The sequence below is a fragment of the Arachis hypogaea genome, chromosome 5 (assembly GCF_003086295.3).
Source record: "Arachis hypogaea cultivar Tifrunner chromosome 5, arahy.Tifrunner.gnm2.J5K5, whole genome shotgun sequence".
NCBI lineage: Eukaryota > Viridiplantae > Streptophyta > Magnoliopsida > Fabales > Fabaceae > Arachis > Arachis hypogaea.
In genome coordinates this window covers 39,660,505-39,731,882 of record NC_092040.1, presented here as the reverse complement: position 1 = coordinate 39,731,882, position 71,378 = coordinate 39,660,505, and the positions used below count along the sequence as shown (strand labels likewise).

At 35.9% G+C, this 71,378-nt stretch overlaps 5 protein-coding genes across 16 annotated transcripts; 2 read left to right on the top strand and 3 right to left on the bottom strand.

Moving 5' to 3' along the window:
• The first annotated feature begins 1,061 nt into the window (after positions 1-1,061).
• On the top strand, positions 1,062-7,285 carry LOC112801375 (uncharacterized). 2 transcript variants are annotated; one of them, XM_025844067.3, is made up of 8 exons: positions 1,062-1,557; positions 1,721-2,085; positions 2,228-2,308; positions 2,724-2,909; positions 3,000-3,101; positions 3,197-3,268; positions 3,523-3,639; positions 5,862-7,285. In XM_025844067.3, exons 1-8 carry the CDS (start codon positions 1,371-1,373, stop codon positions 7,134-7,136), a joined length of 2,385 nt encoding a protein of 794 aa, XP_025699852.1. In that variant the 5' UTR covers positions 1,062-1,370; the 3' UTR covers positions 7,137-7,285. The 2 variants fall into 2 exon arrangements, with proteins under 2 accessions (XP_025699852.1, XP_025699851.1); XM_025844066.3 differs by having other exon boundaries at positions 1,094-1,557; positions 3,197-3,271.
• A 15,601-nt stretch (positions 7,286-22,886) lies between these two features.
• On the top strand, positions 22,887-25,211 carry LOC112801374 (large ribosomal subunit protein uL30z). The gene is made up of 6 exons (XM_025844065.3): positions 22,887-23,023; positions 23,100-23,291; positions 23,377-23,471; positions 23,544-23,681; positions 24,529-24,631; positions 24,708-25,211. The coding sequence occupies exons 2-6, from the start codon at positions 23,106-23,108 to the stop codon at positions 24,921-24,923; spliced, it is 738 nt and encodes a 245-aa protein (XP_025699850.1). The 5' UTR covers positions 22,887-23,023; positions 23,100-23,105; the 3' UTR covers positions 24,924-25,211.
• Positions 25,212-25,565: 354 nt separating this feature from the next.
• On the bottom strand, positions 25,566-31,127 carry LOC112801373 (pentatricopeptide repeat-containing protein At3g18110, chloroplastic). Its single transcript, XM_025844063.3, has 4 exons — positions 27,026-31,127; positions 26,699-26,899; positions 26,459-26,549; positions 25,566-26,276 (listed from the first exon to the last, which is right to left on the bottom strand). Exons 1-4 carry the CDS (start codon positions 30,661-30,663, stop codon positions 25,677-25,679), a joined length of 4,530 nt encoding a protein of 1,509 aa, XP_025699848.1. The 5' UTR covers positions 30,664-31,127; the 3' UTR covers positions 25,566-25,676.
• Positions 31,128-31,273: 146 nt separating this feature from the next.
• On the bottom strand, positions 31,274-35,237 carry LOC112801372 (protein PLANT CADMIUM RESISTANCE 10). Of its 11 annotated transcripts, none has more exons than XM_072237191.1 (6): positions 34,820-35,235; positions 33,785-33,861; positions 33,621-33,651; positions 33,151-33,338; positions 32,404-32,630; positions 31,274-31,778 (listed from the first exon to the last, which is right to left on the bottom strand). In XM_072237191.1, the coding sequence occupies exons 4-6, from the start codon at positions 33,329-33,331 to the stop codon at positions 31,671-31,673; spliced, it is 516 nt and encodes a 171-aa protein (XP_072093292.1). In that variant the 5' UTR covers positions 33,332-33,338; positions 33,621-33,651; positions 33,785-33,861; positions 34,820-35,235; the 3' UTR covers positions 31,274-31,670. The 11 variants fall into 11 exon arrangements, with proteins under 11 accessions (XP_072093292.1, XP_025699846.1, XP_072093289.1 ...); XM_025844061.3 differs by having other exon boundaries at positions 31,274-31,782; positions 34,820-35,200; XM_072237188.1 differs by having other exon boundaries at positions 31,274-31,782; positions 33,621-33,684; positions 34,820-35,191.
• Positions 35,238-38,686: 3,449 nt separating this feature from the next.
• Positions 38,687-46,517, bottom strand: LOC112801371 (microtubule-destabilizing protein 60). The gene is made up of 9 exons (XM_072237194.1): positions 45,492-46,517; positions 45,278-45,323; positions 45,082-45,177; positions 44,866-44,985; positions 44,638-44,736; positions 44,203-44,437; positions 40,539-40,859; positions 39,766-39,839; positions 38,687-39,237 (listed from the first exon to the last, which is right to left on the bottom strand). Exons 1-6 carry the CDS (start codon positions 45,854-45,856, stop codon positions 44,354-44,356), a joined length of 810 nt encoding a protein of 269 aa, XP_072093295.1. The 5' UTR covers positions 45,857-46,517; the 3' UTR covers positions 38,687-39,237; positions 39,766-39,839; positions 40,539-40,859; positions 44,203-44,353.
• Positions 46,518-71,378: the final 24,861 nt, after the last annotated feature.

The window sequence follows — 71,378 nt, the reverse complement described above, 5'->3', positions numbered from 1 at the left end:
ATGAGATTACTTGGTAATAAAATTTAATCTTTGAACCACAAACACCCTTAGTGTTTATCTTTTTAGACCTGTGTTTATGCATAGTCAGTTAAAGGTGAGCACGTGTCGATTTGGTTTGAGTTTATGGTAAAATTAGAACTGAACCGATCAAAATGTAATTGGTTCGGTTTAATTTGGATTTATATTTTTTGTATATGTACTCGAACCAAACCAAACCGATTAAGAACGGATTGGTTCGGTTCAGATAATTGTGTACCCAATGACTTTGAAATTCATAAATAAAAACCAATTTTTATTTTAAAAATTCAACAATTACAATAAACATGTAACATCAATAGAAATAATCCAAACATATTAAACACCAAATACATTAAAAGCTGAACTCATTAAAATCCAAACCTATTAATAATGAATAATCATTGTCTAATGAAAAAGCGATATACATATTTTTATTTTTTTTATTTAATTAATATGTGATTGGGTTTGAGGGTTGGTTTGGGTTTCGCACCCCAAAACTGATACTCGAACCAATCACTAACAAAAGTCATTGATTTGATTTGAATTAAACCTGATTACCCGTTGATTTCAAAATCAATTTAATTGATTCGGTTCGGATTTAAACGAGTAACTAAGTACCCACTACCCATACTCACCCCCTATAAATAAGTTATATATTGCGCAGTCTAGAATAAATAATACTTTAGGTCTCAAGGTCTTGATCATGGATAACAATGAGAGTGTCAAATCCCATAATTACGGTTGTTTATAGGGAGATATTTGACAACCTACTTCCTGATTTTATTCATTAAGAAAATGCTTTGTTGTTATATTAGTGTTATAGCTTTTATTTCGTTTTTCCTTTACTATTTCTCCAAGTATATATTTTGATTGTAACAATGCTTTTGCTAATGTTAATTAGATAAAAAACCTTATTAATCGGATTTTAATATTTTATGGATGTCTCTCTATTTTCTAGCGTGTTTCTTAATTATGTGTTGGGTGATGTCAGCTTCTCGTTTTTTTTTTTGGTGTACTGTCAGCTACTGGTTTTTGGACATACTGACAACTACGAGAATGATTGGGCCGATCCACTAAGAATTGGAACCCAAAAATAGGGAACAAGACGGTGGTGAAAAAAGGAGCAGAGGGTTTAGCCCACCTCGGTCTCCGTGAGTGGCGTGCAAACTGTGAAGCGCAGAGTCGTAACCCTAAAGTCTGAGCCACTCAGTGGCACACCCTCCTTCCTTTTTCCCGCAAAATATCCCAATCTCTTCTCTTCTGTCTTCTCCCTCCATCGAACCTCTCATTTCTTTTCGTCACTGTAAAATCCTCCAAGCGTAACCACTCTCTCTCCCAAACACCGCAGCTCAATGGCGGAGGAAGAAGTTGTTGCACCTTCTGCCAGCCCTCTTCCCTCCGATTGCAAACGCAAGTTCGAAGATCTCGATTCTGAGCCTACCGAATCTAATCCCAAATCCAACCCTGACGATAACAACGCCGATGCCGCGGTTTCCGACGAAGGCGACAACAAGCGCCCTCGCCTTGACGACGACCTAGGTACTTTATTCCTCTCTTTATCTCGCGCCTCACACAATTTTCATACAGTGATGCCAACTTCGACTCTGAATCTGTATAATTGATGATGTAATTATCATATCAACTAAATTATTGATTTTGTTAATGATGTGGCGAAGAACATGTTTCTGTGTCTTTTTAACAGCTAGTGCAAATGCAAATGGGCATCAGGAGGAGCAGTCTCACAAGCCTGCGGAAGAAACAGTGGAAAGAGTTGATTTAGAGAGTGCTGTTACAGAGGATGGTGAACCTGCTGAGCCCAAGAATGATTCAGAGACGACTGCAAATGAACAAGGTTCTGGTGAAGTTGCCGAGCCAGCTGAGTCCCGGGATGAGCCAGCTGAGGGCCAGGAGGTGCCTGCTGAGGATGCACATGAGAAGGCAGAGGGACCTCCTAAAGAAACTGAAGAACCGGCTAAGGATTCAGCCGAGCAAGACGCTACCGCTGGGGATAAGGAACCGGATTCAGTTGACAATGCTTCAGAGAATGTGGAGATTCCCTCTGATAAGGTGCGGATTATAAAGCTGCTTTATATTGTGAGGCTAGTAAGACATGTTGTGGAGAAAAACATTGTAATTGCTTTTACCTATCTGTATTTCACTCTAAAGGGCATCGTTTTCTTTGTTTGGTTTCTGTTTTACTTGCTTTTAGCAAGATGCTTCTCCTGGCCGAAATCAACTTACATCTGCCACTGAGACCACAACCCGGAGAATTGATGTTCCTAACAATAAGGTATTCCAATTCATGTAGATAGATGCATACATTTGGCTTATTTACATAATTGGTATTTTTTGTTTTATGTCCAAATCCAGTTTGGCTATCCTTTTTGCATTCTGGCATTGAGTCCGAGGCTTTTCGATTGTTAAGTTTTAGGTCATTTACCATAATGATGAGTGATCACAATTCACAACCTTCTTTACTTATTATTATTATTATTATTATTATTATTATTATTATTATTATTATTATTATTATCCAAAGGTTTTAGCAAAAATTGATGATGATACACTGAAATAGACGCCCATATATGCTTTCTTATGTCCTCACTGGAACCCATCTTCTGTTCTTTGGAATTGACCTTTTAATAATTAATATAACTATTTGGAAAGCAGTTTCCTTGATAAGATATATTACCTTTGTGTTTAAGGTTGGTGTACTTATTGGAAAGGCTGGAGATACAATAAAATACCTGCAATATAATTCTGGTGCCAAGATTCAGATCACTAGGGATGCTGATGCAGACCCTCAAGCTGCAACTAGGTCTGTGGAACTGATAGGAAGTTCGGAAAGTATAGATAAAGCAGAAAAGCTGATAAGTGCTGTGATTGCGGAGGTCAGATGCTGTAACCAATTGGAAGAGTTGGTCTCCTTTTTTTTCTTTACCATGTTCTACACATTATTTACCTTTTTGGGGATTCTACAGGCAGATGCTGGGGGCTCTCCTGCCCTTGTAGCTCGTGGCCTTTCTCCTGCTCAAGCTACTATGGGGTCTGAACAAATTCAGTTACAAGTTCCAAATGAAAAGGTGATAAGCTGATAATTTATTTATATTCTTAGATTTCTTTTTTTTTGTCTTGATGCATATTCCAACTGAGTCACACTTTATTTTTATGCATGCAGGTGGGTTTAATCATAGGGAGAGGTGGGGAAACAATTAAAGGTCTGCAAACGAAATCTGGGGCACGCATCCAGGTAGTTGTTATCGTTTACCATGTACCGCTTTCGGTTCTATTCCATTTGATACAATAATATATATTAAAAGTTGGGCGTTGTGTAGTTCAAGAGTATGCTCCATTTAACAAGAGCACTGCTTCCTGTATTATAGAAAAAAAAAATGAATCACCCAAAAAGATTCTTTTTGGGTGATTCATAGTATTGAGATTTTACTAGAATTTTGTACATTTCATGTTATTTTTGGAGCCTGATATTCTTTTTACCTTATGTAGTTGATACCTCAACATCTTCCAGAAGGAGATGATTCTAAAGAAAGGACTGTCCAAGTCACTGGGGATAGGAGACAAATTGAAATTGCTCAAGAATTGATAAAAGAAGTCATGAGTCAGGTTTGTTTTTTATTCTCTTTCTATATCCCGTGCTGAGACAATATTAGTAATTTAGTCGACAGTTGTGCTTAATAGTTCTTTCATTGATGCTTATAATTTTGCATTGTCTCAAAGGTTAATGCTGTTTGTTCTTATCACAATATTTATGTCATGGCTCTATGTTTAGATACAACTCATGAATTAGCTTGGTCTCCTATTGAATCTGAGAACAATTTGCATATTAATTTTTGCTGATTTGGAGCAACCTTTTAATCTTGTACTATTGCGTTCGTACTCTTATTCATACCAACTTTTGTTTCTTCAGTGATTTGAATAGGTAACTGAGATGTATACATCACCTTTCACTGGAGTTATTGGGTAATAGCTTAATACATTTATTGTAGAGTTTTGTTTTTGAGAAACGCTGAACTACTAGAAGTACTATGTAGAAGGATGTCATTATTTGCACCTTCTTGAAAGCATGCATAGTTGGTGGTTGATTTTACAAATTTTCTATAATTACAAGGTCAACTTGTTACTTAAGTTGAAACTGCCATGCAAAATCCTTGAACATTGAAGAATGATTGTTTGTGGATAAGAATCTTTGTAAAATAGGGATCTAGATATTCCTGTGTAGTGTGCCTGTATGATCCATTTATGGAACTGTTTATCAATTTTGCCATACAAGTGAGATAGATCACCTGAAGGGTGTTTGAGTTTGGAAATTGATCAATAATCCATGCCAACGTCAATTAAAATGGTCTAGGGAGATCGTATGTGTAAACCACGATGTCAGTTGAATAATTTATTTATCTTGAAGGTGCCAATTTCGAATTGGTTGGATTTAAAACTGCAGATTTGGCTATTGCCTTTTCCCTGGGGTCAGCATTGCTTTCTTGATGTAGCATAGACAACATATTCACTCTCATCCACTGAAGAGAGGTGGCAGGCATTAGAACCTCGGATTGCAGGATGTTTAATGGTTGGTAAGATTGCTTCAAGACTTAAAAGTTAAAAATCATGATTCAGTAAGACTGTTGTGCTGGCCTTGGTGCTCAAATAGAGCTGCTGTGTGATTTGCATGAGATCGAAGGAAAGAGTCATTCTTGGTGAAGTTATGACGTCTAATGCTTATAACTGTGTTGGAGTTGTACTCCTGCGTGTCTATTTAATTCTGTAATGAAAATACTAAATTGAACAACTCATGTCCTATGGTGTTCACTGAGGTCTGGGAAATTGCTATTGTAGTTGTCATGTGATCAGAGATGAGTTGAAGTATATTGTGTTATTGTACCTAACATATCTTTGACCTAATGATTCACTTGTTTGAAAGGACTAAATATTGGATTGAGTTTTGAGTGTTGTAAGTATGAAAGTTTAGAATAACCGTGTTGATCCTATATGGCAATTGAATTTATTTTGAATGTTGAATGCTCTGATGTGATTCCCTTAATCTACTTAATGCTCTGTATCCATTAAAATTTGCACTTCATTCTCTTCTATAGGCGTCTCTGCTATATGCTGTTTTAGATCAATTTTATTATAACATGATAGTATGTTAGGTGCCATTACTCAACTATGATTGTATAATCTCTTCTAATATTGGTTATCTTTAGCTAGTTACTGGTGATAATACATTCAAATCTAGTGCATTTTGATTTTTCCTTTTGGCACTGTCAGGCTTCCTCTTTTTCATACGTTGTTTGCTGAGGTGAGATCTTTTTCTAGTATAACTGGTAATATCAATCATATGGTGTGATTTTATGCATTTAGTTGATTGGCTTCGGTTGAGTTGAGATGCATGGCATGCTACAGATTTTATATTATTTCAACAGCCTGGTTATTTCATCAGTTCAAGACACTTCCAGCTCATCATTATAGTAGTTCTTAAAATTTAGTTCTTATGACTTGTTGTGCCTAGTGTATGATATTATGATGATAAAATTAATCTATTTGACTTCTTGCCACTAATTTTAAATGTATAGTTCAACATATTTCAACTGTGTTTTGGTATAATACAATGTTTATCCTTGTTGCTGTAATCATCCACTGATGTAGGTGCTCAACTGGTCAGGAAAGATTAATGGGCATGAATATTGCTGTGTTCTCATTTATTTGAAAATTATGATACAATTCTGCCTGAAAACCAAACCTACCTCTAGACAGCATATTGACTTGAGCTATTGTTCTCATTAAGTTATTTTTCTATTTACTGACTTCTGCCTTGTGTTTTGCATGAATAGCCTGTCAGGGCATCAACTGGTGGTTATGGGCAGCAGGGCTATCGTCCACCCCGTGGATCTGGTGGCCATCCCCAGTGGGGGCAACGAGGTTCTCATTTTGGCCACCCAACAGCATATGATTATCAGCATCGTGGTCCATATCCTTCTCATAATCAGTCTTATCCTCCTGCACCGTATGGAAATTATCCTCAACATATGGCCCCTAGGAGTGGCTATGGTTCTGGTTGGGAGCAAAGGCCTCACCATGGCATGCAGGGGCCACCCCCACACAACGGTGGTTACGAGTATTATGGAGGGCAAGGGGGTCATATTGATGCTCCTCCATCCTCCCAGCACCCTGGTTCTGTCCCTCCGCATGGTGCTGGTCCTTCCCCTGTACCTTCTATGGGCCCATCCCCAGCACAAGCAAATTATAATTATGGACAGCCGCAAACCCATGATTATGGTCATCAGCCACCTTATGCACAGGCAGGGCTTCCTCAACAAGGTTATGGACAAGGATATGATGATTCCAAGTTTGAAAATCGTGCTCCTTCCCAGCATCCCTATGGAGGACACATGAACACTCAACCAGCCTACCCTCAGGCTGGGGCCCAACCTAGTTATGGTGCACCGCAGCAGTATGGCAAGCCACCATTATATGGCATGCCACCACAGGGGCAGCCTCCTCAATCTTATGGTCATCCTAGAGCTGCTCAACCAGGGGATATGCCATATCAGGGCTCTACTCCTGCCCAATCATATGGCACAAATATGGCAACGCAACAGCCATATCCGTATGCATCCTCTGGGCCAACTCAAGCATCATATCCTTCTTATGGGTCTGCTCCAGCTGCAGATAACTATAGCCACCCACCGCCTGCATCTGGCCCAGTTTATGCTCCACCCACTGTACAACCTGGTTATGGTCAGCCGGTTTCCCAGCCAGCTGCAAGTTATGCGCAAGTTGCTCCTAGTGGTTATGGGTCGTACCCTTCTGCACAGCAAGCTTACCCCGACCAGCAGGCTCCTAACAACAATGCAGGTTATGGCTACCAAGCACCCCAAGATCCTGCTTATGCCAGTGGCACTGCAACCACGTATAGTGCAGCACCAAGTGGTCAGCCAGGTTATGTTCAACCTGCACCAACTCAGATTGGCTATGAGCAGTCTAATCCTCAGTCTGCTGGTTATGCGGCTGTACAAGCGAGTGCTCCCGCTGCATATGGCAAGACATTGTCCCCTCAGCCTACTTATCAGTATGACTCCACCCAAGTGTATGGTGCACAGCGATGATTATTTTTGTAGTGACTACATTATTATAGTGTTAGATGCTGTAGTTGATGTCTTAGTGTAACTTTCCATTTGTTGTAATCTGTACCGCATCATAATATGAACATGACAAAATCTAATTTTAAGTTGGTGCGTTGCAATACTTCCGTTTATCACCAATGTGTTCCTAATATGCTCTGAACTGTCATTCTGTGATTTGGTTATAAGAATTTGGGAAAGTGCAGCTAGTATGAGTAAAACATAATTCATTGGTACACGAAGCTGATCAATAGTTTCTTGCATTGGGCACTTAGATTAGCAATATAGGCCAAGAATGATTAGAAATGTTAAAAAATTAAGTTTATTTTAATAATTTTTATTTGTATAATTGTTTAAAACAATTGATTATATGAGATAATTAATTTGTTTGGATATTTTAACTGAAGTTATTTTAAGATAATTTATTGTGTCTGAAATATATGAAAAAAAGGGTTGTTTTAAGTTATATAATCACAAAAAATGAATATGAAATTATTATTTGAATTATTTAATATAATTATTTTATGTGAATGTTAAAAGTTACTTATCTTTATGTTATTATTTTGGATCACATTATAATTTTGTCCCAATTTTTTTTTGGTGACTATAATTTTGTTCCAATTGAATAAAATTCATTTGCCTTTCCGAAAAAAAAAAATTACCAACTAGTCATCAAGTATAAAACTATATATTGTTGTAAAATAAATAAATAAATAAATAATATAAATAAAAAATATAAATAAAGAATTTTAATATTATTTTTTAATGTTGTTATCTCAATATAACAGATAATTTATGTTTTTTGATAATTCATTTTTTCGTATGTTGGAACGAACATATATAGAGAGAAGTGTTTTGTTTTTCTTGTGTGTTTGGTCTCCAACCATACTCCTATTATTTATATATGTGCAAAGTTCACTTTTTTAACCTTCATTAATGTTCAGTCCAACTTTAAAACTTTGTACCATTCACTGTTAGAAGTTTGAACCGCCTAAATAATTTTGATTGGAGAAATAAACCATGGGTGTTTAATTGATAGACATCTATATTGTAACACTCCCTCTTGGATGTTCATTAGGAATATGCCTTATTAAAATTTTATTAAAAAAAACACAATAAAAAAATTTTAATGAAGAAAAAAGAGTACAATACTTTTTGTGATGAGAATTGCCTCACTAAAAACATTGTTAAGAAAAATCCAATAGGGACAAAAACTTGACCAAGAGAAAAAGAATACAACCTCTTCTTGTCAACATTATTTAATATCTTAAAATCCGTGCATCCCAATTTAATGTACCAATTTTGATTCGCATTCTCAATACTCATATTGAGTTTTTTCAAAAAGATCACAAATCTTAATTATATTAAGGCCAATTATAAATTGTTTGTAACAAAATAAATCTCAAAAAATGCTTGCAAGAACAATTCTCGCAAAATCCATTTGCTTAATGGCATTTCAACTTTTAAAGTTGTTTAATTCAAAATATATTGCCTAATACTCTCACTAGTTTAAATAAAATCTTTGATAGTCATACTATCTTACTTTGGGCACTATACATCTTCTAAAGATGTTCAGTAATAAATAGTGGGTACATACTTTTGAAATTAGAACTTATGGTTATCAAAACAACTCATATTGTAGTAAAATAATATTTTAGATACTTCACAAGTACTTACTATTCCATCACCAATTTTATTGGACAATATTATTTCAATAGGATTATCATGTCCATGATAACCCTTTCATACATAAGAACAATTCTCAATGTATAACCAATTTATTACTTTCAAGTATGTCATACGAAAAATTGACATATTTAAAAATTTAAAATATAAAAGTAAATCAAGAAATCTATATTTCTGGCAAAATTATTTAGAATCGTGAATGAGTACCTTAGTTGTCAAGTTGTTACTCATACCTATTCTAAATAAACATGATTAAATTATATCCCATATAATTATAATCCCAAATAATTACCTAGTTGTCAGACAATTATTTAACTGAATTATATTTTATACTCCTAGGTTGTCTAGGTTTAAGTATAAAATTAATTCTCCTTATACATCATCATATGCATAAATAAATTCCATCTTTGAGTACAAGTTTTCTAGTTGTCAGGTTGTTCCTTGTAAACAAGAGATAAATTTATTTTTTTGACAATCTCCTAACTTTTAGAATTTATCTCCATTATTAGAGAATTTCTACCAGTATTTATGGATTAAATTTTATATTTCTAGGTTGTCTAGGTAAAATATAAAATTAAATCCCTAATACATCAAATATATACTGATTATTATCTTGAACATAAAACTCTTGGTTGTCAGGCCGCTCTTTATAATCAAGAAAATTAGAAAAACTAATTTCTAAAACTATAATGTTCAAAACACATCAATCAAATCAAAATTTGATTTTTCATGTACTAACGTTCAGTCTTAAAAAATTATCAAATCAAATTTTACCTTTATATATACACTTATAAATAAGAAACAAATAAAATATATTTTGCATCTTATTCTTTTTACTCTGATCAAAATCACAATAAAATTTAATATATAAATAAAATCAAACAAAATATTTGATTATAAATATAATTTTTATATTAAAAGAATGATAATTTAATCACAATTAAATAATTAAAATACATTAACTGTTAATTTATTAGAAAATCATCTCATGAAAATAAATACATCACATGCTTAAAAATAAGTTGAATTAATCCTATTAATTCACAAACTTTAAGAAAATAGGAATAACAATTTAAACACAAAAAAGGCAAAGCTCCGATACCACTAAAGGATTACCATGTGTTCATAACACGTAGCGGAAGAAAAGAAGGTAATCCTAAAGATCTATTTTTGTGTTTAAACTTTATTCTAATAAAAATATAATATATAGATCAGATCTAAATACCTGTGTACGCTACTAAAAATCACTTTCTCCTTCGATAGTATGAAGGCGCTATGCGTATCCACACCGAGACCAATCTTTACTGTCAACTTTTTGACCAATGGATATCTGATCTAAATTGAGAACCTTTTTGCAACTCTTTGCACGCCATAAAATTCTTCTCCAAGAATCAGGCTCACATATGTTTATATGTGTAGATGTAAAGGAATAAAACTACTCTTGTTATTCTCGTGTCTTTCCTGTACTCTTGACATACATATATATAGTATGAGATTTGTTATTGATTTTAAATTTGAATCTCAATTCAAATTTAAAACATATTTTGAAATTCTAAATCTGAATCTTTCAAATTTATGAATCATATCATAACTCAATTTGAAACCAAATCAGTTAGGATCTCATCTAAATTTAGAATTCAAGTTTAGAAATAGAATAACTAATTATTCTCAAATCTCATTTAATATTCTCAATTATCATATTATTATTATATTCTTGGTGCTAGCAAAGAATATAATAATATTCCATTTGAATTAATATAATTATTTATTTGATCAAATTAAAATAATAATTAAATAATTCTACAGCAAAGATTAGAACACTCGTTAGTGAGTGATCCCATAGGTTCAATACTAAGCGGGTAGTAAATTAGTCATACTAAATTTACTAATCAAGGTTGGTGTCTAACAACACTCCTCAACGACTCGATAGCATGAAGTAATATATTTTTATTAAGAACCTTAGAAAAACAAAGTATAATTCCTTCTATCTTTTCAGCTCTTGGTTAACACTTAGAGTATGGTTTAATTGTCAAACTCTAACTTGTTACCATTATTATAATGAATTGTGAATGACTTAAGAAACTCATTTCTTCATTCATTCAATCTCCTTGACCAATGTTTTATTCATCTCAGTCATTATAATTATAGAGCTCACTCTTTACCGAGAGTTGATAGATTCCTTATTGACTAATCATTAATTCTACAAGTATTTAATCATACCCAATATCCATTCAACTAGCACCCTAGGGTATTAGGTGTTCGGAATCAAAGTATAATAAATACATTAATTACTATGACAGTCGCAGGTAAAAGGAAACTCTATTACTATGTTCATCTTGAGAATATCCTATTGACAAATATGCGGTTATTATAACCATTAGGAATTCTCAAAGTGAGTTAGTTCAATGACCATATCTCTATATGCACCATCTATATATATAATTTAATAAATGAGATCTATTACTATTCATCCAATGAAGACCATTACATATATATTGATCTTTTCGGATTATTAATGTCCTTTTTAATAATCCTATGACCAAGAACAATTTAGATTAAATTATAAAAGATTTATCTCCCAATATTATGATCACTATCACAATGATAAATCTCTAAATTTAATCAAGGACTTTATTATATTAATATTTTAATATAATAACAATAACAAATTATTTGACACATGATTGATTGGATTGTGGTCATTCTTATTCCCAACACTTAATGAATGTGACTTATTCATATAAAATCTCTTCAAGATCTTTTTTTTTTGTATTTGTTGTTTGATGAATAAAGATCCCATTATTTGTATATTCGATCTAAATGTCGAGACAAAATTTAGTCTTTTCAAGATCTTTCATGTCAAACTCTTCTTTTAGAGATTTTATAATTGTTGGAATCACTTCAGGGGTTCCAATAATATTTAAATCATCAACATACACAGCAATTATAATAAATCCATAGGCAGATTTTTTATGAAAACATATGGGCAAATATCATCATTCTTGAATCCATTTTTGGTCAGATACTCAATAAGACGATTATACTACATTCGTCCAGATTGCGTTAGACCATATAAAGATCTTTGCAATTTGATTGAGTATAATTGCTGCAAATATTCATTGGATAATTTAGATATCTTTAGTCATTCAGGAATTTTCATATAAATAGCAGGATCTAATAATCCTTATAAATAAGTTGTCACCATATCCATTAGATGCATATATAGTTTATGGTATGCGAATAAATTGATCAAATAATGCAATGTTATTGCATCTACGACAGGGGGATATATTTCTTCATAATCTATACCGGACCTTTGTGAAAAATCTTGTGCCATAAGTCGAGCTTTGTAGCGTATAGCTTCATTTTTTTCATTTTATTTTCTCCTAAATAACCATCTGTATCCAACTGGTTTTACATCTTCTAATGTACGAACTACATGCCCAAAGACTTCACGTTTTGCAAGTGAGTCTAACTCAGCATTCATAGCTTATTCCTATTTTGGCCAATCATTCCTTTGTCGACATTTTTCGATTGTTCTTTGCTCAAGATTTTTACTTTTATGCATGATGTTTAATACCACATTATATGTAAATATTTCATTGATAATTATTTTATTTTGATTCCATTTTTTCCTGTAAATACATAATTTATCGAGATCTCATCATTTTCACAATTTAAAGAATTTTCAAGTACTTGAACGTCTTCTAGCGTCAACACTATATCAAAATTTTGGACAATTGTTAGTGTCCTTTCAGTGTATTTATCTTTTTCAACAGGAGTACCATTTGTCTTAGTAATATCAAATGCCTCTTTTCTTTTGCAAGGATTTTTTTTTGGAACCAATTGGTCTACCACGCTTCTGGCGTGTACTTGTTTCAGTAGCCATGTGTCTAATTAGAACATCAATTTGAATTGGAGCATTTTCGACTGGTATGTAGGATTTGGTTATCTTCTTTGTATCAGAAAATACATCAAGCATTTTATTTTTTATTCTTTTCAAATGTATAATCTTTTAAACTTCTAGTTCATATTGTCCTAATTGTGGGTCTAGATGCATTAACGATGATGCATTCCAATTAAGTTATTTCTCAAATGGCTTATTCTCTCCCCTTAATGCTGAAAATTTTGATTCATCAAAATGACAATCTGTAAATCGAGCTTTAAACACATCTCCTATTTGTATCTTAAGATACCTCACTATAGAAAAAGAATCATATCCTACATAAATTCTCAATCGGAACATATATCATATACCTAATTGACTACTAGCCAAAAACTACTTACAAGGGATAAAATTGATGGTAACTTGTTGGCCTCAAACGAAAAAGTGTTGCGGCATGTAAAATCGCATGCCCTCAAACAAAAAATAGGGAGATTTGTTCTCATAAGTAGGGGTTTATCAATTAATTGGAGACATTTAGTAAGTGATTTTGGTAACCTATTTTGTGTGTGAATATGAGCTACTAGATGTTCAACACTTATTCCGTTAGCCATATAATAAGCATCAAAGGCTTGGAAAGTGAATTCATCAGTATTATTAAGACAAATTGCTTTCATTGGATTTTCTGAAAAATGCATTTTTAATCGAATAATTTAATCAAATAATTTCGCAAACGCCAAGTTGCTAGAAGACAATAAGCACATATATGACCATTTCGAGGATGCGTCTATTAGGACCATAAAGTATCTAAATGGTCGACGTGGTGGATAAATTGGTCCACATATATCTCCTTGAATTCTTTCTAGACATTCAGAAGACTCAAATCTAATTTTTACAGGTGATGGCCTTACAATAAACTTTTTCTGAGAACATGCAGCACAGCAAAATTCACTAGATTGAAGAATTCTCTTACTCTTTAGTGAATATCCATAGAAGTTTTCAATAATTCTCCGTATCATGGTTGTTTCAGGATGACCCAATCGATCATGCCAAATTATGAATTCATTTGAGTTAGTAAACTTTTGGTTTACAATGGTATATAATTAAATTGTACTAATTTTAGTATAATATAGCCCAAAAGAAAGTGAGGATAACTTTTCTAATATAATCTTTTTATTTGAAACATGAGTTGTGATATATAAGTACTCGTGATTTCCCTCATTCATGGTTTCAATATGATATCTATTTCGGCGAATATCTTAAAACTCAACAAGTTTCTTAGAGATTTAGTAAATAATAGTGCATTATTTATTATGAATTTTGTTCCTCTAGAGAATAAAATTATAGTTCTTTCGGAACCTTCTATCACATTACCTGAGCCAATAATTGTATTAACAAATTATTCTTTTGGTACAAGATGAGTAAAATATATATTACTTTTGAGAATAATATGCAAACTTGTACTATTCGTAAGGCAAATATCTTCATTATGTGTCCTTGTCATTTTCTTCAAAGACAAATAATAATAACAAGATCATAAAATAAGTAAAGGTGCATGTGCAGTCAAATTGTATTTTTGATTGGAATTATTTGTCTAAGTAGCACTATACAAAAGAATAGTATCATATACTAGACATTTATTATTATTATTATTATTATTATTATTATTATTATTATTATTATAGAAATTGATACATTTAGTGATTTGGAAATCTTTAAATATAAAAATTAATATTTTATTAAACATTATTTATATACATCATACTTGAAATTCAAATAAATAAGAGATAAAACTTAACAAGAAGTCGGATGAGATTGAAAACTAGTAGTTTAGGATTGAAGGGTTTGACCTTTCCAAAAAATACCTTGTTGAGATGATACAATCAGTAAATTAGAGGACTTTTGTGCTCTTAGGTTCACTTGACTAAATTAGTTGTATGTCCTAAATCAATAAAATTCATTGCGGGTGAATTTTAAGAAAAAAGTAGTAAATTTTGTTATAGTTGGAGTGTGAACATTGATGCTAGCTCATGAAAACGGTATAAAATATTTTTGCAATTTTAGAGGGTTGTAAAATAGAAATTTATTTATTGCAACAATCTCTTTTATGTTATTTTTTCTTTGAGTTAGTTCAGATTTGTGGTATTTTTATGTATTTTTTTATTCTTTTTGGACAGGAAGAATGGAAGCCATGGCAAAGTTTCTAGCTACCGAGAGTTTTTGTTAAACCATTGTAATTTGTAAGTAGAAGAAGATAACCTTTGAATTTCTATAGTTTTTGTGAGTGTGCTTTATATCTGAGCATTGTTTGTTGTTGAAATTAATATGCTTTATCAATAACTTAAAATATTACAAGAAAAAAGAAAAAAAAAGATATATATGTATCAGTATGATTTAAAAAAATTTTTGCTGTTTGATTTACAAAATCATCCCTATTTAGTGGGACAATTCTAAAGTAGGTGAGTGTAAATGTATTTTACTCAGACATTTTTTTATACAATATGGTTTTGGAAGATTTCACTCTTCACTATACCAAAAATAGTTATCAATAGTTACTAAGTTATTGGCAACCTTAAAAAACAAGTATAAGAAAATGAAGTTAGATTTAGATAAGATACATAAAAATCAACTGTCAATATATAGATGTCAAATCAATAATTTTCTACTTCTATAAATTCAAAACCATAGATTCAGGTCAAAGCTCAAAATACCATGTTTTAAATAGTGACCAAGTCGACAACTATGACATGAACTAAAAAGAAAAAGAGAAAAAGACTATACTTTATGTAAAACGTGCAATGCAAGTTTTGTTCTTTTATGCTTATGTTGTTGTTGATGTCGTCATCTCTTGCTTCATTTCATTTAGTGTGAGAATCATTTTATATAGCAAAAGAATATACACTCTACATTTTTCACTTATACCTTCCTATTATGGTTCTATGCTCATGTTTGTTGATAAACTTTTCACTTTTACACACTTTGGTATTTCTATCCCTGTTTGATGAATATTTAAATTTGCATGATAGCAGTAATAAATCTGCTCTTATTTGCATGGTTCTATACTAAAATTAATGATTATGGTAATTCAGATTAGTTATTCATATGGCTTATCTTATAGTGTTCATTCTTATTTTCATAATTAATTTAGAATATAGAGCCTTATGTCCTTAATATAATTGAAATTTATCTTTATTAATCTAATAGTGATAAATATCATTGCTATTATAATATAATTTTAAATTTTAACATTGAGATTACATGATTAAGAAAAGGTGGCAGTAAAAGACATCTCCGTGAAATTGGTAAATGGTGATGATAGCAATGGTAGAAGAACCATGGTGATATTGATAGTGATGGAGCTATGATAGGTTATATGTTCCTATTAAATTAAAAAAGTTTTCTTCTACTTTTGATCATTTTAATCAATATATCAAGTTGAAGAATAAGAATATTGGGTCTCAGTGTATCAAGTGTAAACTTTTTGAACTATTGAATGTACACATTATGTTCATCCACTTTTGTCTTTCTTTTGAGGAGTGTTGTTCGTTTGTGTAAAATTGCTCCGCAAAGATGCAAAATCACTGGAATCGCAAGTTTACCTCCAAAGAAGCAGTTTAAGCCAGAACCTAACTGGAAACGAAATCATAACCCGTTTTGAGGATTAGAAAATAGAAACCGTAGGTTTTGTTGCAATGCAGCGGTGATTACAACATTTTTAGTCAGAAAAAAATCTATTGTTTAAGAGATGACCCAAGATATAAATATGTGAGACACAAGAATAGAGAGATTTTGTTCAATAAGTATATATCTGAATTAAAAGCTGCTGAACATGCTATAAACTGAGAGAACAAAGCCAAAAGGGAGGAGCGGCCGGTATAAATGTGTTTCTCTAACACTTTTGTGATACATATCAGAGATGACTTTTTTTTTTAATAATGTAACTGATTCTCTGCATCTATTATTTGTGTTGATTTATTGCTTTAGTTGTATCCTGGCGTTCACTCGGCAGTTTATTTTGAAAAGCTTTTTTGACATGTTAATTATATTAAAAATATTTACAAGATACGTTGAGGGAGAGAGAACGGGAGCTTCGGCAAAAGAAGGAAATAGAGGAGCTGAAAATGGAAAGGGTGCAGGTGAAAATTTGAAGAAAGGAGGCAATCACTTCTTTTCAAGCTTTACTTATGGAGACAATCAAAGACTCTTTGGTATAACGTTCATTCTATATGTGGTACCATTAATCTTATTGTTATCTTTAGGATGAGTTTGGTATGTGATTAAAATGGAGAGAAAAATTATCTAGATCTATGTACACAAAGATCTTGAATCCATACATAGCTCACCCCTAGAGGATGTACAGACTCTTCTCTAACACTTGATAGTTGGAATTCGAAAAGTTCTATACTTTTATTGCTTGCAGGTAATTTCAATTATTTCATGGGAGATTATCTCCTAACAACAACAATAACATGATATTTAGGGGGAAAAATATAAAACTTGAGGAGCTGATACGGGAAATAAAATAGTGGAGTCAAGTATGGAAAAAGGAGAGGCAGGCACGAAATAAGGATGCAATGGCTTGAGGATGGATACTTAGTAAAAAAGAGGGTAGAGAGGGATTCGAATGATCCAAGGGAAGAGACGGAGAACATGCACCGCTTTTTCTTTTCTTGCAGGTTAGCGTGGAATTTATGGACTGCATTATTGGAGTTTAGAGACAAATTTGGATATGGCCAGGAACAACTAAACAATGCTTTGAACCTTGGCCAGTGGTGGGTATAGCAAAGAGAGAAAAAGGTATGAGAATCTCTATTTTTGTAACAATATAGACTATATCAAGAACAAGAAATAGCATTATTTTTCAAAATAAGATTTTAAACTTTGATGAGATGAAGAATGAGGTGTTATATTGGCGAGATGCATGAGAAAAGGAAAGAGAAATCCAAGAAAATGGGTGGAAGAGATAGGTAGAATCCTATAATATAGCTGATTTGTTATTGATTTTATTGTTACTTATTTTGTTGTTTTTGTTTGTTTTGATTTGGATAGTTTTGTTTTAAAAAGTGGTTAGAGATTATACTGTGACGCAGAACATGGGATTTGTATGCTGTTTGAGAACTTGATGATTTTAATTATATAAAAAAAAGTCATCCCAGAAAGAAAAACACACAAATACTAAGGATTAAAATACAATAGAATCTATTAAATTTGTCTTGGAAGTTGGGAGATCCCATGAGAGAAGATGATTCTTGAAAGATTAAATAATTGGATATACTAATTAAAACAAAGCTTTCATATTTTGCTTTTTTATATAAAAATCTTAATATATTTGTTGTTTGTATGGTTTGAGATTTTGAATTCTTTTAATGTGTATTAATTATGTTGTGTAACTATATTAATATTATTAATTTTTTTAAAAAAATATAGGATTTTATTAGTAGTTCAAGAATTCATACTACATGTATGAAAGATTCAGAATTCAATGTGATCCATATAAAATTGTATAATCAATAAAAGATATTATATTAATTTATATTTATAATCTTGCTTAGCTTCGTTGTATGGTTGTTAGTTTCATTGTATTGAACACATAATTTTTTTTCATGTTATACAGGATGTTATTTATAAGAATATCAAGTGTTCATATAGCTTAAACCTGTTGCACAACATATTAGCCCATTGACAATTAGACGGGAGCTATAGCTTGCTTTTAGGAAATATTTGAATAGTATTTCGGATGAGCATATAGATAAATGTAGTGCTTAATATCTAACTTTTATTGACCGTATCATGTTTAAAAAAGTAAAGTATATGAAAGACAATAATTATAATTTAATTTAATAAGAAACAATTTACAGGTAGTGTTTGGTGGAGAGACAGAGACAGAAAGACTGAGACTGAGAGACAGAGATTAAGAGACAGAGATTGAAATAAATCTCAATATTCTGTTTGGTGCAAAATGGGAGACAGAAATTAAAATAAGAATGAAATTCTAATTTAATTTGTACAAAGGGTAAAATTGGAATTAATTAATTGAAATGAAGGTATTTTAGATATAAAATGTTATTAAAGTTTCAGTCTCCATCTCTAAAAATTTTAGTCCCCTGTGTCCCTACTTTTTGGAGGTACTGAAATACTAAAATTTTGAAGACAGAGACAAAAATTTTAGTACTAGTCTCTAAACTAACAAACATGATATTGAGTCTTAGTTTCTGTCTTAGTACCTCAAAACAAATACTAGGGCAAAAAACCATATTAAGCCAAATGAGTGGAAAACTAACGTAAATACGCCAAAGCAAAAATCGTTTCAGCAATAAGCCAGACCGCATTTTTATATAATTCGAACCAGGTTGGTTCGAACTCAAAATGGTAGTAATTCGAACCTGGTTAGTTCGAATTAGCTTGTTTTATTTGTTAATAAATCGAACCAACCTGGTTCGAATTATGAATCAATGTAATTCGAACCAAGGTGGTTCGAATTATAGAGAGAGAGGGTTTCCGTGCAATTCGAACCGGGCTGGTTCGAATTACAGCAATCATAGGTCGAACCAGACCGGTTTGAATTACTGTGAGACTGACTGAGCTGTTTATCTATGGACGAGGCAGATCCGAACCGGCCAAAGAGGTGCGGCCTATGTCGCCAACCCGGCCTAGGTCACGAATCATAGGTCGAACCAGACCGGTTTGATTTTTTATGTATAATGCAACACTTTCCGTGGATGCAGAATTTAATAAGAAAAAAATAATGACTAAACTGTTTCAAGATTCGTTGATCCTACGAAGTGAATGTCCGACAAGAGAAATAAAAAAAAACATAGGTGAACAGACTACAACATAATAAAGTAAATGAACAAAATTGGTGGAGTGAAAAAATGGGTGACAAGACATAACACTGTCACGGAGTTTCAAATAGGATGACGGAAAAGACTCTAACATGCCTCTTTGTTTGAAATGCTCTTATTTGGGGTTAACTTAGCGGAGAAGTATTATTTAAAGACAATAATTAAAATAAAATATTATTCAGTAATAAACATTAAATATTAGAAACTGTCCAAACTATCGGAAAAAAAGTACAAACCACTAACATACATGATTGAACTTTAAAGAAAAAAATACATGAAACATGAATCATCTAAACAGGTGCGACCCAGTGCCACAGCGACGGGGTACCCGTGCCCTCTGACCTCGGCGGATCAACGGCTCCACATCCTCGATGTCATCCTCGTCATCCGGTGGGGCAGGCTGTGCTGGTGGCGCAACATGCAGGGGTGTCGCCGAAATCCCTGCGACAGACTCTGATGCAGCGGTGAAGGCGGATGGAGGAGTACCTCCGAGACAGAACTGGTGACCAGCGGATGAGGATGGAGGCTCATTCAGATCAACATCTAACGGGGCCTGTGTGCCAGAGGTCTGAACACCACTGCGCGGAGTCGCGTCCCCCTGCATGATGGCGGTGATCTCCTCAAGGAAGCGTGGACTCCCAAAGTCCCCAACAAGCGTGTCTGACCCAATGAAGTCTGACCACTGTGATCCGGAGATGCGCCAAGGTGTCCCCCTGCTCAGGCTGGTCATCGGCTGGCACACCAACGAAGTAATCTCCAAGAGGGCCTGATCCAAGTACAGCGTCACCTGTGTCAGCCCCGGCAGCCATCCCTGTACCATACCACTCACCTGCATGACCATGATCGTGTGTGGTAGTACCAGCAGATGCAGCAGCCCCTGAACCACCCCCACCAACGGGCCGATGCTGATCGTCGGTGTCGTCCCCATGGTCAGCACGACCCCTCCGCCTCTAGCGGGACCGGCGTCGTAATCATCGTGCACAGCATGGTCAGGCCACCTCCACTCACGGAATAGGAACTGCTCTAGGATCCCCCAACTGCGGCTCCGGAGACAAGAACCTCTTCCCATACTGACGCCACCAGTCAAGGAACGCATGCGAAGGTCCAGGGTCGCCTACAACGTCGAACCTCAGCACACTGTCCTGACGAGAGTCCCAAAGGAGATGCCACCTCTGCAAAGTAGACGGGAACCATCGATCGCCGCCTCTACCGTCCTTGGACATCAAAAAGTCAATGTTCAGGGCGGGATGCGGAATGGGCTGAACTCCACCAAACTGCGGAAGAACACGATCTATCTGATGCCACTCTATCTGGTGCACTCTCCGAACGGCATGTGGAACGTGTGCGTCTCCGGACGCCATCGCTCTACGAAAGCACTGACAATGGCCTCGTCTAGCCGGAACCATCGGTCGTTCAGCCTTGCAAGATGGTATAGACCTGCCATCTGCAAGTACGGAACGTATCTGTCATCAAGTCGCATGCCCTGCTGCCGCCGCATGCTCCTAATGCATCGCTGGGGCTGCTCACAAAATGAAACGCTCAGTTAGAACCGGCTTAAAATCCAACCACAACCATAAGCAGCACGATAAATCATCAAAATACCGTTCTGCTAAATAAGACCGCATAACATTACATTAAAGATAAGCAACTAGAAAACAAAACACCAACATAAAACCACTAACGTAAACCACTAACGTAAACCACTAACATAAACCATCTACATAAACCACCAACATAAACCATCTACATAAACCACTAACGTAAACCACTAGCATAAACCCCTAACTTATACCACTAACATAAACCACTAACATAAACCACTAACATAAACACCCTACATAAACCACTAACATAAACCACTAACATAAACATAAACCACCTACATAAACCACTAATTTAAACCACTAACATAAACATAAACCACCTACATAATCCACTAACATAAACCACTAACATAAACATAAACCACCTACATAAACCACTAACATAAACCACTAACATAAACATAAACCACCTACATAAACCACTAACATAAACAACTAACATAAACCACCATCTAACTCACATGCAAAACCACTAAGCCACAAAAACCGCTAGAATAAAAATTATTTTCATACTAACCTCCTCGTTGATGACCCCGGCTATATGAGCGACTCCGTCCAACCGATATAACCGTGCCGGATCGTCCCCCATGAGCAGAGTATTCCGTTCAGGTCTTCTTAGGAGAGAATCTCGGTCGTTTTCTCTGAGATTTTGTGGGGTAGGGGGGAGGAATAAGGAGTTCGAATGTGGGTGATTCGAACTCCTTATATAGCCGAATCAATGGTAATTCGAACCACCTTGGTTCGATTTATGAAGGATCTCTCCAAGGGTAATTCGAACCAACTTGGTTCGAATTATATGCAAGGCACAATTGGCTGTAGTTCGAACTAGCCTAGTTCGAATTACGTGGAAGTTGAAGTTCGAACCACCTTGGTTCGAATTACATTGAAATCTCCAATCCTAATTCGAACCACCCTGGTTCGATTTACTCTAATACCTAGTTCGAACCAACCTGGTTCGAATTATATAAAAATACGATCTGGCTTATTGCTGAAACGATTTTTGCTTTGGCGTATTTACGTTATTTTTTCACTCAATTGGCTTAATATAGTGTTTTACCCCAAATACTATCACAATGTGTAATAGTTAAAGATAATATATAAACAATTATGTATGTTTTTAGAAACAGTTAAATTATCGTGTAAAGATATTAAAAAATTTATTTTTCCGTTTCAAAATTTTTTATGTTTTTTTTTAATATCTTTAAATGCTTTGAAATAGTAAAAAGGATTAAAGTTATTTTGACAAAATACAATAGTTTAAATTTAATTATATTGTTATTTTTATTATGTAAGAAATATTTTATTCAAATATAATAGTATATATGTAAAAGATGAATTCCTCTTTTTCTTTGAATTGCAGAAGTTAAATATCTCTAATTTAATTTAATTAATTTTTATAAAAAAAGTGAATTAGAATAATGCTATTTGCACATTAATTAGATTTGTTACATACAAAGTATAAATTGTTACAATAATACTATAATTATTTTTTAAATTGAAAAAAGAGATCTATTTTAAAATTGTATAACTTATAAGTACACAAATTTACTACTAGTTTATACATATACAAAGTTCACTTTTTCAAACTTCATTAATGTTAAGTCTAATTTCAGAAATTTTACACAATTCACTATTAAAATTTTGAATCACCCAAATAATTTGATTTGGAAGAATAAATCATGAGTGTTTAATTGATAGACATCCATATTACAACGTATATTTGATATCTTATAAAAAAAAATACACTAGTAAATTATTTTGAAAGGGCTAGGTATATATGTATGGTCTCAACAGAATTGACGTTAATCACATGCCCTAAATTTCAACCCTCTCTCTGCTACTATACCTTCTTCGCCGGTAACTCTCTCTCTCTCTCTCTCTCTCTCTCTCTCTCTGCTCTAATTTCTAAGCTGCAAGGTTTGTATGCAAATAGGAGAACATGGCAGAAGAGGAATCAAAAGCATTGAACTTCATACCAGAGGTTATACTCAAGAAGCGAAAAAGCAACGAAGCATGGGCTCTCAGGAAAAAGGCTCAGTTAGAGCGCTCCAACTTCCAATCTAACAAGAGCAAGGACGCTACCATCAAAAAGCCCGAGGATTTCGTTATTCAATATCGCAACATGGTAACTCCTGTCTCTCTCTGTCTCTGCCAGAACTTGATTCATTCTATTTCTGAGTTGCGTGCTTTGTTGCTATATTCATGTGTAGGAGCTGGACCTTATTAGAGTGAAGCGCAGAGTAAAGAGGAAACTTCCACACCTCAACTCAGACTCCAAGTCCTTACTTGTCATTCGGATTCACGGGTCTGTACCTCTCTCTGTCTCTCCTTTTTGGTTATGTGAATACGACTTATCAAGTGTTTGTATCATTTTTAGGAAAAACGATATGCATCCGAAAACAAGAAAGAATTTGTACAGCTTGGGGTTGAGAAGAGTATTCAGTGCTGTCTTTTTGAAGCCATCAGATGGAGTGTTGGCCAAGTTGCAGAGGGTGGAACCATTTGTTACCTATGGGTAAGACCAACATTTTTTTTAATTTGTTTTATAACTAGTTAACTATAAATATTTGTTATGAGGTGATTATGTTTTTTAGCTTTCAATGGCAGGGTAGCTTTATGGGGCTTCCATAAAATTTGAAGTTGGTTTCGTTTTTAGCTATGGAGTTGTATAGAATTAGGAGTGTGTTTTGTGTTGGTACTGGATTATTAGATTTGGAATTATCACTTCAAGTTAACTGCAGTTGGTTGTATTGTATCTTCCATCCTGGGGCTGAAATATTTACTATTGTATTATTGTATAATATATAGTTTAGTATGTCTTGATATGAATAGAATTTTTTGCTTCAATTGTAGGCATAGCAAGGTCAAATGAGTTACTTGATAACTTATATACGACTATACATTATTTGGTGTTTCATATCTATTTGGTAGTTGCTTTTTTATGTTGAAGATATTTTGTAATGAAGATTTTAACTATTATTATTCTACATCAGTTTTAGTTAATTATAAATTTATAAGTTGTTCTACTTTAACTTTAGACTTGAGAGCATGTAACTAAGCTTCATTGCTTGTGAGTGAACCTAAGATGCTCATGAGAGTCAGGACCACGTTATGTAAATAAAACTAGAGAAAGTTGATATGATGAATTTGATTGAAATTTCCATATGGGTGTTTTATGTATTATTGATGTTAGATTGTTAGTTGGGCTTATCTGTGTTGGAGGAGAATATATCTTTAAATAATGGCTTAGTGTTTAGTTATATTACGTTGCATGAGGCCTGAGGGTATAGACTCGTAAGTAATGGTTTAGCGGATGATGTTAAAATTATTCTTGATTTCTTGAAAATCTGTTTCTTTTGTAGATACCCAAATCTTAAGAGCATAAAGGAGCTAATCTACAAGAAGGGGCACATGAAAATAGAGAAGCGGAAAGTTCCGTTGACAGATAATAACATTATTGAGCAGGTAATATATGGTGTTCCTGGTTTAACTGTGATTTCCCCCTTAACTGTATTTGCGATTCATATTCTTTTATTTGTAGGAATTAGGGAAGTATGGTATTGTATGCATAGAAGACATGGTGCATCAGATCTATAATGTTGGTCCACACTTTAAAGAAGTTATTCGACTTATGTGGCCCTTTGAACTCAACAAACCAGTAGGAGGGTTGACAGGATCAAAAACCCTTTTCAAGGATGGTGGAGACTCTGGAAATCGGGAGGATCTCATCAACGAATTAGTCTCTAAAATGAATTAACCTCGCTCATATATATTGTATCAAAATTTTGATCTTGTTTGTGATGCCCCCCCAAATCTTGGCTTCAAGGAACTCATTTTCTAGTTACTATTGATATTGATGTTCTTTAGACAAATTAAGTTGTTACTCTCTTTTCTTTTTCTTTGTGTGTTTCGATTACCAATTTTTTCCGTCTGAAGTGTTTCAATTTTAGAGAAGTAATGTATTACCGATGATATTTCAGTGTATTACGACAAATAGATATGAGCAAATGTAGAATTCATATTTAATGAAAAATGCCATTAGATATGCTGCTTCCCTCCTATCTTTTCTTTGTTCCTTATCAGATTTGCAAACTTAAATTTAACGAAGTTCTCCGAGACCTTAGGCGAACTACATGAAATTGTTATACTTCGTCTTATACAATCCACCAGATTCACACAGAAAAATTAGTTATAAGCCTTTAAAGTTTAATATAATCATACAATAACAGACATATATAGTTCACAACTTAAGTAACACTAATGGATTCAGTTTTCTAGGGATTAATTTAGAATCTAACAGGAGAACAAGCTTGTGTTAATGTGGTGAAGCATTAAGGTTCATGAACTATATATGTGGCTTCAAATTAGGTAATGAATTAGAAATAAAATAAGCTTGGAATGCTCATCTAAATTTTTATTATTATTAATTGCTATTAATATTTTCAGTTAGTGTTGATGTTAGCTAAATGGATATTTGTACAAGATTTAAGATTACAAGTAATGTTTGGCATTACATTGTTTGTTTTTCACTAATAGGAACGAAAGTTCTTTGTTTCCCAATTAAATTGGGTGTCAAAGCTTCCCTAATGTATTTCCTCTTTCTAATATGCTTAATCTTCTTAATCTTCTTCAACTTTTTGGGATCAACAATTTGCTTTGCTTTTAGTCTCTCTTTCTCCAATCTCTCTTTCTTTCCATCAGTATAAGCATGAATTGCTTTGTCTCTCTTGTCGTCCGGTAACAAGGCCAATCTGGAAAATTTCTTGGGACTCACTACTTCGAATCTTGAGGTAATGTCCTTGAATGCTGGAACAAGGCCGCGCCTTATGAAGCATCCTTCAATGAGCCGCATGGAGTTTAGATCGGGGAGACCCGGGGCATCTTTTAGCTCGAGATCCAAACAGAACGGCGAGTCTTTCAACCACATTCTTAGGGAGTGAGCCTTGGCCACAAGGACACCGTGTCTTGTCTTGCACGGAAGGAAAGGCGATCCCATTTCCCAAAGGCATGCCTTCAATGTGCTATTGAGTGATACCATGTTGTATTCTGCAGTTCCTGTTATAAGTACAACTGATTTCGGTGACTCTGGATCGCCTTGCAACGAGGCATCCTGCCATGATCATGAAATCGAAACGTCAAGGCAAGATACAAGACAACAAAGGAAACTAAGAATGATGAACATCTTTTTGTGATCACAACAGAAAAAACCATGTATTTAGGAATATGAACTTGTAAGAAAGTGAAAATTCATAGATCATTTAGAAAGCAACTTTGAAGGGAAACAGAATTCACCTGCATGTGGTCAAGCCATAAAGTAAGACCAACTAGAGCTGAACCAGCAGATAGTTTTCTAAAATCAGCTCCCCAGTCTCTATCCGCGACTCTGAATTCAATAGAAGCACACAATAAGTAACCTAATAGAGCTTGTAATACTAATCTAGTAAAAGATTACAATTAAGACATACACTTAACTCTCAAAAGTTTATAAATATATCACAGTTGAGAACAATGGAAATGACCTATGATACATACCGAAAGATATCATGGCAATAAATTCTTCTCTTGATTGCCAATTGGAAAACCCATGATGCAGTGGCCCGGAGTTCGAATGCCCACAACAGATCAACCAGAGCATTGACAAAGTTAAAAGCTGCATCGTCTTCAAGAGGTTCTAGTCTCTCCAGACATTGGTCCACCTCTGCAACACGTGACTCGGATTTTTCTCTTAGAAGCCTACAGAACAATTAGTATATATTAAGTTCTCAGCTATGACAAATCAATCTGTATGGCTTCCTCTAAAAGACTAGAATGAAAAACAAAACTTTTGAATGAAAAAACAGCAGAGAATATAACTAGCACCTGATTGGGAGATCAAATCCGGAAGCTTGGAGTGCATTTAAAAGATTAATGGCTTCATTTACTCCCTCGCACAAGCTCGCAGCTCTGATAAAGCATGTCCATATTCGATGGTCTGGTTCTATGGATGCTTCCTTCATCTCTGTGAGCTTCTCGATTCCAGCTTTATAATCTCCTTTTCTCAGATATGCATCAATAACAGAGCTGTAAGGTAGAGTATCAACAACCTGTCCAGATGTTGTCAAGTTTTTCAGGACTTTCTCCGCTTCTTCAGGCTGCCCCGATTGACCATAAGAAACCATAAGTAAATGCATGGTGGCAATAGTGGGCTCTATCCCAGCTTCTTTCATCATAGCCAGAAGACTTTCAGCCTTCCGATGATCCCCGGAAGTCCTATACATTTTCATCATTAAATGATAAAAAGAGCGGTCCATTTTATAACCATTCGATCGAAGCTCTTCAAAAAGTTCCTCTGCTTGTTCAACCAATTGTTGCTTACAAAATGCTGCTGTCAAGCTTCTGTATGTATCCGGCTTAGGTTCCACGCCAAGTCTTCTCATTTCATGCATCAGAGAGATACCTTCTTCTGCTCTATGGTCTCTGCAGTACATTATAATTAATGTATTATATGTTTCCTCATCTGGTTTAAGATCAGCATCTTGAATCTTTTGGTAGATTCTAGCCATGTTTTTAAAATCTTCAATTCCTAAATATAACTTCAATACAGAATTATAAATTTGAAGATCAGGCTTAAATCCTGCCTCTTCCATCTCACATAACATGGCTTCTACATCCCTTACTCTTTTGAACTTGCACATCAATCCAACCATAATTCTGTAGAGATGCATGGTCGGAAAATAACCAGCAGCTTTCATTCCATGGTACACTTTTTGCACCTCGAATAAGTTTCCAGCCTGTGCAAATGCTTCAAGCATCAAAAGAATAGAACTTTTACTCATCTTGAACCCCATGTCTTGCAGCTCCTGGATCACCACGTAAAGCTCATTCAGCCTCCGATCTACAATTAACGCTTGTAACAGACCATTTATGGAATCTACAGTTGGCGAAGGACCGTCTCTCATCAATGTATTGAATATAGCTCTAGCGCGCTCATAACAGCCACTTAATGCATAAGCATGAATTAAAGCATTCCAGACCTTTCTATCCACTTTTGAACATCTTTGCCTAATACTTCCCACTAAACTTTCTGCCTTTTGCCATAACTTTAACTTCCCATATGTTTGAATGATAACAATATAAAGAGACGTGTTATCAACTACACTACCTTTGTTTTCGACATGATACAACAAGTGGTGGGCTGTCTCGGGTAATCCAATTCTACAGTAGACAGATACCATACCTTGGTAGAGATATTCAGATGGCACAACACCTCTGAACCTCATGTCACAAAAAATCTGAGAAGCTACATCGAATAGTTCATTCTGCATGCATTCCTGAATCAGAGATTCATACATTGTACAACTTCTGAATAAACCCATTCCTCCTTTACTTCTGTACTCCTCCAAGGCCGCATCAAGCTTTTTAGCCTTGCAAAGTATAATGATGAGTGCTTCAGTGATCATTTGAGTATTGTCTGGAGCATGACCTCTCAAGAATTCAAGTAGTTCACATGCTTCTGAATATCTAGCAGATGAGCTATATGAACCCAAAATAGATAAAAAATTCTCATGATCTAATTCATAGCCATTGCTGATAGAAAGTTTCAACATTTTAGCAGCATCATCATAACACCCTGCATTAACAAGAACGGATGAAATAACTTGTGGACTCATGCCACTGATTTCTTCCATATCTCTAATAACTCTATCAACAACATCACACATATTTTCTCTCACAAGCACTTTTAGCATGACCTCATAGAGGCCATCATCTGGTGTAAAGCCTTCGCGAATCATTTCCTTATACAATGTCAAAGCCTTTTTAACCTCATTGAATCTAAGAAAGACATCCAACATAACTGAGTATGCTAGACAATCAGCTTTGATTCCTGACCGACGCATGCAATTAAATGTAGCTTCAGCCTCTACTTTTTTTCCAGCCTTTGCATAACCACAAATTAAAGCACTATATGTGTGCAAAGTAGGCTTAACTCCTGCATCCAACATCTCTGACATTACATTTGCAGCTTCGTCGATTTTATTTGCTTTTCCAAGTGAATCAATCAAAACAGTGTAGGTAACTGCATCAGGACTCCTACCAGAAGATTTCATGTCATTGTAAAGCTGCAGCGCCTGATCATGCTTCCCCTGCTTTCCATACATGTGTATAATAGTGTTGTATGTCATCTCATCCTTCCCGAACCCCACTTTTACCATTTCCTCATGAATATCCCTTACTTTTTCAACATTTCCCTCCTTTGAAAAAGCATACAACAGAGAATTATAAGTTACTGCATCAGGGAAAAACCCTTTAGATTCCAATTCTTTAAATAGTTGTTCAGCTTTCCTAGCAAACCCACATCTACCATATACCGAAATCATAGCATTATAAGTCCACAGGTCAGGTTGACAATGGTGGTTCTCCATATCCTTAAAAATCATAGTTGCCTCCTCCAAATTCGACTCCCTTGAGCAAGCACTAATAAGAGTATTATAAGTTATAATGTCTGGTCTAACACCAGACCTCCTAACCTCCTCTAAAAGCTGAAAAGCTAAATTAGGCACCATTGCACCAGATTTCATCCTGGCATTGATCAAAGTATTGAAACTCACCAGGTCCGGCTCGCACCCTCTTTTGCGCATTAAATCGAGCAGTTCCTTTACCTTGTTGAACCTGCCATTCCTGGCATAAACACCCATCATGGCATTGTACACTTGGACTGTATCCTCTATGGACGACTCAGCTCGAATGAAGATTTCAACCGCCAACTCTTCTTGATTAGCCTTTCCCAGCACAGCTAAGATAGTCGCAAGCATCCTCGCATTCGGCGAGTACCAGTGCCTCAAATTCAACCACTCATAGACCTCAAGAGCTCTTTGCCAGCTTGCTTGCCCAACCCATTTTACCACAAAGCAAAAATCCGTGGGCGTCATCTGAACTTTTCTATCATCCAACACATCAGCCACGTACTCCTCAGGCTTCAATGCAAGAATCCTATCAGTCAAGTATTTCACTCTCTCCCTCCAATCCTTTGCTCTCTTCAGTGCCAATTTGTTCATCTTTTTTACCCTATTCCTGCTAGGTCTCCCCAATGTTTCTTGCGCTTCATCGCTCACACCCAAAGGCTCACCAGAATCTGGTCTTTCGGGTCCCTCTACGTGACTTTCTTCCATGGGAGAAGCAACGGGTAACTGGGTCTGTGCAGAGGGGTAAAGCTCGGAGAGCTTCAAGTGGGGCCATCTAATTGAAGGTGATGCTCTGCTATATGTAAACTTGGCACTCTCAACAGTGACACAATCACTGTCATTGCAAGGATTGGGTTCTGAAGAGAAATCGGTATCATTATCAATGATAGTAGCAGCAGAAGAAGAAGAAGTTGAAGCTAGGTAAGGAACAGTCGCAGTGTGCCTTGAAGGAAGGTTGGAACAAGATGAAGACTTTTTTGAGTCTCTTCGGCGGGGAAGCGACGATGAGGAGGTTATGGGTGTAATGCTCAGCAGTGCCGAGCCCGACAAAGACATGTTCCGGCACGAACAACGTTTGGTGGATGCTAAAGGAAGAAAAGAGATTTGCTTGCTTTGCCGTGTAACATAGCCCTTTTGCGGCGCCGAAGTGTATGCGTTCGAGAAAGAAAGGGAGATAAGAATAAGGAAGGAATAAGAGACTGTTGGATTTTTAAGCAGTTTGTGCCTTTCTTTGTACCAACGAAGTGGATGGATAGATATTTTGCTCTGTGGGATTCAGCCCCGACCAATTAGAGAAGGCAAAAAGGTCCATCAATATCTATCTTATGAATTTACTTTTGAATTTGGAAAAGTACATGGAGACGGAAGTTCGAGTCTCCCATACCTCCACATAATCTTCACATATTCACTTAAAATTTAAGTTGTTCTTTGGTAAAAAAATGTCAGATATTCGTTAATTATTTTTATTCGATTTCCTCATGTACAATTAATAATAATTGGATGTTTAATTCATTAAGTATGCAAAATTATTCTAGTGTTAAAATTTATAAGATAATTTGAGATTGAAGTGTTTTTTTTTATATTGAGTTTACAATGTCGTTTATAGTGTCATTGCTTCTCTGCTTTTCTCGTTTAACTGTCATTAAAATGCAGTTAATAAGAGACCTTTTTGCGTTCATCAAATGGTGTAACTATGAAATGAGTTTACGTAGCAAATGATACACCCAATTGAGACTTGATTAATTACGCAGCTATACTTCTCTTGCTAAAGGAATTTGGAATAATCCCAACAGCAGGATCAAACAAAATGTAAAAGGTGACATAACTAGGTCCTAAACATACTCAAATATCATTTACAAGTGGGTATTTATTCTTCTAGTTTTCTGTAAGAGAATTGAAAAAGTACAACCGTGGCAATGCGATCATATGCATTATTGTAAGAAGACATGAACTTGTGTTCCGAGTTTGCAACATTTGAATCGCAGAGGGCGGAGGGCAGGGACATTACTGCTCGGAATCCGACTGCATTGTTTGTATAGGTGGGGCTGTCACTACAGCAAGCTTCATGTCGGTCGGTGCACTATCCCCAGATCTTTCGCGGATTTCACGGTACTCTTGACAGATGGCGCACAGATGACAGAAAAAATGGGTAACAAAATCCCCACAGGGTGCTTCCTTCATAAAATGAAAGAATACATTATAGCATTAGAAATTTTAGATTCAGCAATTCTTATAAAGATAATAACAATACATGATAGATTATGACAGAACAAACAGTTAAAAGGAATATGCTTCAGATGAAGAGGCCTATTCAAGGTACCCAGAGGAATTTAATGCAAACACCCCTGATTCTACACCGGAAGTTTTTCAACCAACTCATAGAAGTATGCTACTCCCTTTTGCGTTTATTACGCTTTAACTTTAGTTAATTGTTGAATTCATCGGCACTTGGAAGTACTTGATACTTGCTGTTTGTGAAAAATGGAGACCCGGGTATTTCTTCCTCTTTCCCTACTAACATATCTAAACAGTTCATTTATCCACTAGAAAATCTAAGTGCCTACAGTTTTGAGCTACAAAAATCCAAATTGATCAACCTGCAATTCAGAATTATTTATTAATATTTTACATAAATTTTAGCAAGCATTAACTTGACAAGCTGTGTATTGACTATGAGTGTAAAACTTGAATTAGAGACTTGAAGACTGAACAGTTTAAAAAGTGATCAAAAGTTTGAAACATAATAAAATGAAAAATCATGTTATAAGAGCTCAATTAAGTTTTCAATATCATTACCGGCAAATCAAACTTTGTCCTTAAGGTCTTGCGGTAGTGACAAGCATAGCACGAAACAAGGCATCCAGGTAGTGCCAAACACAATCCATCAGTTAAAAAGCAGCAGGCTGTATTAACCAAAGACCATAACAGAAAATGTGTAACACATGATCCCAGGAAGGTTCCAGAACCCAGAAACTCAGCATTCTTCCCAAAGAGAAAGCATGGACAAATAAACCCTATAAAGCCTGCACCCATTGTGACATAGAGAAAGTTAAATAACACTTGATACTGCACAATTTATATCATACTTTGAAAATGTGGATGTTTAACCAACAACTTTATTCAAATAGGCCATCTTGCTACTTAAGGGGTCTGATCTGATTCCTTTACCTATGTTTTCTGCCTTTTACGTCAAACACTTTAAAACAACGTTGGTTTTAAATATTGATAGCGTTTTTGAGAATTCAACAGACAAAGATAACAAAATAATGTAGATATACAATTGAATTCACTAACAGGATCCACCGAATGATGTCCATAATAAGGATTCAAATTCCAAATAACAAAGACAACAACAACAACAACAACAACAACAAAGCCTTATCCCACTATGTGAGGTCGGCTACATGAATCAAACGACACCATTGTGCTCTGTCATGTATCATGTCTACAATGATCAAATTTCCTTAAACATAATTAAGAGGCACCTTTTTAATAATCCCTTGCATTAAATAAGGGTGACAGGTTAAGGAAGTAGTAGCATACAGCTCTGCATATCATCGCAACAGGCACAGATTCCAGAAGACCACTGAGTCTGCATCTGGTTTGATCCATTGCTACTTGCTTGTTGTTCGCTGCTCTTCTGTGGTGTGAGATTCGCTGCCTCCGACTCCGATTGGCCCAAAGGTATGTAAGAAGGTGGCACATAACCATGCTGGTTCTTCATATTGTTTCTACAAGAAACAAGTACATAGTTTAAATTCTTCCTCAAACAAAGTTTATGGAACCCTAAGCATGAAGACTGAGAAACCATGCTTGCACTCATTCCATTAGGCATATCAAAAATGGAAAATTAAGAACACAACATTTACAAAAAGTAAAATAGAGCACACAATGTAGTTTAGTGATCATAATGTTAGCACAAAAATAACGAAACAACAATGCATGGACGAATTTTCATTATGATTCCAAATAATACACCAGAATCCGAATCAGATATGTGTTAAAAAAATGACCTGAATCGAAAGCAGAAACGCTGGAATCCAGCTGAGACCGAAGAATTGAATGTCAGAAAAAGCGCTTCAAAAATGGGGAACATACAAAACCAAAGGTAGGCTTATAGAGAACAAAATCCGCAAAGCTGAAATTGCATTAGGTTTCATGCGGAGAGCTATCTTACCTCGGGAATAAGGAATTGAAACGCTTTATTGAGTGGGGTCTCAAATCTCAATCTCGAGGGTGTCATTCCTAAAAAATCTACAATGAAAAATTGGCAAATTATTTTTATTTTTTGCTTTCTTGAGCGAAAATGAGGGAAGCTTGTCTGGAACTATAGTTGTCAGAACCGAACCGATAATCGAACTGGTCAAGCTACTGAATCACTAAGTCATTAGTTCAATCAATAAATTATTGGTTCAACCAGTTAATTTGGTTCCACATAAATAAAAAATATAAAATAATCAATAGAACCTATATAAACACGGACAAACAATAACACTATAAGCAGACTTAATAATTGGATTTGAATTTCAAACTTAAAAACTATGAATAGATCTTGAACCATATGTATAATATTTAGAACAATCAGGAACACACATTCACTTGAATATCCAACTATCTACTAACAACAGATTTCTTACCAGCTTCTTGGACCACCAACTTAAAATTTCATCAACAAAATTGCATAAAATGAACATAAAAAACCAGCAACTACATAAAACAAGTCAACCCTAAACAGCATCAATCAACCCTAAACAGTAACAATCATGAAAAAAACAGCCACAATCATGAAAACAACAACAAAAATCAACCATTAACCATTTAAACCTAATCACCTAAATCATGAATTGAACTAATAAGCAATTCGTTGTACTACTTTTGCTTTCAATGGTTTCCAATTTGGAAACTTGTTCTTCCTTTGCTTAATTTTGATGTATGCTTTTGTTTTGATTGCTAAGTTGATTAAATTTCTGTTTGATGATGCATCTTGCAGTAACAAAATTATACACTTTCGGCAATAATTGTTACAAAACCAGTGCTTTATGTAGAAATATATTTGTAGAAACAGAATCGGTTTTATCTTTGTTTTCTTCAACTAAAACTACGTTTTCTTTTGTGATACACTCACAAATTCAGATATGGTTATAGATTTTGCAGGAGAAGCACACTCACAAAATTAATAGAGAATAATTAAAAATAAATAAAAATAACTCACCTCAGGAGGGACGGAAGCTGAGGAAGATCCGCGTAGGATCTGAGCCGAGAGAGAGAGAGAGAGAGAGAGAGAGAGAGAGAGAGAGTGAAGCTGCTGCAGATCTGAGAGTGTTGTGTTTCGCTGTTTTGACGGCTTCGCTCAAACCACAAAGAAGGAATGGAGTGAAACAGTGAAGGCGAGGTGACGCAGTGAAGGCACAGGGACGACGCTACGCGTACGAAGGAGACACACGCAGACAGCAGTGAAGGCGCAGGAGCTGGCGGACGCAGACGAACCGGCGACCGTGCGGTGAGAGGAGAAGGTTGATGCGCCGCGTTCTCCCCTTTGGCCCGTTTCAGACTTTCAGAGTTAGAGAGTGGATTGGGGAGGGGGATCCTTAGCTGGGATTACGTTTGTTTTTTTAATTGAACCGGTCCGGATTTTTCAAACCTGCCAATTCACGTGGTTTTACAATTACTAGCATTTGACCCGTGCAAATGCCCGGGCTACCGAATTTATTTTTACCACAAAAAATTATTTATTTTGAATAATATTTTTAACTTTTTATTATATCAAAATATCGTAGATAGGTATAATTTTAAAATTTGAGTTTTTTTCATATTAATAAAATATTCTATCATACAAAGATTTTTAATGTTAATCTAAATATATATTAAGCACAAAATAAAAAAAATAGATGTATTATAGAATAATATTTTTTGTTCATAAAAGTAAACTAAATTACACTTAAGATTTAAAATTACATTTTCTTTTGTTAATTAAAATTATATTTCTGTTCATTTTTTCTTTTTTAAAACACTAATACTGAATTCGTTTACGTTACTTAACCATGACATTACGAAATTCTAATTAGAACCGTTAAAATGGGTTGGGTCCATTGGGATTGGCACTTTTAGAGTTCTTTAACGTACCTGGCTGCGAAATAAATGGACAAACCCATTTAGTTGTTTTTTTATTTTTTTATTCTTTTTTCCTATTTTTATTAATTTTTTAACAATTTTTTTCTTACCAATCTAATTCAAATATCTTTACTTCTAATAAAAAAAATAACTCAAATTCTAACATTATCTATTAAAGACAAAAAATTTGTTCGAAAATTAATTTTAGATTTTTAGTCCATAATATAATTTTTTTAAATAAAAAATTATCTATTTAGACAAAAAAAAATAAAAACTAAATTCGTTAGCCTGTTTTGTCCATTAAACTTTTTTTTAAATGGTCCAAACTCTCATCTTAAAAGTCTATACATACTTGTACATAAGTGTACACCTAGAAGTGTTAGTCTAATGATGAAAAGAGACTGGATTTTAATTTTTAAGCACACTTACAGAGAGAAAAATGTGTGTGCTAGTTAGCCAAAAGAAGTGTCACTAGAAAGTTAGGTTTCTATTTCATAGATAATTATCTTAAAGAAATCAAATATATGTTAGATGATGATTGTAGAGAGGCCTCCAGAGTCCGATTTATCTTTGATATGTAATCTTCAGCTGGACTTTTAGACTTTATTTTAATTACCAAAAAAAAAACAATAATAAGTGTTGCACCTAGCATCATTCTTCAGTTTAATTCAGTTTAATCGAATTTTTAATGGCACAACTCAAAAAAGGGAAGAAAAAAATTGAATTTTTGACGGGGAATCAAAATGTGAATATCCATAGCTCACTCAAAGATAATAAATCTAAGTCTTAAGGAACTGTTATTAACACTAATATGTTCTTTATAAGCATGGATGTGTGGACTCTATTTGAGCAAAGGATAAATATGTTTTCAAGAATTTGATTAACAAATGCGCTTGTTAAATTTGTTAAAGAAGCACTTGTTTATTGGAAGTCACTATTATTATCTACTTAGGCTCAGTTTGGATAAACAACTTAAATAAGTTCTTTTGAAAAAAGAGCTTAACGTATAAGGACTTTTATTAATAACAACTTATAAATAAGTTATTTTGTATTTAAATTTTTAATTATAAAAGTACTTATTTTAAAGTTGTAGCGTTTGAATAAATAACTCAAGAACTTGTTATAACTAATTATAAAAATAATAGCAAGTTATATAAAAATAAAATAACATGTGAAAAAAATAAAATTAAAACTACGATTTCATATCACACACAATATTAAATACAAATTCAATAATAAAATAGAGTGGTAAAATGATAAAAAAAAATAATTGAAAGAAATATATGAAGTAGGTGATTCAGATGAAACATTATTTTAAAATAGTGTTGGAAGATCAATAGTTTCAACAGATGAATCATTACATAAAAAAGGTGGTGGAAGGCGAATACTTCCAACATTGAGACAGTATTTTCATCAGAAACAGAAAATATTTTTACAGAGCCAAGAATGAAAGTATATTTTTTTAAAGCAATTTTTTTTAAAAAAATAATAGAATGACTTATCGAAAAGAAGAAGAAGTATATTTCTACTTCTTCAAAAAGTTATGGATTAACTTTTCGAAAAATTAAAAGCTTTTTTTCAAATAGTGCCAAACACCTGTATTGTGACTTTTCATAATTCAAAAGTAAAAAAAAAATAACTTTTGCCGTTTCCCAAACGGGCTCTTAACAAATATTCTAAAAAATACTTATTAATTAATTTGTTATTTAGACTATGTTAAAATCAATATCAATTTTATCTTGAAAAATGAAAACTTTTACCCTTTTTTTATACCGATATAAAACCAATCCCATGTCACTTTTATGGACATCTAAATTTTCCATATTATTAATCTACTACTACTACAACTACCAGAAACAATAAATAAATAAAAAAAAAACTATAACAACTAAATATTATATGACTTATCCAAATGCAACAGATACTGCACCATTTTTGTTTGCTTCTTGCCAAAATTTGTGCTTCAAAACTACCCACAATTTAATATCAAAACTACCCACAATTTAATATGGGAGATTTGAAGTTTTTTATATTTTGGCTTTGAAGACTTTAAATTTCAATGTTAAATAGCAAAGATCTTTGCACCTGTGTGTCATGTGGTTGTCCTACAAAAAAGGCAATACATGGAATACCATTCACTGGTTGCAATAAAAAGACGAAGGAATTGCTATCTAAAATAACAATCTGGCTTAGATACTTTGAGATGCAGGTAACAAAATCTTTAACATGTTCCTAGTATTTTTTGAAACCAATTAACACTTTAGTAGAATACTCATTTATATAGGAGACAGTATCCTAAACCTCAAGTTAAAAAGTACCAACCATAAAATAACATACAAGTTCTAGAAAGAATTCAAATAACTCAATGATATATTGTTTGCTAAGAGATCAACCACATTCCTCCGTTACTATAGCCCATTTCTTATATTTTGCTAATAAATTTTTGACAGCTTAATTTATATTGACCCCAAAATATTTGCCAGAAATTATGAAGTTTAGCTGAGTTTAAAATATAATAAGAGCTATTAACAAACATTGAAAATAGGCATACGCAACCATTCTTTATACCAAACAAATTGCCAAAAAATCACCATTCCTAAAGACTTGAAATCATTTTTGTCAATAGAGTAAAAAGCACAAAGACGAATCCAAAAGAGTATAGATATCAAAGTAATACAAAAATAAATGCACTAGTAAATGTAAGAATAAAAGAGAATAATTGATATAATTTTTATACAAGACCACCAAAGTTTCATCCATTTAACTATACAACACTTGTGTAGTTATACTCATCAAATTGAAAAAAAAAATGATATTATATGACTGCACCAAATATCAGTGACCCCATGGATGTTTTATCAGTATTGTCAAGAGACAATGACCTCGACTTCAAATTATAAAGAAAAGATAATGGAACATGGAGACATAGGATCAAATGGGAGGGAAAAATTCGAAAACCATAGCATCATAAAGAAAGATTAAATAGATTATAATAACAAATCAAATATAGGGGCCTTGCTATCATCAATGGTGTAACCCACTGAAAGTTTAATTACATAAAACAGGCAGAAAGTTGGATCCAAGACAGAAGTACTTACATGCTAATTCTTAAAGGCTGATGAAGTCGTAAACTAAATGAAGTATGAATAACATGTTTCTTTTTCTGCGTAACGAAAGCCTTATGTATGTTTCAAAGTTCTGACAAGACAACCTCTTCATGAAACTAACGGAACACAATGATCATCATACACACAAGACTCAAAAGAATCAAAATTACGAAAACAGAAACTTCATATCATGAGAGAAAAGTGGCATTGTTTTTTGTATTCTAAAAAGTTTTTGTTTTTAAATTGATTACCCATCTTGGATTGTTGAAGGTGAACATAAAATGTCATAACTCCATTGAACACTTCTTATTGCCACAGCTAACTTTGTACTCAAGTTCTTCTGCATCTTCTCATGCTTTGGACTCCAAGAAGAAGCCATGGCCTTAAAAGCAACTCAAGTAACCAGAAAAACCTGCATCTTCATGCAATGATTACATCCATTTAGGTGTCATAAAAAGGAATCAATAAAAGAAAAAAATAGTATTACTATAAATAATACTTGCATGTATATTATTATCTAAATAATATTACTTAAAATACACTTGTATTTTTTGCTGTAAACCTAATCTCACCTCCTTTGGAGATTTGTGAGCGTAGAACTATTAAAAAACACGTGTATTTCTTATCAAAAAGTCTAGCACACATTTCAAAGAAAATTTCTTAATTTAAAGAAAATAATTAAAATTCACAAAGGTAAATCATTAAAATATCAGTATACATAATCCTTTAATTAAATTTACAATAATATTATCAACTAATTGTTTAATAATAAAAAATTTCAGAAATAACCGTTAAAAAAACAGAAGATTATAGTTGAAAGGTGCCTAATTTAAAGAAGGAACAAAAGATCACATAAAACATACATCATTTGCATTGTTTTGAACTAACCAAAAGTCAACATATCTATATGAGATAAACATATGAATAAGAAGAAACTAACCAAGCTGCATTAGGAGAACTAAAGGTATTAACATATAGCAAGTCACACTTTTTGAAGTGATAAAGGAAGCTTACCTGCCAAAATAGAATCTGCTTAGTGTGTGTTTGGATTACAGTTTACAAAGGGGAGTTTGCATAAAATTGAATCAATGCAAAACAATTTAAATAAACCTTCACTATCAATTCAAGAAACAACTTATTTTTTTAACACACTTGTTCGAATTAAAATTCACAAAACTAACTTCATTTTTGTACTATATCCTTTTCCTATATATCAAGAATTGAAAAACAAAACCAAGTAACCAACTACTACTAACTACGTACAAACAAAATCATCTAGTATTGTTAAGTATGTAGTATTTTTTTATCATCAATACTAAAGATTCGAATTGGTATGTCCATTCTTAGTAGATGAAGATGATCTTTCAGGTAGATATATATTTAAATTGGTATGTCCATTCTTAGTAGATCCATGGATATCTACCACACCTAAACATAAGTGCATGCCTCTAAAATATATTACCATTCATAAAGCAAAATCACAAAACTGCAAGACAAACAATAATGAGATAGTGCAGCATAACCATTATGAAAAACAAACCAACTTCCTCAATTTAAGCAATTAAAAATTATCCACCATGAATAGCAAAACTAATAAAAGCAAACTAATTCCAAACAGTTAAGATCCAAGACAATGACTTCGGCAATAACCTCGAGCATAGAAAAATGCTTAAAAAAATTTACTTGAATGGGAGCAGCAAAAAATAAACTCACGCTATTAGAAGTGCTCCGCTGGTGTTGCACCCAAGCACACCAGATCTCCGTCTACCTCTTCCGTTCATCTTCCCTTCAATCGCCAATCACACAAATCTTCTTCTCACATTCTTTTATGTCATGGAGTAATAATAAGAAAAGAAAAATGAAAAAGGAGAGCGGGACTGTGGGAGTGAGAGTAGGCCACAAGTTAGAGTAACTATTCTCATTGACCAAATATTTTTTTTAACAGAATAATAGATGATAGTACTATTTATTATAGAATATGACATCATTTCTCCCACCAAACCACCAAAATCTAATTTTCCATGTGAGAGCACACTGAAAATCAAGAAAGAATACTATTTGTTATAGCAAATAATGTCATTTCACCCACCAAACCACCAAAATCTGATTTTCCATGTGAGATCCCACTGAAAATCAGGTAAGAGAATCACTTCCCCCACCTAAACACAACGAATTCATTTTTTCTTTTTGAAGAAAAATTCAAAGTGGGAGAAAAATCCATCTCGGTGAAGAATTCATGATGTTGCTAGTTATGCATAGATATATTGAAAAAGTAATTGTTAAAAAATACATTCTAGAACGTATAAATGAGCAAAATTCTGCATAAATGGAATTCAACATATAAACTACCATTCATGAACTAATAACATGGATCTTGCAATGAAATTACAGATTGATACATGTATGACTAAAAATCATGACAACACCTCATTCACACCAAATCACTCACCGATGATGTCACGATAACAGTAGACATTAGGTTATCCCAACTATTTTGAATGGCTTCTGACTAAAAAAGAAATGAGTTTTTAAATCAAACGAAAATTGAAAAACCAGAAAAGAAAGGAGTAGGACACAAGTTACCTAAGTACATCACAACTACTCTCCTTGACTCGTGCACAAATTGGCTCACCTACTTTATTTGACTAAAATTTCTTGATATTTTATCAATCAATCAATCAACCACTTTATAAAGAAAAGTACCAACATCAAAATTCATAAACACTTCCAATATCAACAAATCACAACCAATATCAAGATTCAGTGATTCAGATAGGGATTAGAAGCATATACACAATTTTAAAATTCTTTCATTTTGAGTCATCTTCAACTTCAGTTTAATAGTGTGGCTTTCTATTTGAAAATCCTGTTTTCGATTAGGGCAGACAAGGTACAATGTTATGTTAACATAGGAAAGCATTTAGTAAAAGCAATTTACATTGTGTTAGCTCCATATATTTTTTATTAGGCAGGATGTCATACTAATCAGCATAAAGTTCTTGAAATCAGCAACCTAAACATTTTTTCAAAACCATACCCTTTCCCTTTTATACCACATTTAAAGATAAACTAAATGAAGCATCCTTTAAGTTTTGAACCAACTCAAGTCTATCCAAACCCTTTTTCGGCTCTTAAAACAGAAACAAATATATTTACTTTCAGCATGTTAAAAATTTTAACATAATATATTATTTAAGTATGAATTTCATAGTTGAAATGTTAACTAAAGAATACCAAAAGCAGAAATCCAATGAAAGACCATTTCAGGAATTCTATAGTAATTTGGCTTTCAACATTTATGGATAAGGAAGAGACATTGAAACCCAAAAACAAGAAAACAAAACAAATACAACAAGTCACTATAGCAAAGAAATCAGATTAATGTAAAAGATCACCAGCTCAATGCATTAGAAGTGCAACATAAAGCATCCTTTTATAGAGAAAACCAAGGGGTGAACTTTTTGAATTCAAATCCGATCAAGAATGGAGAGAAAAAACTACACTTACACTAAAATACATAACCGAGCATGGAAACACACGACACAGAAAAAACTATCCAATCAAAACCAACATCATACACAATCCGCAACAGTATAACAAATTATTCCTATATGGCTATATCTAATTAGATCACCCAACTCACATCCTCAATCCATATAAAACTTCACTACCCACTTATATCACATCGTTGTATCTCATGACACAAAACCCAGTATCACACTAATATATATATATATATATAGACTAAACTTGTTCATACTATAGAAACCCCTACATCTGACCTAAGATACTAAGAAAAACTTCATCATCTACACGAAACAACAGTATTTTCAATAAAGAATAGACCAATCAAATAGAGTAGGTCAACGAATCACTTACACATTAATCAAATCACACATCACCACGTTCTATGACACTCTAACATAAAATACTACCATTCATATCAAAATCATCTGCATACTGTTAGTTATACATACATACCTCAAAACATCCAAAATACTACCTCATCAGTGACTACAAAAAAATTCTAAAACAAAAAAAATGCTTTGTTATTTATGTCAGTTTCTCATTTCTCAATGTCACAAAAGAAAAAAAAAAAAAAAAAAAAATCAAGCCACAAATAGAGACTACAATTCTGTCCCCAAATTTTAAATACCGTATAAAAACAATTTTAAACTAAAAAAAAAGTGAATTAAAAAAATTCAAAAAAACAAAAAGAAGTGACCAGAAGCAGAAAAAATAGAAGCACTGAAATGACCTCAAGTTCCTCTCTGTAATAGATGAAGCAGTGAGATAAGAAGTCATCATTGAAGGCAGATATTCTTGGCTGTGAAAGAAAGAGAAATAAGACAGAGACACAACTTAGAGGAGTACATTACCCACTCTCCTTGACTAATTTAATTAACCTACTGTCCATGATTGAAACTTCTTATTACACATGAGCATTTATAGTTTTTTCACATAATGAAATAACTAAGCTAATGAAAAACAAAAAGATAATCTAATTTTTTAATGGCAAAAAATTTCTTATTATGTCATGTGGGTCTCATTAATATGCTTCATAAGTCAAAGAGTTAAAATTATAACAATCAACAGCACAATCATATATCTAGCAAAGCAAAACAATCCTAAATAGTGCTGCACTCATTGATAATTGTAGACAAGAAAAAAAAACTTTGTAACCTTTATAACCATCCAAATAGCAACGTGCTATATCCTTAATGAAATGGAATTTTTCAACCACCTTAAATACATAGCATGCATTAAACAACAACCAAGTTATAAGATTGAATTAAATGAGCGTAAAATCATTAAAGAAAAGCTACATTGTTGATAATTAAAGCAGAAAATAATGATAAAATTATTTCTAAGTCAATATATCTTCCTAAAGTAGTAATTGTAAACAAGAAAACAAGGAAGTGGTATCATTGGGAGCTTATATCAAACACATGGTGGGCAAGTTTGAATAAAAAAAGATTTTATGTTTCTTTGCATAACCAACCCACACACAAGTTTCAATAATGTTTCTTATCAAAACAAAACTTAAGAAAACCTTGAAGACACACATATAAGTTCTCATTTAAGCAATAACTGAAAAGAAAATAAGTGTAAACAAAGCAACACAAAATAGGAAGGGACAACCATGAAAAAGAAAAAAGAACCAAAACAGAAAATAGCCAATTAAAATCAACAAAAAAATAGAAAATCACTGTTCTCTGGTATCATCTTCAGCACCACCTCTTATATTCAAAAGAACCGAAAAAATGATAAAAAGGGAGAAAAATAAAAATTTGAAGACAAATTAAGATAGGATTGCAAGGGAATCAAAATAGGAGAGGAGCAACCAAGATCCAGATCACAATGAAAAGTATGGTACCTCATCTGGCGAAACTCCTCGAAACCCTCGCTTGTGACCACATAGCTACGGAGGAGGAGCCTGGTTAGTGTTGAACCAATGAACCCGTATTCTCCGTAACCGTCACCATCCATCGGCCCGAACCCTTCGCCGGTGCCGATTGGGTGGAAACCTACAGTCCTACTGGGTGAGTAGAGAGACCGCAAGAAGTAGTCGACCAGAGATCCAGATAGAACAGACTCAATTTTTCTGCAACCTACATGATTCATGAATGGTTCAACATTTATCAAACAGTGTTCTATTGTCTACCGATTTGTATTTTTCTAAAAATGAAAGATGCTTGCAGTAGCGACAAATCTATGAAATATGGATCCAGAATTTACAATGATGCTGCTCATGACACAATATTACACTTAATGAAGCAAAATTAAACAAAATGAAAATAAGAGTTGGTACCTGATGATCAAACTCAGCACGATCCATTGCCCGCACATCACTGTGAAGCTGCAGGTCAATCGGCTGTGTGATTTCTTTGACAGGAGGCTTTACCAAACACTGAAATATTAGCATAGAAGATAGTTGAGTAACTCAATACAGTCTATACAGCAAATGCAAGCATGTCACTGAAATGGAAAAAGTATGAGTTGTGAACTGAACACAAGATTTTGAGAGCAAAATGGGCACCTCAGGTTCATCTGTTGTCCATGGAAGCCCTTGGGGTATTGGTATCCTTTGCTTCTCTTCCTCTGTCATCATTTCATGTATCTTCTTCACAAATTCTTCCTCTTTCACCTTCCCCCTTTCCTGCATTGAATTACAGTATCCATGTTATTATCCAATTCAAAAATCAATGGAAAATTGATTCAATCAATCAATTTGTTGCATCAGAATAGGCATTACCTCAGTTCTTAGCTTGAATGGTTTTTGGCTGGTGACTCTCAGCTGCTGCTTCTTCTTCCACCTGCTTCCCCCAAAGGTGCTAGTTGATTCCAAACTCTGAAAAAAGCAAATCCATTCAATTCAAATTTAGAAAACCCTCATTTTAATCAAATCTTCATTTTTTTTCTCAAAAAAGGTAAGCATCCAGAAGACTTACATTTCTTCTGCTTCTTCTACCTCCATTAGAAGTCCTGTTAGATACACTGCAGTTTGAATAAAAAGTATAACAAACATCAACACAAACAGATAAATGCTACTATTAAATAAGTAGTATAACATAGATACATATATATCATTTTGCACACACATCTGTATATCATTTATATATCAAACAAGAATTTTGGAATTGTAGTTATCAGTTATTGTCAAACCTTCCACGGCTGCTATCCCATGAACACGAAACTGAAACCTTCGGATCCAAGCCAAGGCTCTCGGATGTGAGAATCGCCTGTGGCGGGCAAAATGAAGAACAACCAGACACTTCCTGAGTTATTTCAGTTGCATCATTAGGAAGTGGCAACCCTGGCAGTGCCCATCTCATAACCTTTCTTTTCACCTTATTCTCCTCTTTCTCTTGCTGCTCCTGTTCTTCTGCCGGCACCGCCTCGGCTACTTGATCCTGATCCTGATCTTTCTTTCCAGTGGTGGAAACAGTCAGAAGCTTCTCAAATGCCTTGACCAAATGCATCACCTTGCCAGGCCCAGCTTCAGGAACACTCTTCCTTGCTTCGTCCATCAACTTCTCCCTCCTCCTCTTCACAGCCAAATCAACAACATTCCCCAATCCACCACAATCCTCTCCTATGGCTTCTTGTTGTTGTCGTTGTTCTTCTTCAATGATCACTCTCTCAATCTCAGCAGCTCCATCATCTTGATCTTGCTCTTGTTCTTGTGCTTGCTTGTTCTTGAAGAACTCTTCCTGTGACTTCCTGAGATTCTGGTAAGCCACACAGAGACACTTGTTGTTCTTGTTGCTCTCTTTGCACTTACAAAACGACAGCGTTGAGTTTGAACCCTGATCACCATCACCACCACTCCCTTCGAACTTCTTGTTCTTATTCTTCTTTGCAACAACGAACTTCCTCTGCCTGATCTTGTTCTTCTGAACGGAATTCACGGAATTCACAACACCCTCCTTTGCTGCCGAGGATTGTGGTTTCTTCTGTGACTTGGAGCACGATTTCTTCACAACAGGTGAAGGAGAAGGAGAAGATGAAGAACCACAAGGATTGGATAAGGGTTTGGAAAATGGAGTGGTATTACTGTTAGGGTTGACATTCTGGGAATATTTGGAGGGTTCTTGATTCTTTGATCGGAAACCCTTGGCTGGAGTGGTTTGTGAAGTGAAGAAGAGAAACACAAGATTGGAACTGAGAGTGATGTGAAAGTAGAGTGCAAATTAAGATTTTACCAACTCTCTTTGACTAATCAGCTGCTTTCTAAATATTTATTTTAAAAAAAATCAAGAAAATGAGAAAATGCCATATCAGCATAGACTCCACGAGGTTTCTATGGTTTATAGATAGATGCCATGGTCGGTTCACTGGTTTTTCAATTCGACTGGCCGGATCGGTCCGTTTTTATAACTATGTCCGGACTCCGGAGCTATTGGGAGAGAAGAAGCAGAGCTGCAACTTGATCCGAAGAAGCATGTTTTAATTGGGCCCGCCCAAATAAGTAAATTCAATAGCCCAACAAAAAGGTAAATCTTATTGGGCAATATTGTTGTCTCTTTTTGTGTTCTAATAGAACCCCTTCATAAACTCCAAAATTCTAACCAACTTGGGTTAGTCGAGTGGTCAGCTCATTTGTCCGCTTAAGCAAATGTCGAGAGTTCGAACTTTGCCTTGTGCATGCAGCAACCCATTAGCCAGTGGCAGACCCTTAAATGGAGCTCAGATCCGAATTCCAGCTATAACTAGATAGTGATGAAAAGAACTGTTCTACTTATTTATTAATTTATCAGAATTTGAATTCCTTAAATTTTAAATTTCAATTTAAAAATTTAATTATATTTTAATCGTAATAATTAAATTATAACAAAAAAATTATATAAAATTATAAATAAATATACAAAAATATAAATATATGTTAACATAAATTTTAAAAATATATAAATTAAAAAGTATAAAATTAACTAAAATTTTATAATGGCCAATGAGTTATAGCTCAAATGACAGTCTCTTCATACTCACTTAAAAAGTCGCGAATTCAAGCCTTCCTATTTTTAGTAAAAAAAATTAAATTTTTATAATGTCGTATAAGTATAACATAAAATTTTGAAAAAAAAAATATCTTTTGAATAAAAAAAACTCATGCTGACCTAAAAGCAAAGACAAAGAACTAACTTAAAGTGGTTGGTAACAAATAAACAAATAAATAAAAGTACTAATAAAGAGAACAAAATTTAACTCACAATTTATTATTTTAGTTTAGATTTTTAAAATTAATTCGTAATACTACTTTTGTTTTAAAAAAAGATAAAAACAAGTACACTATCTTTAGTGTTCAACTTAAAATTCGAATGTATTTTGGTTCGGATAATAATAATAAGGGTTTAAGTAATTCATTTTGAGTTGTTCGTCGGTCAATTCATTCGTTTCCTTAGTTAAAGATTACATGTTTAAATTTAAAATAATTAAAATTGTAATATGTTTAGATTTCATCTTGTGTATTCAATAATATATTGATTAGTGTTCATAAATATATTTATTAGTGTTCATACACTGGTCTAAAATTAAATTTAGACTTTAACAAAGAGTTTCTGTCTCGCCTACACTTATCCGACCTCACAGAGGTCGGACGTGACGATAGGAGTTCAATTTTATCTATTCAAATAAGAAACTAACTCTCAAAGATATCTCCTATTCATCTAAAAAAGAGATTTCAACAACTTCCCTAAAAAAGGGAAATGGCTATCCACCATCAAAAGTGAAACTACTCTAAAAGGTGGTTATCCATTTTACTATAAATATACTAACACTCTCAGGTATATACAGAATCCAATCTACTAAAAAACCTGCTTTGAACTCTTGCTAACTTAGATATCGGAGTTCCTTGCAGGTACCACCCCCCACTTCCTCATAAGAAACTCGAACGGCGGCACCTCGGTATCAGCAGAAGTATGAACCTCACGTTCAGGCTCAAAAGCAACCCTATTTCAGGTAACCCTCAAAACATTGGCGTCGTTGTCGGGTACCTAGAAGTCTACACCCAATCATGGTGAACAATCAATTTGAAGACAGTCACATGGAATTTGAATCAGAACCAGAATCTCATAACGATGAACGAGCACTCGGGATACTTCCATGACATGAAAGAGCGAGTGGCTCCCACGGAGAGGGTACATTGGAAAATCCTCCACCGTGGCGAATCTACTCAGAAGTTCATCCACTCGAGGATGAGGACCCCTCATCCAACAAAGATCATGGGGCTTGAACACAGGCACCATGGTCGGTTAAAGAAACTTGAGCAAGAGATTGAATGACAAAGAGAAGCGGATAAAGATTTGCAAAAGGAGGTACGATGCCGAAGAGAACTGGAAGAAAAGCTCTGAAAACTAGAGGCTGACCTTAGAGGTCAGGGTACTCGGGCTGATCGGAAGGAAAGCCCTCTTGGAGGAGAGAATATGTTCATTAAAGAGATCATGCGAGCTAGAGTTCTTAGGAACTTCAAAAGTCCTAACATGGATCTCTATGATGGAATGACTGACTCAAGGCACCATCTTAGCAATTTTAAGAGTTGGATATACCTAACTGATGCGTCCGATGTAACTCGATATAAAGTTTTTCCGACGACGTTAACCAAAGCAGCGATGAAGTGGTTTGATCATAGTTATCAGAACCGAACCGATAATTGACCCAGTCATACGATTGGGTCACTGGGTTACTGGTTCAACCGGTGGGTCACTGATTTACCCGATTGACTCGGTCATAATTAAATAAAAATATAAAATTATAAAAATAAAATTAGAATTAAAAGTTAAATGCATATTTTCAAAAATATATTAATAACAATTAAATATCAATTCTTAGATATAATTTATAATGTAAAAAGATATAATAAATTAATTATTAATACAAAATATTTTTTTCAATTTAAAAAAATAAAAAATAAAAGGTAACATAATTAATATCAATATATCAATATATTTGTATACTATGTGTTGTTACTTGTTTGGTATCCATGTAAATCCATACTTACAAAAATAAAAATAAAAAATAAAAAATTATTATGTTTTGTTATATATTTATATTTTGTCATACCTATTAGTAAGAATCGAGTTTGCCATATTGGCAAGGGGAGGCTCTGGTTATGCGCGGTCCTGTGTTCGAAACCCATGTTGAATGTTTTTGGGTGCTAGTAGGAGCTCCTACGATGATCCAGCATTCCGCAGGTGCACCGTGGACCCGCGGCAGGTTTAGCTCGATCTGCGCATGAACCGGCCGATTTTCAACGAGTTTGACTACCATTGATCGGTTCGAATGCATGTCCGGTCTAATCTACCAACCAAACCGGTCGAACTATCGATTCACCGATTTTCCAGTCGAACCGGCCAGTCCGATCCGGTTCTGATAACTATGGGTTTGATAGTTGACAAACTCCAAATTGACGGTTTGTTTTGCATTGAATTCAGAATATCTTGATAGCCTTTTGTCACATTTAGCCTATGAATTAGCATGGTTTTGTTATCTCTCCCATATTCGTGCTTAAGTGTAAAAACATGCTTTTTGAGCCTTATTTTGATGAATTCTAGTTTCTCTTTGATTCCATAAGATGCCTTGATGTGTTTGCTAGTAATCTCAGGTTGAAATAGGCTAGGCATGGATCAAAGGAAGTAAGGAAGGAAGCATACAAGTGGGGGGAAGCACAAAAAGCCAAAGAATTGATCCAGGTCATGCACGCGCACGCGCACAAGGCGCTCGCACGCACATTGCGAAACAGAACACGGACGCGCACGCGTACCGTGCGCTCACGCGCCGATGGTGGCGCATGACTTCATTAATATAACACGTGCCTGGCGATTTTGGAAGTTTTCAGCAACCAACTTTGGCGCCAAAATGCATATAAGAGCCAGGGATTGAAGGGGATTGACATACATTCACACCCATAGACTAATTAGGGGATCATTAGATAGATAATTAGTTTTAGAAGTAGTTTCTAGAGAGAGAAGCTCTCACTTCTCTCTAGAATTAGGATTAGGTTTAGGTCAATCTCTCTTCTTATATCTAGGTTTAATTCATGCTTTGATTCAATTTTCTTTCATCAATTCTTAATCTCCTCATCTCTCCCTTTCTAGTTATGTGCTTTGATAATTGTAATTCTTCATTTTGTTTTGGATATATTGTTGTTCCTTTGTTTTCTAGCTCGATCTGCGCATGAACCGGCCGATTTTCAACGAGTTTGACTACCATTGATCGGTTCGAATGCATGTCCGGTCTAATCTACCAACCAAACCGGTCGAACTATCGATTCACCGATTTTCCAGTCGAACCGGCCAGTCCGATCCGGTTCTGATAACTATGGGTTTGATAGTTGACAAACTCCAAATTGACGGTTTGTTTTGCATTGAATTCAGAATATCTTGATAGCCTTTTGTCACATTTAGCCTATGAATTAGCATGGTTTTGTTATCTCTCCCATATTCGTGCTTAAGTGTAAAAACATGCTTTTTGAGCCTTATTTTGATGAATTCTAGTTTCTCTTTGATTCCATAAGATGCCTTGATGTGTTTGCTAGTAATCTCAGGTTGAAATAGGCTAGGCATGGATCAAAGGAAGTAAGGAAGGAAGCATACAAGTGGGGGGAAGCACAAAAAGCCAAAGAATTGATCCAGGTCATGCACGCGCACGCGCACAAGGCGCTCGCACGCACATTGCGAAACAGAACACGGACGCGCACGCGTACCGTGCGCTCACGCGCCGATGGTGGCGCATGACTTCATTAATATAACACGTGCCTGGCGATTTTGGAAGTTTTCAGCAACCAACTTTGGCGCCAAAATGCATATAAGAGCCAGGGATTGAAGGGGATTGACATACATTCACACCCATAGACTAATTAGGGGATCATTAGATAGATAATTAGTTTTAGAAGTAGTTTCTAGAGAGAGAAGCTCTCACTTCTCTCTAGAATTAGGATTAGGTTTAGGTCAATCTCTCTTCTTATATCTAGGTTTAATTCATGCTTTGATTCAATTTTCTTTCATCAATTCTTAATCTCCTCATCTCTCCCTTTCTAGTTATGTGCTTTGATAATTGTAATTCTTCATTTTGTTTTGGATATATTGTTGTTCCTTTGTTTTCTTCCAATAATGCAATTTGAGGTAATTCATGATAGTTGTGATTTCCTTGCTTGTTGTTGTTAATTCTTTGCAATAATTGTAGTTATATTCTATTCTTGTTATCAATTTACTATGCTTTTCTTTTATGCCTTCCAAGTGTTTGATGAAATGCTTGGTTGGGTTTTAGTGTAGGTTTTGTTCCTCTTGGCCTAGGTAGAGTAATTAGTGACTCTTGAGTTATCTAATTCCTTTGTTGATTGATAATTAGAAGTTGCTAATTGATTTGAATGCCTCTAAAGCTAGTCTATCCTTTAGGAGTTGATTAGGACTTGAGGAATCAAATTGATTCATCCACTTGACTTTCCTTCATGGTTAGAGGTTGACTAAGTGGGAGTGATGAGCGGATAATTTATATGCTTTTTGGCATTGTTTTTATATAGTTTTTAGTAAGTTTGAGCTACTTTTAGGGATGTTTTCATTAGTTTTTATGTTAAATTCACATTTCTGGACTTTACTATGAGTTTGTGTGTTTTTCTGTGATTTCAGGTAATTTCTGGCTGAAATTGAGGGACTTGAGCAAAACTCTGAAGAAGGCTGACAAAAGGACTGCTGATGTTGTTGGAATCTGACCTCCCTGTACTCGAAATGAATTTTCTGGAGTTACAGAACTCCAAATGGCGCGCTCTCAACGGCGTTGGAAAGTAGACATCCATAGCTTTCCAGCAATATATAATAGTCCATACTTTATTTGGAGATTGACGACGTAACTTGGCGTTGAACGCCAAGTACATGCTGCTGTTTGGAGTTAAACGCCAGAAAAACGTCATGATCCGGAGTTGAACGCCCAAAACACGTCATAACTCGAAGTTCAACTTCAAGAGAAGCCTTAGCTCGTGGATTGATCAAGCTCAGCCCAAGCATACACCAAGTGGGCCCCGGAAGTGAATTTATGCATCAATTACTTACTCATGTAAACCCTAGGAGCTAGTCTAGTATATATAGGACATTTATCTATTGTATTAGACATCTTTTGACAGTTTAATCTCTTGAATATTCGGTCACTTGATCATGGAGAGGGCTGGCCATTCGGCCATGCCTGAACCTCCTTTACTTATGTATTTTCAACGGTGGAGTTTCTGCACACCATAGATTAAGGGTGTGGAGCTCTGCTGTACCTCAAGTATTAATGCAATTCTATTTTCTTTTATTCAAATCTCTCTTATTCTTATTCCAAGATATTCATTCGTACCCAAGAACATGATGAGTGTAATGATGAAAGTGACGATCATTATCATTCTCACTTATGAACGCACGTGATTGACAACCACTTCCGTTCTACATGCAACCGAGCTTGAATGTGTATCTCTTAGATTCCCCAATAGAATCTTCGTGGTATAAGCTAGATAGATGGCGGCATTTATGAGGATCCGGAAAGTCTCACCTTGTCTGTGGTATTCCGAGTAGGATCCTGGGAATCCGGAAAGTCTCACCTTGTCTGTGGTATTCCGAGTAGGATTCCGGTAATGAATGAATGTGACGTGCTTCAAACTTGCAAGTGCTGGGCGTTAGTGACAGACGCAAAAGAATCAAGGGATTCTATTCCAATAGGCGCAAGAACCAACCAGTGATTAGCCGTGCTGTGACAGAGTGCGTGAGTGTAGTTTTCACTGCGAGGATGGGATGTAGCCATCAACCATGGGTGATGCCTCCAGACGATTAGCCGTGCGAGTGACAGCCGCATAGGATCATTTTCCCGAGAGGATTGAAAGTAGCCACCGCTGATGGTGAACCCCTATACACAGCTTGCCATGGAAAGGAGTAAGAAGGATTGAGTTGAAGAAGTGGGAAAGCAGGCGTCCTTGAGCCATACAGTATCTCCATTCGCTTATCTGAAATTCCCACTAATGAATCTGCATAAGTATTCTATCCCTTTTATTAATCTATTTTCTTATTTTTATTTTCGAAATCCATAAACCAATTTAATCTGCCTAACTGAGATTTACAAGGTGACCATAGCTTGCTTCATACCAACAATCTCTGTGGGATCGACCCTTACTCACGTAAGGTTTATTACTTGGACGACCCAGTACACTTGCTGGTTAGTTGAACGGAGTTGTGTCCACACATAAGTGCCATAATAAGGATTCCATACAACAACAAAGAATACTACATTGATGTGATCACAATTTCGTCCACCAAGTTTTTGGCGCCGTTGCCGGGGATTGTTTGAGTATGGACAACTGACGGTTCATCTTGTTGCTCAGATTAGGTAATTTTCTTTTCAAAAACTTTTTCAAAAATTTTTCTTTTCTTTTTCGTTTCTCCAAAAATGTTTTTCGAAAAAAAAAATTAATAAAAATACAAAAAAATTAGAAAATCATAAAAACCAAAAAATATTTTGTGTTTCTTGTTTGAGTCTTGTGTTAATCTTTAAGTTTGGTGTCAATTGCATGCTTTTAAAATTTTTCTTGCATTCTTTTCGAAAATCTCATGCATTCATAGTGTTCTTCATGATCTTCAAGTTGTTCTTGACAAGTCTTCTTGTTTGATCTTGATGATTTCTTGTTTTGTGTTGTTTGTTGTTTTTCATGTGCACTTTTGCATTCATATTTTCCATGCATTAAAGATTTCTAAGTTTGGTGTCTTACATGTTTTCTTTGCATTAAAATTTTTTTTAAATTATGTTCTTGATGTTCATCATGATCTTCCAAGTGTTCTTGGTGTTCATCTTGACATTCATAGCATTCTTGCATGCATCTTGTGTCTTGATCCAAAATTTTCATATTTTGGGTCATTTTTGTGTTTTTCTTTAAAAATTCAAAAATAAAAAAAATATCTTTTCCTTATTTTCCTCCAAATTTTCGAAATTTTGGGTTGACTTGGTCAAAAATTTTTAAAATTAGTTGTTTCTTACAAGTCAAGTCAAAATTTCAATTTTAAAAATCTTATCTTTTCAAAATCTTTTTCAAAAATCATATATTTTCCATTTTTTTTCTTATTTTCGAAATTTTTAAAAATTATTTTTTAAAAAAAAAAATCTTTTCTTATCTTTTTATCATATTTTCGAAAATTAGCTAACAAATAATGTGATTGGTTCAAAAATTTGAAGTTTGTTACTTTCTTGTTAAGAAAGGTTCAATCTTTAAGTTCTAGAATCTTATCTTGTAGTTTCTTGTTAGTTAAGTCAATTTTAAAATTAAATCTTTTTCAAATATCTTTTTCAAATATTTTTTTTATCTTTTATCTTATCTTTTTCAAAAATTTTATCTTTTTCAAAATTTGATTTCAAAATATCTTATCTAACCTCTTATCTTCTTATCTTTTTCAAAATTTGATTTCAAATCTTCTTCAATCAACTAACTAACTTTTTGTTTGTTTCTTATCTTTTTCAAAACCAACTAACTACTTTTCCCTCTCTAATTTTCGAAAATTCTCCCTCTCTTTTTCAAAAATTCTTTTTGTTTTAAAATTTTAATTTTAATTATATTTTATCTCTAATTTTCGAAAATCACTAACTCTTTTTCAAAAATTATTTTCGAAATTTCTCTTCTCTTTTCTTCTTCTATTTAATTAATTAATTACTAACACTTCTCTTCACCTCTCTTCATCCACAAATCCGAATCTCCCTCTTCATTCTTCTACCTCTTTCTTCTTCAACTAACATAAAGGAATCTCTATACTGTGACATAGAGGATTCCTCCTTCTTTTCTTGTTTTATTCTCTTTCATATGAGCAGGAACAGGGAAAAAGGCACTCTTGTTGAAGTTGATCCAGAACCTGAAAGGACTCTGAAGAGAAAATTAAGAGAAACTAAATTACAACAATCCAGAAATAACCTTTCAGAAATTTTCGAACAAGAGAAAGACATGGCAGCCGAAAATAATAATAATAATAATGCAAGGAGAATGCTTGGTGACTTCACAAAGCCAACGTCCAAGTTTGATGGAAGAAGCATCTCCATTCCTGCCATTGGAGCCAATAACTTTGAGCTGAAACCTCAGCTAGTTGCTTTAATGCAACAAAACTGCAAGTTTTATGGACTTCCATCTGAAGATCCTTATCAGTTCTTAACTGAGTTCTTGCAGATTTGTGAGACTGTAAAGACGAATGGAGTTGATCCTGAAGTCTACAGACTCATGCTTTTCCCTTTTGCTGTAAGAGACAGAGCTAGAATATGGTTGGATTCACAACCTAAGGATAGCCTGGACTCCTGGGATAAGCTGGTCACTGCCTTCTTGAATAAATTCTTTCTTCCTCAAAAGCTGAGTAAGCTGAGAGTGGATGTTCAAACCTTCAAACAAAAAGATGGTGAATCCCTCTATGAAGCTTGGGAAAGATACAAGCAGCTGACCAAAAGATGTCCATCTGACATGTTTTCAGAATGGACCCTATTAGATATATTCTATTATGGTCTCTCTGAATTTTCGAAAATGTCATTGGACCATTCTGCAGGTGGATCTATTCACCTGAAGAAAACGCCTGAAGAGGCTCAAGAACTCATTGACATGGTTGCAAACAACCAGTTCATGTATACCTCTGAGAGGAATTCCGTGAATAATGGGATACCTCAGAAGAAAGGAGTTCTTGAAATTGATGCTCTGAATGCCATATTGGCTCAGAACAAAATGTTGACTCAACAGGTCAACATAATCTCTCAAAATCTGAATGGATTGCAACATGCATCCAACAGTACTAGAGAGGTAGCTTCTGAAGAAGCTTATGATCCTGAGAACCCTGCCATGGCAGAGGTTAATTACATGGGTGAACCTTATGGAAACACCTATAATCCATCATGGAGAAATCATCCAAATTTCTCCTGGAAGGATCAACAAAAGCCTCAACAAGGCTTTAACAATGGTGGACGCAATAGGCTGAGCAATAGTAAGCCATATCCATCATCTTCTCAGTAACAGACAGAGAATTCAGAACAAAACACTTCTAATTTAGCCAAAATTGTCTCTGATCTGTCAAAATCCACTTTCAGTTTCATGAATGAAACAAGATCCTCCATTAGAAATTTGGAGGCACAAGTGGGCCAGCTGAGTAAGAAAGTCATTGAAACTCCTCCCAGTATTCTCCCAAGCAATACAGAAGAGAATCCAAAAGGAGAGTGCAAGGCCATTGATTTAATCAAAGTGGCCGAATGCACTAGGGAGGAAGAGGACGAAAATCCTAGTGAGGAAGACCTCCTGGGACGTCCTTCAAGCAAGAAGGAGTTTCCTATTAAGGATCCAGAGAAATCTGAGGCTCATCTAGAGACCATAGAGATTCCATTAAATCTCCTTCTGCCATTCATGAGCTCTGAAGACTATTCTTCCTCTGAAGAGGATGAAGATGTGATTGGAGAGCAAGTTGCTCAATATTTAGGAGCTATCATGAAGCTGAATGCCAAGCTGTTTGGTAATGAGACTTGGGAAAGTGAACCTCCCTTGCTCATTAGTGAACTAGATACTTGGATTCAGAGAACTCTACCTCAAAAGAAACAAGATCCTGGCAAGTTCTTAAAACCTTGTACCATTGGCACCATGAGCTTTGAAAAAGCTCTATGTGATCTGGGGTCAGGGATAAATCTGATGCCACTCTCTGTAATGGAGAAGCTGGGGATCATTGAGGTACAACCTGCCTTGTTCTCATTGCAATTAGCAGATAAGTCATTGAGACAAGCTTATGGAATAGTAGAGGACGTGCTAGTAAAGGTTGAAGGCCTTTACATCCCTGCTGATTTCATAATCCTAGACACTAGGAAGGAAGATGATGAATGCATCATCCTAGGAAGACCTTTCCTAGCCACAGCAGGAGCTGTGATAGATGTCAACAGAGGAGAATTAGTCCTTCAATTGAACGGGGACTACCTTGTGTTTAAGGCACATGGCCATCCCTCTATGACAAAAGAGAGTAAGCATAAAGAGCTTCTCTCAGTTCAGAGTCAAGAAGAGCCCACACAGTCAAACTCTAAGTTTGGTGTTGTGAAGCCACAACCAAACTCTAAGTTTGGTGTTCAAACCCCATATCCAAACTCTAAGTTTGGTGTTGGGACTACACACTAACATTGACCTGATCATCTTGTGGCTCCATGAGAGCCACTGTCAAGCTATTGACATTAAAGAAGCGCTTGTTGGGAGGCAACCCAATTTTATTTATCTAATTTTATTTTATTTTGTTTCTTTGTTATTTTTGTGTTTAATTAGGTACATGATCATGAGGAGTCACGAAAAAATCAAAAAAATTAAAAACAGAGTCAAAAACAGAAGAAAAAAATTTTTCACCCTGGAGGACGCACGGGCTGGCGTTCAACGCCAGTAAGGTGCATCTGGCCGGCGTTCAACGCCAGAACAGAGCACCATTCTGGCGCTGAACGCCAGAAACAAGCAACATCCTGGCGCTGAACGCCAGGAATGTGCCTGGAGGAGACAAGCTGGCGTTAAACGCCAGCAACAAGCATGAAACTGGCGTTCAACGCCAGAAACATGCATTACATGGGCGTTGAACGCCCAGAATGTGCACCAATGGGCGTTTGAACGCCAGAATGATGCACAAAGGCATTTTACATGCCTATATGGTGAAGGAATTGTATTTCTTTTTCACCTCAAGATCTGTGGACCCCACAGGATCCCCACCTACCATATTCCCACCTTTTCTTTCAATCCTAATCACACTCTCCTAATCCAAACCTCATTTCACCCTTTTCCCATATCACACTTCCCAAAAACCTTCACCAATCACCTCAATTCCTTTTCCCAATTTCCCCATTCACCATTCACATCAACCCACTCTTCCCCATAAACCCCACCTACCTTCATAAAATTCAAATTCAATTTCCCACCCATTCCCACTCACAATGGCCGAATACCCCCCCTCCTTCTCCCTATAAATACCCTTCATTTCTACTTCATTTTCACACACCACAACCCCTTCTTCTCCCACATAGCCGAACCTACTTCTCCCCCTCTTCCATCTTTTCTTCTTCTTCTTCTTCTACTCTTCTTTTCTTTCTTGCTCGAGGGCGAGCAAAATTTTAAGTTTGGTGTGGTAAAAGCATAAGCTTTTTGTTTTTCCATTACCATCAATGGCACCTAAGACCGGAGTATCCTCTAAAAAAGGGAAAGGGAAGACAAAAGCTTCCACCTCCAAGTCATGGGAGATGGAAAGATTCATCTCCAAGAGCCATCAAGACCACTTCTATGATGTTGTGGCAAAGAAGAAGGTGATCCCCGAGGTCCCTTTCAAGCTCAAAAAGAATGAGTATCCGGAAATCCGACATGAAATTCAAAGAAGAGGGTGGGAAGTCATAACCAACCCCATGCAACAAGTTGGAATATTGATGGTTCAAGAGTTCTATGCCAATGCATGGATCACTAGGAACCATGATCAAAGTATGAACCCGAATCCAAAGAACTATCTCACAATGGTTCGGGGAAAATACTTAGATTTTAGTCCGGAAAATGTGAGGTTGGCGTTTCACTTACCCATGATGCAAGGTGATGAACGCCCCTACACAAGAAGGGTCAACTTTAATCAAAGGTTGGACCAAGTCCTTATGGACATATGTGTGGAAGGCGCCCAATGGAGAATAGACTCCAAAGGCAAACCGATCCAACTAAGAAGACTGGATCTCAAGCCTGTGGCTAGAGGATGGTTGGAGTTCATCCAAAGATCCATCATTCCTACTAGCAACCGATCTGAAGTTACTGTGGATCGGGCCATCATGATCCATAGCATCATGATTGGAGAGGAAGTAGAAGTTCATGAAGTCATATCCAATGAACTCTACAAAATAGCCGACAAGTCCTCACCTATGGCACGGCTAGCATTCCCACACCTTATTTGCCATCTGTGTTACTCAGCTGGAGTTATCATAGAGGGAGATGTCTCCATTGAAGAAGACAAGCCCATCACCAAGAAGAGGATGGAGCAAGCAAGAGAAGCTCCTCACGGCCCTCAAGAAGTGCATGAGGAAGCTCATCATCAACAAATTCCTGAGATGCCTCAAGGAATGCACTTTCCTCCCAACAACTATTGGGAGCAACTCAACACCTCCTTAGAAGATTTGAGCCATAATGTGGAACAATTAAGGGTGGAACATCATGAGCACTCCATCATTCTCCAAGAAATAAGAGAAGATCAAAGAGCAATGAGGGAGGAGCAACAAAGGCAAGGAAGGGACATAGAAGAGCTGAAGAACATCATTGGTCCTTCAAGAAGAAGATGCCACTAGAGGTGGATTCATTCCTTGATCTTTAATTTTTCTTTCTGTTTTCGGTTTTTAGTATTATGTTTATCTATGTTTTGTGTCTCTACTTCATGATCATTAGTATGTAACCATGCCTTAAAGCTATGAATAAAATTCATTAATCCTTCACCTCTCTTAATTGAAAAATGTTTTAATTCAAAAGAACAAGAAGTACATGAATTTCGAATTTATCCTTGAATTTAATTTAATTATATTGATGTGGTGGCAATACTTTTTGTTTTCTGAATGAATGCTTGAACAGTGCATATTTTTGATCTTGTTGTTTATGAGTGTTAAAATTGTTGGCTCTTGAAAGAATGATGAACAAAGAGAAATGTTATTGATGATCTGAAAAATCATGAAATTGATTCTTGAAGCAAGAAAAAGCAGTGAAAAAGGAAGCTTGCGAAAAAAAAGTGGCGAAAAAAATAGAAAGAAAAAGAAGGAGCAGTAGAAAAAGCCAATAGCCCTTAAAACCAAAAGGCAAGGGTAAAAAGAATCCAAGGCTTTGAGCATCAATGGATAGGAGGGCCCAAGGAAATTAAATCCAGGCCTAAGCGGCTAAATCAAGCTGTCCCTAACCATGTGCTTGTGTCATGAAGGTCCGAGTAAAAAGCTTGAGACTGAGTGGTTAAAGTCGTGATCCAAAGCAAAAGAGTGTGCTTAAGAGCTCTGGACACCACTAACTGGGGACTCTAGCAAAGCTGAGTCACAATCTGAAAAGGTTCACCCAGTTATGTGTCTGTGGCATTTATGTATCCGGTGGTAATACTGGAAAACAAAGTGCTTAGGGCCACGGCCAAGACTCATAAGTAGCTGTGTTCAAGAATCAAACATGCTTAACTAGGAAAGTCAATAACACTATCCAAAATTCTGAGTTCCCAGAGACGCCAATCACTCTGAACTTCAAAGGAAAAAGTGAGATGCCAAAACTATTCAGAAGCAAAAAGCTACAAAGTCCCGCTCATCTAATTAAATTAATATTCATTGATATTCTGTAATTTATAGTATATTCTCTTATTTTATCCTATTTGATTTTCAGTTGCTTGGGGATAAGCAACAATTTAAGTTTGGTGTTGTGATGAGCGGATAATTTATACGCTTTTTGGCATTGTTTTTATATAGTTTTTAGTAAGTTTGAGCTACTTTTAGGGATGTTTTCATTAGTTTTTATGTTAAATTCACATTTCTGGACTTTACTATGAGTTTGTGTGTTTTTCTGTGATTTCAGGTAATTTCTGGCTGAAATTGAGGGACTTGAGCAAAACTCTGAAGAAGGCTGACAAAAGGACTGCTGATGCTGTTGGAATCTGACCTTCCTGCACTCGAAATGGATTTTCTGGAGCTACAGAACTCCAAATGGTGCGCTCTCAACGGCGTTGGAAAGTAGACATCCAGAGCTTTCCAGCAATATATAATAGTTCATACTTTATTTGGAGACTGACGACGTAACTTGGCGTTGAACGCCAAGTACATGCTGCTGTCTGGAGTTAAACGCCAGAAAAACGTCATGATCCGGAGTTGAACGCCCAAAACACGTCATAACTCGAAGTTCAACTTCAAGAGAAGCCTTAGCTCGTGGATTGATCAAGCTCAGTCCAAGCATACACCAAGTGGGCCCCGGAAGTGAATTTATGCATCAATTACTTACTCATGTAAACCCTAGGAGCTAGTCTAGTATATATAGGACATTTATCTATTGTATTAGACATCTTTTGACAGTTTAATCTCTTGAATATTCGGTCACTTGATCATGGAGAGGGCTGGCCATTCGGCCATGCCTGAACCTCCTTTACTTATGTATTTTCAACGGTGGAGTTTCTGCACACCATAGATTAAGGGTGTGGAGCTCTGCTGTACCTCAAGTATTAATGCAATTCTATTTTCTTTTATTCAAATCTCTCTTATTCTTATTCCAAGATATTCATTCGTACCCAAGAACATGATGAGTGTAATGATGAAAGTGACGATCATTATCATTCTCACTTATGAACGCACGTGATTGACAACCACTTCCGTTCTACATGCAACCGAGCTTGAATGTGTATCTCTTAGATTCCCCAACAGAATCTTCGTGGTATAAGCTAGATAGATGGAGGCATTTATGAGGATCCGGAAAGTCTCACCTTGTCTGTGGTATTCCGAGTAGGATCCTGGGAATCCGGAAAGTCTCACCTTGTCTGTGGTATTCCGAGTAGGATTCCGGTAATGAATGACTGTGACGTGCTTCAAACTTGCAAGTGCTGGGCGTTAGTGACAGACGCAAAAGAATCAAGGGATTCTATTCCAGTAGGCGCAGGAACCAACCAGTGATTAGCCGTGCTGTGACAGAGTGCGTGAGCGTAGTTTTCACTGTGAGGATGGGATGTAGCCATCAACCATGGGTGATGCCTCCAGACGATTAGCCGTGCGAGTGACAGCCGCATAGGATCATTTTCCCGAGAGGATTGAAAGTAGCCACCGCTGATGGTGAACCCCTATACACAGCTTGCCATGGAAAGGAGTAAGAAGGATTGAGTTGAAGAAGTGGGAAAGCAGGCGTCCTTGAGCCATACAGTATCTCCATTCGCTTATCTGAAATTTCCACTAATGAATCTGCATAAGTATTCTATCCCTTTTATTAATCTATTTTCTTATTTTTATTTTCGAAATCCATAAACCAATTTAATCTGCCTAACTGAGATTTACAAGGTGACCATAGCTTGCTTCATACCAACAATCTCTGTGGGATCGACCCTTACTCACGTAAGGTTTATTACTTGGACGACCCAGTACACTTGCTGGTTAGTTGAACGGAGTTGTGTCCACACATAAGTGCCATAATAAGGATTCCATACAACAACAAAGAATACTACATTGATGTGATCACAATTTCGTCCACCAGGGAGCAATGGACAATTTGTCATCACAATTGAGGAGGATAACTAGGATAGGACTTCTAGCTCTCATATCTTGCCAAGAGCTTTGCTAGTTGTTAGTTTATTTTCTTTGCCATTTATATTTCTTGTCTAAAATCTTAAAAAACCCCAAATATAACTCACAACCAATAACAAGACAATAACAAGACACTTTATTGTAAATCCTAGGGAGAACGACCCGAGGTTCAATACTTCGGTTTATAAATTTAGGGGTTTGTACTTGTGACAAACAATCTTTTGTATGAAAGGATTATTATTGGTTTAGAAACTATACTTGCAACGAGAATTCATTAGTGAAATTCTAAACCACCAAAAATCCGTTCGTCAAAATGGCGCCGTTGCCGGGGAGTTTGCAATGGTGTTGTGTTATTGGTTATTGTACATATGTGAATATTGTGAATAGGTTTATCTTTGGTATGTTTCTTAATTTTTGTTAGTTTTATTTTTGTTAGTTTTATATTGTGAATAGCTTGTCTTTTGCTTGTTTATTAGATTTTGTTAGTTTTATTTTGTCTTTCCATAATGAATTCTCACTATGGCTATGAGTTTGGTCTTGATTGTGTTGTAGGAAATGTGAACTTTAATGGCAACATGTACCATGGATGGAACCATCAAAGATGGGAGGAGCCTCAAGGAATTGATCACTCCTATTGGCAACAACCTCCGGATACTTATAGGTATAATTTCCATCCTAATGCATGTCAATTTAACGGCTATGATGACTCTTCTTGTGACACTCAACAACCACCATCATATGCCTATGAATCTCATCCTCAACATGAACCTCAACCATACTCACAAGCCTTTCCACATCAAGCACCTTCCTATGATCCATATCCACCATATGACCAATCATTCATGCCATATTCTTATGACCATTATGAGCGAGAACCCTTAGAACCACCACAACCCTATCAAGATCACTACCAAGAACCACCTCAATGCACACAATCTCCACAACCTTACCAAGAAGAACCACCTTCCTATTATGAACCCTTTCTCCAAAATGATGAACCTTCCTACCCACCACAAGCCCCAATAGACGATTCTCTCACTTTGTTACTTCAAGGACAAGAGGCCATGAAGCGGGATACACTTGAGTTTGTGACCAACTTGACCAAGGTAGTGTCCACCTTAGCCTACCGATGTTTGAACACTCAAGGTACCTCCATGATCCCATGTGAAAAGTCAAAAGAAGAACAAAGCATGAAGGAGAAATTGGAAAGTTCGGTAGAAACGGAGGAGTCGAATTTTGTGTTGAAACAATTGGAGGAGCCTATGATCATTGAAGAATGGGAAGAAGTGGTTGAAGATTTAGGAGATGTTGAAAGTCCATGGGAACGTAGCATCATGGAGAATTCTTCCAAGAAGCTTGATATTAATGTTGAGGAGGGTGCGCAACCTCCAAGGCATATCATTATTGAGGACTTGGAAGAAGCTTATCAAGAGATGGATTCAATCATGGATGAATTCCTCTCTACAATGGAATCCTCTCCCATTGGACACGAAGTTGAAACTATAAAAGAGTGTGCACAACCTCCCAAGGATAACCAAAATAGCATGGTGTATATTGAGATTGAAGAATACGAAGAGGTTGATCAAGAGATGAATTCATTCATCGATGAATTCCTATTCCAAAGTTGAATCACCTCCCATTAAACAATATGTCAACACCAAGCCATGTAACAAAAGAGAAAAGGTTGAAATTGAAGAAGCTTGTGAAGAGGTGGAAACAATCAAAGAAGAGCACAAGGAAGTGGACCTTGCATTGTCTAAGTGCGGGGAAGCCTCCCTTCCCAAGTTACCATCCAACACAACATTCAAGTGGGTAAAATCTCTATCCCTAAGCTTTAATTTCTCACTTGAATATGGTTTGATTGAAAATGATGGTCAACTTAGAACTCTTTGTGGAATTAAAAGTGGAAATGAGTTATGTAGTGGTTGGAAAGTAGGTGTTAAGCTCATTAAGGTCAAGGCCTCAAGGTATAGGGATAATGTTGGGACAAGGATCACCTTGTATGGATCTAGAAGGAAGCATTGGTGGAGTAAAGAGAATTCTGTGCATCCACCACATTTATGTCAACCACCCATCCGACAAAATCATGGAACTCAACTAACGGATGGATGCGAAAATAAGATATGGGATCCCGGTTCGCTATGTGAAGACCAAATATGGGGACTCGTATTTTGGGTAGAACTCTGCCAAAGCTTAATAAAAACGGTTGGAAATTCTGTCAACCAATTGAGGAGCATGGATCCTTGGAGATTCAAGGATGAGTACAAACATAAGTCACCATGACAACAAGCATCTCAAAAATGTCCAACTTAAGGACTTAAACTAAAAGTGCTAGGTGGGAGACACCCTACCATGGTAAACTCTTTCCAATCTTTTAAATCTACTTAATAAGTGATTTGAGTTACCATTGTAGGTAGATGTTTCATACAAAATTGTTTGTACAACTTAATTGTAGCTTAGTCACATGCATGTTGTGTTTAGTAGTAGATGAATAATACCAAAATTGCATTTTTATGAATTGTATGATGGTTGAGTGAATAAGAGTTGTGAAGCCTAAAGGGAGCACCCAGCAATTTGTTTTCTGACATGATAAAAAAAAAGGGGGGGTGAACGCGTGCGCACCATGTACGCGCACGCGTCCCTGTGTGGATGCACCATGAACCACACTCCCGAGAGTTGGGCCCCCTTTGGGCAAACATTATGCCTTTAGCCCAACATGATCCACGCGGACGCGCACCTGCCGCGCCCGCGCCGATTTGCTGCTGCAATTGATTGAGCCAAACCCCAGAGAGTTGAGCCATTTCTGGGCTAGCTTTAGGCCCCAGGCCCAACTCGATCTGCGCGAGTGCACGCATTGCGCCAGCGCGCCTCATCACAAATCGACAATGTACGCGGACGCGCACTTGCCGCGCGCGCGTCCCCTGCGTGCTGCTACCAATCTAGGCCACGGACCCGAGAGTTGGGCGTGCCTCAAGCCCATTCTAAGCCGCAGGCCCAATATAATGTACGCATGCGCGCACTGTACGCGCACGCACCCATACCTATTCTGCCACCCACGCTAGAGCGCACTGCACGCTCACGCGTGGACCTCCAATTTTTCTCACTGCGCGCGGACGCGTGCATGCCGCGTGCGCGCCGATCTGATTGCGCGACTTCCAGGCCATTCTCCAGAGAGTTAGGCCTGAGTTGGGCCAACTCTAAGCCCCTAGCCCAACTCCTTGCACGCGTGCACGCACTGTACGCGCACACGTCCCTTCCTACTTTGCTCATCCACGCTCAGGCGCGTTGTACGCGCACGCGTAGGTCCCAAGTTTCATCAAGGGACGCGGACGCGCAGATGGCGCGCGCGCGTCGATTCAAAATATGGGATAACCCTAAGACGCGAAGAGCGTTGCGCCGCAGCGCACTTCTTCCCCCTCCCCAACTTCCTCTTCTTCATCTTCTCTCCCACGATCGCCGTCACAGCAGCAGCGCCGGCCACCGCCTCCGGCCAACTCATAAACTCTCTCATTCTCTCTTTCCTCCACTCACCTCACTCTCTCTCTCTCTCCCCTCCGTCTCTCAGTCTCACCGGTATCCGCGGCCATTACCGCCGCCGTTCCACCATCACCACCGACGACTCGCTTCCTCCACTTCCTCCGCCCGTTTCTCACCTTCACAGCGCCGGTGGCAATTTCCGCCGCCTCCACTCTGCCATAACCGCCACCGTTCACGGCGGCGCAGCTCCTGGCCCTATTTTTCCCCCAGTTTCCTCTCCATTCTTAGTTCTTCTCTGCTCCCAGGTTCCTGCCCCAAATTTCTGTTCTCTTTAATTTTTCATTTCTGCTAGTTACTGTATTGCTTGTTAATTAGTTTGCATTCAAATTTTGTATGTTAGAATTAGTTAGAAATAACTGCGGTTAGGTAGCTAGGGCTGGATAGAGGATTCTAGGCCTGATAAGTGCTCCGTTCGTGCATAATTGTTGTCTGCTTATTTGGATGTTGTATGCTGATTTTGGACTGTTTTTATGCATTTCTTGCTGCCTGAATACTATACCATTGTTGCTGTACTTACTTGATGTTGTTTTCTATGCTAATTGTGCTAATTTGCTATCCGGGAACGTCCAATTTTAAGCCGGAATGCTGCCCGATTTTCAAGGAAGTTAGTTTCATTTTGAGCTTTATTTCAAATTTGGGCAACTTTCTATTTCCTTTTGACTCCCCGGATTTGCACAATCATTGTGAACATGAACCATATCTTTTCTTTTCATTACGCATAAATATCATCATATCACTAATCCACTTTTCTAACTCACTAATTTCTTTAACCATCTAACTTCCGCTCACCTTTAACCCCCTTTAACAATTCTTTTAAAAATATGATGATATTATTGCCTTTTGAATATGAGTTGTTGATTTTAATGAAGCTTGCTTTCTTGGTTTACTTGTTCACTTTTGCATATTCATTGCAACATCATGATTATTCTTTGATAATTGTATCCTGAACATGCCTTCTTTGTTACATGCTAAATGTCCTATATATTCTATCATAATTTTCAGGATGTCGGATAAAGGCAAAGCCATAGCCACTGCCTCCAAGAAGAGAAAACACTCTACCCCCTCCATTCCTTCCATCTACAAGAATTATGCCAAGAATTCGCTAAATGATGTAGACAAGGAAAATCAGCAGTTACCTTCTACCAATCCAGACAAATTCCCTAACCTTTACTGTGAGCTTCGATTTTCCAAATATCGAACTACAAAGCTGAACATTGAGAAAAAGTTGCTCCTCCCTACTGATGTGAGACGGTCTATTACCGGTCGGATCCTTGAGTTGGGTATTGACTTTGTTGACCGGGATTTGGGGGATATCAATGTATCTTGGGTGAAGGAATTCTACTGCAACTTCTTCCGTCTGACATTGGATTCGGTTCAGGTGAGGGGTAGAGAGATTATGATTACTGAGACTGCGATTGAGGAGGCGCTACAGTGCCGGCATGTCCCGGATGAGCTGTGTGCCCATCAGCAGGCTGAGTTAGCCATACACAGCATGACTTTTGATTATGAGGCACTCAGGAGTGTTATTGGGTTACCAGATGCCACATGGGTTATGGATGCGAATAATACTAAGCCGAAAGGGATGCTATTTACTCATCTGACTCGTGAGGCCAAGACTTGGCAGATGATATTCGCTTGCTATGTCCTACCCACCACCCACTTCTCTGAGATTCCTATGGAGATGCTTTTGCTGATTGGGTGTGTTATGGAGGGGAAGGAGGTCTCTTTCCCTAGACTTATCCGACAGTGTATGTGGCGGGCGCATATTCGTGGCCTACTCCCATTTCCTACATTGGTCACGAGTATGGCGGCCCTAGCTGAGGTCCCATGGCTGGATGATGATGTGCGACCACCGCCCCCTGATGCAGATGACAGGGAGGTTACTATCCCCTGGGGTGGTTGGGTGCACGAGAGGCCACCTGCTAGACGCCGCTCTCGGGCTAGAGCTGTCATCGGGACACCTTCGCCATCAGCCCCTACAGCTGCCCCATCATCCTCTACAGCTGCAGCTCCTTCATCATCTACAGATCCTCCAGCAGCACCTGAGCCTACTTATCTCCTGGTCCAGCGTCTTTTCCGGTTCTTAGAGCGAGAGAGACGCCATGTCAGACACCGATTAGATCGGATGGACCAGGCTCTTATTTCTTTGGGTGCTGAGCTACCTCCGCTTCCCGATTCTCCGGCCTCCGATGAGCAGGATCATCAGGAGGAGGATGCGGAGGCACCAGTTCAGCAGGATGCCCCTGACACTACAGAGCCACCACAGACTCATGAGGAGCCGATCCCACAGCCACAGCCAGAGCTTATCGTTGTACCTCCCACTGATCCTCCGGTTTAGCATCGAGGACAATGCTTGATTTTAAGTGTGGGGAGGGCACCGGTAGCATTATTTGGGAACCGGTGAACTTTTCAGCCTAGTTATCTTATCTTGCACATCTTTGTATATATTTTGATGCATTTCTAGTTTGCTGTGGATACTTTTATTGCTTATTTTGGATTTTAGATATTTTGATGCTTTTGGATATTTTTAGATATTTTGGATGATAGATTCCGTACTTTTAGTTGGATTTTTATTTTTCTTTATACATTTTGTTTATCTTTGTTTTTTGTTTGTGGTTGTGATTAGAAATCATACTTGAATTGCAAATATTTAGTCACCCTTTTCGCATAAGAAATTGGTTTTAAGTAAAAGAAAAGGGTGAACTAAGAAAATTTTTGAATTTTTCAATCACAACCATGCCTAGTCAAATATTGAAATTTTCCAAGAAGTTTAAACATAGGGCATTGACCCAATTGATTGAAGAAAAATTTTGGTAAAACTTGCTTGAATTTCATACTTTGTGAAGCATGTATTGAACTAAGAACACAAGCTTGTGAGACTTGAGCCTATTGATGTGGTTACATTTTATAACCACCTATTTTCCATTCTTGTGTGAAATTGTTCTCTTTCTATGATTGTAATCCTTAATTTGCTTGATTCTATATGTCCATTTATTTCTTGTATTTATGCATTTATATGATTGAGGCCATTACTTCATTAGCTCACGTACCCAAATAGCCAACCTTTTACTCTCCATTGTTAGCCAATTTTGAGCTTATGCTTAACCAACTTATTCTCAATTTAGCACATTACAAGCCAAGGCGGAAAACCAATGAAAGTCCTTGTTTGGATCTTTGATTAGCCTAGGCTAGTGAGAGTGTTTATTATTCAAAGTTGGTGAGGCTTGGGAACATTGGATGGGATAAAAGGGGTAGTACACTTTCATGTTTAGGAATTGGGTACATACTCATGTATTGATTAAATGAATAGACCTTATGCATTGATGTTCTTGTATATAGTTTGACAAAAGAAAAAGAAAAAAAAAGAAAAAAAAAGGAGAAATAAAAGTGAAAATGAGAAAAACAAAAGAAAAGAAAAGAAAAAATTGTATATGGAAAAAGAAGAAAAAAATAATAAAGAGGGGACAAAATGCCCCAAAGTGAAGTCAATAAAAAAAAGGAATCAATGCATAGGTGTCATGAATCAAATAGGAAATGCATGAATATGTAAGAAAAAGTGAAGAATGGGTAGTTAGAATAGTTTGAACTTGTATAGGTCATTATATAGTTAGGTGGGGAAGTCTATGCTAATCAAAGATTCAAATCCTAGTGCACTTAACCATAAATGATCCTACCTTGACCCTAACCCCATTACAACCTAAATGAAAGACCTCATGATGAATGTATGCATGCATTGAATAAATGTTGATTGTTAGAAGAAAATCAAATTTTGGAAAGCTTGATTAGAAGAGAATTGAGTGAATTGACCCTTAAACACTTGAGTGAATAGAGCGGATACACATATCCGGTGAGGGTTCAAAAGTTCAATCACATGTGTTCACCCATATTATCTATATTCTTGCAAGTTTAAATTCTTTTTGACAATTCAATACAATTGTGGTTTGGAATTAATTCCTATTACCTAGCCTTGTGCTTACACATGCTCTCTTGGTTTAAATTGACGGTTTGTTTTGCATTGAATTCAGAATATCTTGATAGCCTTTTGTCACATTTAGCCTATGAATTAGCATGGTTTTGTTATCTCTCCCATATTCGTGCTTAAGTGTAAAAACATGCTTTTTGAGCCTTATTTTGATGAATTCTAGTTTCTCTTTGATTCCATAAGATGCCTTGATGTGTTTGCTAGTAATCTCAGGTTGAAATAGGCTAGGCATGGATCAAAGGAAGCAAGGAAGGAAGCATACAAGTGGGGGGAAGCACAAAAAGCCAAAGAATTGATCCAGGTCATGCACGTGCACGCGCACAAGGCGCTCGCGCGCACATTGCGAAACAGGACACGGACACGCACGCGTACCGTGCGCTCACGCGCCGATGGTGGCACATGACTTCATTAATATAACACGTGCCTGGCGATTTTGGAAGTTTTCAGCAACCAACTTTGGCGCCAAAATGCAGAGCCAGGGATTGAAGGGGATTGACATACATTCACACCCATAGACTAATTAGGGGATCATTAGATAGATAATTAGTTTTAGAAGTAGTTTCTAGAGAGAGAAGCTCTCACTTCTCTCTAGAATTAGGATTAGGTTTAGGTCAATCTCTCTTCTTATATCTAGGTTTAATTCATGCTTTGATTCAATTTTCTTTCATCAATTCTTAATCTCCTCATCTCTCCCTTTCTAGTTATGTGCTTTGATAATTGTAATTCTTCATTTTGTTTTGGATATATTGTTGTTCCTTTGTTTTTTTCCAATAATGCAATTTGAGGTAATTCATGATAGTTGTGATTTCCTTGCTTGTTGTTGTTAATTCTTTGCAATAATTGTAGTTATATTCTATTCTTATCAATTTACTATGCTTTTCTTTTATGCCTTCCAAGTGTTTGATGAAATGCTTGGTTGGGTTTTAGTGTAGGTTTTGTTCCTCTTGGCCTAGGTAGAGTAATTAGTGACTCTTGAGTTATCTAATTCCTTTGTTAATTGATAATTAGAAGTTGCTAATTGATTTGAATGCCTCTAAAGCTAGTCTATCCTTTAGGAGTTGATTAGGACTTGAGGAATCAAATTGATTCATCCACTTGACTTTCCTTCATGGTTAGAGGTTGACTAAGTGGGAGCAATGGACAATTTGTCATCACAATTGAGGAGGATAACTAGGATAGGACTTCTAGTTCTCATATCTTGCCAAGAGCTTTGCTAGTTGTTAGTTTATTTTCTTTGCCATTTATATTTCTTGTCTAAAATCTTAAAAAACCCCAAATATAACTCACAACCA

What these genes read in the sequence shown, in the direction of transcription:
- LOC112801374 (XM_025844065.3), top strand. Translation starts at nt 23,106, where the DNA reads ATGGCAGAAGAGGAATCAAAAGCATTGAACTTCATACCAGAGGTTATA. An exon ending in CTTGTCATTCGGATTCACGG is followed by an intron (nt 23,472 to 23,543) that starts GTCTGTACCTCT and finishes TATCATTTTTAG; the next exon opens with GAAAAACGATATGCATCCGA. An exon ending in GAACCATTTGTTACCTATGG is followed by an intron (nt 23,682 to 24,528) that starts GTAAGACCAACA and finishes TTTCTTTTGTAG; the next exon opens with ATACCCAAATCTTAAGAGCA.
- LOC112801373 (XM_025844063.3), bottom strand. Translation starts at nt 30,663, where the DNA reads ATGTCTTTGTCGGGCTCGGCACTGCTGAGCATTACACCCATAACCTCC. An exon ending in TATTGCCATGATATCTTTCG is followed by an intron (nt 26,550 to 26,698) that starts GTATGTATCATA and finishes TATTGAATTCAG; the next exon opens with AGTCGCGGATAGAGACTGGG. An exon ending in TATGGCTTGACCACATGCAG is followed by an intron (nt 26,277 to 26,458) that starts GTGAATTCTGTT and finishes TGATCATGGCAG; the next exon opens with GATGCCTCGTTGCAAGGCGA.
- LOC112801371 (XM_072237194.1), bottom strand. Translation starts at nt 45,856, where the DNA reads ATGGACGAAGCAAGGAAGAGTGTTCCTGAAGCTGGGCCTGGCAAGGTG. An exon ending in TGGGATAGCAGCCGTGGAAG is followed by an intron (nt 45,324 to 45,491) that starts GTTTGACAATAA and finishes TTCAAACTGCAG; the next exon opens with TGTATCTAACAGGACTTCTA. An exon ending in GTAGAAGAAGCAGAAGAAAT is followed by an intron (nt 45,178 to 45,277) that starts GTAAGTCTTCTG and finishes TGCTTTTTTCAG; the next exon opens with AGTTTGGAATCAACTAGCAC.
- LOC112801372 (XM_025844059.3), bottom strand. Translation starts at nt 33,703, where the DNA reads ATGTTCCCCATTTTTGAAGCGCTTTTTCTGACATTCAATTCTTCGGTC. An exon ending in CGTTTCTGCTTTCGATTCAG is followed by an intron (nt 33,339 to 33,620) that starts GTCATTTTTTTA and finishes TGTTTCTTGTAG; the next exon opens with AAACAATATGAAGAACCAGC. An exon ending in TTGCGATGATATGCAGAGCT is followed by an intron (nt 32,631 to 33,150) that starts GTATGCTACTAC and finishes CAATGGGTGCAG; the next exon opens with GCTTTATAGGGTTTATTTGT.
- LOC112801375 (XM_025844066.3), top strand. Translation starts at nt 1,371, where the DNA reads ATGGCGGAGGAAGAAGTTGTTGCACCTTCTGCCAGCCCTCTTCCCTCC. An exon ending in TGGAGATTCCCTCTGATAAG is followed by an intron (nt 2,086 to 2,227) that starts GTGCGGATTATA and finishes ACTTGCTTTTAG; the next exon opens with CAAGATGCTTCTCCTGGCCG. An exon ending in TACAAGTTCCAAATGAAAAG is followed by an intron (nt 3,102 to 3,196) that starts GTGATAAGCTGA and finishes TTATGCATGCAG; the next exon opens with GTGGGTTTAATCATAGGGAG.